Source organism: Oncorhynchus masou, chromosome 13 (genome assembly GCF_036934945.1).
Source record: "Oncorhynchus masou masou isolate Uvic2021 chromosome 13, UVic_Omas_1.1, whole genome shotgun sequence".
NCBI classification, from domain to species: Eukaryota; Metazoa; Chordata; class Actinopteri; order Salmoniformes; family Salmonidae; genus Oncorhynchus; species Oncorhynchus masou.
Window position 1 is genome coordinate 55,102,371 of NC_088224.1, and position 72,089 is coordinate 55,174,459.

At 42.3% G+C, this 72,089-nt stretch overlaps 4 protein-coding genes across 6 annotated transcripts; 1 reads left to right on the forward strand and 3 right to left on the reverse strand.

The window, feature by feature from the left end:
• Positions 1-25,783: 25,783 nt before the first annotated feature.
• On the reverse strand, positions 25,784-30,872 carry LOC135552604 (mRNA decay activator protein ZFP36-like). Of its 2 annotated transcripts, none has more exons than XM_064984320.1 (2): positions 30,797-30,872; positions 25,784-29,569 (listed from the first exon to the last, which is right to left on the reverse strand). In XM_064984320.1, exon 2 carries the CDS (start codon positions 29,423-29,425, stop codon positions 28,442-28,444), a length of 984 nt encoding a protein of 327 aa, XP_064840392.1. In that variant the 5' UTR covers positions 29,426-29,569; positions 30,797-30,872; the 3' UTR covers positions 25,784-28,441. The 2 variants fall into 2 exon arrangements, with proteins under 2 accessions (XP_064840392.1, XP_064840391.1); XM_064984319.1 differs by having other exon boundaries at positions 30,650-30,826.
• A 16,703-nt stretch (positions 30,873-47,575) lies between these two features.
• Positions 47,576-50,199, reverse strand: trappc6bl (trafficking protein particle complex subunit 6B, like). The gene is made up of 7 exons (XM_064984321.1): positions 50,095-50,199; positions 49,762-49,853; positions 49,558-49,625; positions 49,299-49,416; positions 49,105-49,188; positions 48,697-48,790; positions 47,576-47,777 (listed from the first exon to the last, which is right to left on the reverse strand). The coding sequence occupies exons 2-7, from the start codon at positions 49,849-49,851 to the stop codon at positions 47,746-47,748; spliced, it is 486 nt and encodes a 161-aa protein (XP_064840393.1). The 5' UTR covers positions 49,852-49,853; positions 50,095-50,199; the 3' UTR covers positions 47,576-47,745.
• Positions 50,200-50,867: 668 nt separating this feature from the next.
• LOC135552607 (uncharacterized) lies at positions 50,868-55,165 on the reverse strand. Of its 2 annotated transcripts, none has more exons than XM_064984322.1 (4): positions 54,982-55,165; positions 53,590-54,058; positions 53,215-53,481; positions 50,868-53,020 (listed from the first exon to the last, which is right to left on the reverse strand). In XM_064984322.1, the coding sequence occupies exons 2-4, from the start codon at positions 53,999-54,001 to the stop codon at positions 52,500-52,502; spliced, it is 1,200 nt and encodes a 399-aa protein (XP_064840394.1). In that variant the 5' UTR covers positions 54,002-54,058; positions 54,982-55,165; the 3' UTR covers positions 50,868-52,499. The 2 variants fall into 2 exon arrangements, with proteins under 2 accessions (XP_064840394.1, XP_064840395.1); XM_064984323.1 differs by having other exon boundaries at positions 54,954-55,165.
• Positions 55,166-55,458: 293 nt separating this feature from the next.
• Positions 55,459-56,588, forward strand: LOC135551491 (biogenesis of lysosome-related organelles complex 1 subunit 3-like). Its single transcript, XM_064982704.1, has 2 exons — positions 55,459-55,499; positions 55,864-56,588. The coding sequence occupies exon 2, from the start codon at positions 55,872-55,874 to the stop codon at positions 56,469-56,471; it is 600 nt and encodes a 199-aa protein (XP_064838776.1). The 5' UTR covers positions 55,459-55,499; positions 55,864-55,871; the 3' UTR covers positions 56,472-56,588.
• The last annotated feature ends 15,501 nt before the right edge of the window (positions 56,589-72,089 follow it).

The following is a 72,089-nucleotide window of genomic DNA, read 5'->3' on the forward strand; positions in this document are numbered from 1 at the left end:
GTGGTGTAGGTGTCCTGGAGGGCAGGTAGTTTGCACCCGGTGATGCGTTGAGCAAACATCACTACCCTCTGGATAGCCTTATGGTTGTGGTCGGAGCAGTTGCCGTACCAGGCGGTTATACAGCCCGACAGAATGTATAACTTTCCACCTTCTCCACTACTGTCCCGCCAATATGGATAGGGGGGTGCTCCTTGACGTTGACGTTGAGTGTGAGGTTATTTTCCTGACACCACACTCTGAGGGCCCTCACCTCCTCCCTGTAGGCCATCTCATCGTTGTTGTTAATCAAGCCTACCACTGTAGTGTCGCCTGCAAACTTGATGATTGAGTTGGAGGCGTGCATTGCCATGCAGTCATGGCTGAACAGGGAGTACAGGAGAGGGCTGACAATGCACCCTTGTGGGGCCCCAGTGTTGAGGATCAGTGGAGTGGGATGGAGATGTTGTTTCCTACCCTCACCACCTAGGGGCGGCCCGTCAGAAAGTCCAGGACCCAGCTGCACAGGGAGGGGTTGAGACACGGTGTCTCAAGCTTAATGACGAGATTGGAGGGTACTACGGTGTTAAATGCTGAGCTGTAATCGATGAACAGCATTCTTAAATAGGTATTCCTCTTTTCCAGATGGGTTAGGACAGTGTGACTGTGATTGCATCGTCTGTGGACCTATTTGGACGGTAAGCAAATTGGAGTGGGTCTAGGGTGTCAGGTAGGGTGGAGGTAATATGATCCTTTATTAGTCTCTAAAAGCACTTGATGAAGATGGAAGTGAGTGCTAAGGGGTGGTAGTTGTTTAGCTCAGTTACCTTAGCTTTCTTGGGAACATGAACAATGGTGACCCTCTTGAAGCATGTGGGAACAGCAGACTGGGATAGGGATTGCTCTGAGGAGGCGGCTAGGGATGCCGTCTGGGCCTGCAGCCTTGCGAGGGTTAACACGTATAAATGTTTTACTCACGTTGGCTGCGGAGAAGGAGAGCCTGCAGGTTTTGGTAGCAGAACGTGTCAGAGGGACTGTATTGTCCTCAAAGCGAGCAAAGAAGTTGTTTAATTTGTCTGGGGGCAAGTTGTCAGTGTCCGCGACAAGGCTGGTTTTCTTTTTGTAATCCATGATTGAATGTATACCCTGTCACATACGTCTCATGTTTGAGCCGTTGAATTGCGACTCTACTTTGTCTCTATACTGACGCTTAGCGTGTTTGATTGCCTTGCAGAGGGATTAGCTACACTGGGCCTGTTCCAGTGAAAGCAGGATGTCCATCTCGTCGGACTCGTTAATGAAAAACTTTTCTTCCAGTCCATGGTGATTAATCGCCGTTCTCATTTCCAGAAGTTATTTTCGGTCAGAATAGACAGTAGCAGCAACATTATGTAAACAATAAGTAAAAAATAATAATTGGTTGGGAGAATGTAAAACGTCAGCCATGTTCTTCGGCATCATCAGAGCTGTTCTTGCCATAATATAGACTTGATCTTTTACCAAATATGGCTATCTTCTGTATACCCCCCATACCTTGTCACAACACAACTTACCTTTTAACAAGGCACTCCTGGTAATTGAAATGCATTCCAGGTGACTACCTCACGAAGCTGGTTGAGAGAATGCCAAGAGCAGTCAAAGCTGTCATTAAGGCAAAGGGTGGCTACTTTGAATCTCAAACATAAAATATATTTTGTTTTGTTCGACACTTTTTTGGTTACTACATGATTCCACATGTGTTATTTCATAGTTTTGATGTCTTCACTATTAATCAACAATGTAGAAAACAGTACAAATAAATAAAAACCCTTGAATGAGTAGGTGTCCAAACTAATTTTGCCTTTAAACAGCTTGGAAAATTCCAGAAAATGATGTCACGGCTTTAGAAGCTTCTGATAGGCTAATTGACATAATTTGAGTCAATTGGAGGTGTACCTGTAGATGTATTTCAAGGCCAACCTTCAAACTCATTGCCTCTTTGCTTGACATCATGGGAAAATCTAAAGAAAATCAGTCAAGACTACAGAAAAACAATTGTCGACCTCCTCAAGTCTGTTTCGTCCCTGGGAGCAATTTATGAACGCCTGAAGTTACCACATTCATATGTACAAACAATAGTACGCAAGTATAAACACCACGGGACCATGTAGCCGTCAAACCGCTCAGGAAGGAGACGCGTTCTGTCTCCTAGAGATGAACGTACTTTGGTGCGAAAAGTGCTAATCAATCCCAGAACAACAGCAAAGGACCTTGTGAAGATGCTGGAGGAAACAGGTACAAAAGTATCTATATCTACAAAAAAACGAGTCCTATATTGACATAACCTGAAAGGTCGCTCTGCAAGGAAGAAGCCACTGCTCCAAAACCGCCATAAAAAAGCTAGACTACCATTTGCAACTGCACATGAGGACAAAGATCGTACTTTTTGGAGAAATGTCCTCTGGTCTGATGAAACAAAAATAGAACTGTTTGGCCATAATGACCATGTATGTTTGGAGGAAAAGGGGGAGGCTTGCAAGCTGAGGATCACCATCCCAACCGTGAAGCACGTGGGTGGCAGCATCATGTTGTGGGGGTGCTTTGCTGCAGGAGGGACTGGTGCACTTCACAAAATAGATGGCGTCATGAGGAGGAAAATTATGTGGATAAATTGAAGCAACATCTCGAGACATCAGTCAGGAAGTTAAAGCTTGGTCGCAAATGGGTCTTCCAAATCGACAATGACCCCAAGCGTACTTCCAAAGTTGTGGCAAAATGGCTGAAGGACAACAAAATCAAGGTATTTGAGTGGCCATCACGAAGCCCTGACCTGAATCCTATAGAAAATTTGTGGGCAGAACTGAAAAAGCGTGTGTGAGCAAGGAGGCCTACAAAGCTGACTCAGTTACACCAGCTCTGTCAGAATGAATGGGCCAAAATTCACCCAACTTATTGTGGGAAGCTTGTGGAAGGCTACCCAAATTGTTTGACCCAAGTTAAACAATTTTAAAGGTAATGCTACCAAATACTAATTGAGTGTATGTAAACTTCTGACCCACTATTATTCTGACATTTCACATTCTTAAAATAAAGTGGTGATCCTAACTGACCTAAGACAGGGAATTTTTACTAGGATTATTTGATTATTTGTCAGGAATTGTGAAAAACTGAGTTTAAATGTATTTGGCCAATGTGTATGTAAACTTCTGACATCAACTGTAGTTGTAGTCATTGCCTAGGGATCAAAGTGGTGGCAGTTGTGAAGAGTTGCAGAGTTAATTGAAAATAAAGCCATTGTTAATCAGATGCTTTTTTCATTAATTTGTTTATTTTCTCTAGAACCATACGGTCTATCTACTAGAAACTCATGGACAATATGATGACACAGATATAAGAAATAAATAATACATATGGATAACCAAAGTTACGATAGATTGCCTTACTTACAAAAATGACTAAATATTCCGGTAACTTTATGTAAATTACCAGTATCTTTGTAACTGTCACATATACTCCCTCTCCAACCAAGGTAATCAGGCTGCTGATTATCCCGCACAACTGTCACCATCGTCTCGTGCACCTGCGCCTCATGACACTCACCTGCACTCAATCACCTCCTTGATTATCTTCCCTATATCTTTCACTCACCTTGGTTTTTTCCTCAGGTGTTATTGACTCTGTATTCATGTCGGTGTGTTGTTTGTGTTTTGTGTTCATTTTTACTTTTTAAAATTAAAACACTCACTCCCTGAACTTGCCTCCCGACTCTTAGCGCACTTGTTACAGTAACCCTATATGCTGCTACTGCTCATATTCTTTTCAGTTTACCATTTACTCTAAATGAGAGGTTTCTGGGAATAGCCTACTAGTACATTTCAGGCTAAGCCAATGGATTGGATATGCAATCTTCTCACTGTCAATGCAATCAGACAGTGCTAAATGCTAATGCCTCCAGATAAACCTGTCCTGAGATCAGTTATCTGTGCATGTAGGTACGTAGTCCTAATCCATATGTAGGGAAAACACAACCTTGGAACAGGTCACCGAAAGTGATCAATAGTTGCAAAACAAATTGCCTATGTAGACTTACATTGCCCATATACTATAAAGTGGGAGCACAAGCTATTATTTGTTTAGATAATGTACTCTTGCATGGTGCTGCTAGTGTGTTTTTCACTTTTAGATGAAGGAAAGAGACCACCAACTCAGTGGTTGACACATGAGATCGACGGCATTGTTCAAACCACAGTAAGCCCAATTGTGACAGCTACAAGTGAGGTCAAGGATATGACAAATTCACGCCATCAATGTATTTGTTGCCTTGCCCTCTTTCGGACCAAGATAGGGTAGTAGAGGTGTCAGTCCACAAGGAGGAAGTTAAAGTTTGATCTGAAGAGCAGAATGTTTTTTTGTCAATCAGATGATTTTGCCTTAATATTTTCTCTGTATTTCACCCAAGAACTTAGAATGTAGGACCAGAGGACCCCTCACAGCACCCCTAGGAAGACCATGCCATTACACAAAAACACCTACTATAGGGAAACTACGATTGCAGGTCATCAGTCACATCAATAAAGAGTTAAATTCACAGTCCATTTAGTTTCTCTTGTCCTTTTACGTCAGTACAGACACAGGATGTGTTGCCATAACAACAGAGGCGTTCAGTAAAAGCAAATAACCAACACAGAGCACAAATGGGAAGTGTGTTTTCTCTTGGTTTGGCCTAGCCTCACACTGCAAACATAGACAGCTGGTGGACCATCCATTGCAGTTTGGACCGCAACAGTGTAATGCCACATATAGTGTGTTTCTTTATTCTATTTTTGCATTTTATCTATTGTAATGGTTGGTGAAATCCTTATCTTTAGTTGACATTTTGAAATGTCGTTACTCTGAGTATTATGCTAGTTTAAATACTAGTGTAGATTCCTGCCAAGGAGGATATATTTACATTCTATGACAAACTCAATTTACAATTGTGCACCTTGTGTAATGGACCCAGTTTCTATAAATTGTCACATGGTGAGTCACAAATCAATCCCAAGTATTACGCTCTACTCTGATCTGATTCCAAGACTCAACAGTGATACCCTACAACTGATTTAAATCCAGTATCACTGGTAAATAAATATTATAGCGAGCAATAGTAATGGTGTATTTTTGTCGGGAACTTTCTCCTATGGGGAAATTAATGGGTTTTCTAGAGTTTTTGGATAAATGCCAAAAACAAGGTATTTTACCCCATATGAATGGTTGAACGACCCAGAGGTAACTCATTTCTGTTTTTTAGCACTTATTATGAGATCTATGTTTTGCTCTATGAGAATCTTTATCAGCGAACATCACAATTTTGTGAATTTTGAAGCATTTATGTAACTAAAAACAAGCACATGAAGGCTTCATAATTTACAACGGTCATGTTAACTGACTGATATTATCTCACAGAACAAAACGTATAAGATCTCCTAAGCCTGTGTTAACCTTAGACCTTATTTTTTGTTAATCCCAAAACCCAAATAAAATAAAATTTTATTGGTCACATACACATGGTTAGCAGATGTTAATTCGAGTGTAGCAAATGTTCTGACAATGCAGTAATATCTAACAAATAATGTAACAAGAACTACCTTATACACACATGTAAGGGATGAATAAGAATATTTACATATAAATATATGGATGAGCTATGGCCGTGCGGCATAAGCAAGATGCAGTCGATGGTATAGAACAGTATATAGATATGAGATGAGTAATGTAGCATATGTAAACATTATTAAAGTGGCATTATTTAAAGTGACTAGTGATACCTTTATTAAGTCAATTTATTACAATTTAATACAGTGGCCAGAGATTTGAGTCTGTAAGTTGGCAGCCGCCTCTCTATGTTAGTGATGGCTGTTTAACAGTCTGATGGCCTTGAGATAGAAACTGTTTTTCAGTCTCTCGGTTCCAGCATTGATGCACCTGTACTGACCTCGCCTTCTGGATGATAGCGGGGTGAACTGGCAGTGGCTCGGGGTCTGGAGAACCTTGCGGTTGAGAGCCACCACCCTCTGGAGAGCCTTGCGGTTAAGGGTGGTGCAGTTGCCGTACCAGGCCGTGATACAGCCCAACAGGATGCTCTCGATTGTGGATCTTGAAATTTTTGTGAGTGTTTTAGGTGACCAGCCAAATTTCTTCAGCCTCCTGAGGTTGAAGAGGCGCAGTTGCGCCTTCTTCACCACGCTGTCTGTGTGGGGGGACCATTTCAGTTTGTCCGTGACGTGTAAGCCGAGGAACTTAAAACTTTATACCTTCCCCACTACTGTCCCGACGATGTGGATGGGGGGGTGCTCCCGCTGCTGTTTCCTGAAGTCCACGATCATCTCCTTTGTTTTGATGACATTGAGTGAGAGGTTTTTTTCCTGACACCACATGCCGAAGGCATCCTCCCTGTAGGCCGTCTCGTCGTTGTAGTGTAGTAGTGTCATCTGCAAACTTGATGATTGAGTTGGAAGCGTGCATGGCCATGCAGTCATGGGTGAACAGGGAGTACAGGAGAGGGCTGAGAACGCACCCTTGTGGTGCCCCAGTGTTGAGGTTCAGCGGGGTGGAGATGTTGTTTCCTACCTTCACCACCGGGGGTCTCGAGCTTGATGACGAGTTTGGAGGGTACTATGGTGTTAAATGTTGAGCTGTATTCAATGAACAACATTCTTACAAAGGTATTCCTCTTGTCCAGATGGGATACGGCAGTGTGCAGTGTGATGGCAAATGCATCGTCAGTGGACCTATTAAGCAAATTGGGGTGGGTCTAGGGTATCAGGTAGGGTGGAAGTGATATGATCCTTGACCAGTCTCTCAAAACACTTCATGATGACAGAAGTGAGTACTAAGGGGTGGTAATCATTTAGTTCAGTTACCATAGCTTTCTTTGGAACAGGAACAATGGTGGCCATCTTGAAGCATGTGGGGACAACAGACTGGGATAGGGATTGATTGAACATGTCCGATAACCCACCAGCCTGCTGGTCTGCGCATGCTCTGAGGAAGCGGCTACTGATGGCGGCTGGGCCGGCAGCCTTGAGAGGGTTAACACGTTTAAATGTTTTAGTTTTACTCACCTCGGCTGCAGTGAAGGGGAGTCTGCATGTTTTCGTTGCAGGCCGTGTCAGTGGCACTGTATTGTCCTCAAAGCGGGCAAAAAAGTTATTTAGTCTGCCTGGAGCAAGACATCCTGGTCCGTGACTGGGCTGGTTTTCTTTTACATCTGTATGTGACAAATAAAATTTGATTTGATTTGATTTATATATGTCAATGATGTTCTCTGAGGCTATCAGGAACATATCCACGTGATCGAAGCAAACTAGAAGCGTGGAATCCGATTGGTCAGACCAGCGTTGGACAGACCTGAACACGTGCGTTTCACATTTTAGTTTCTGTCTATAGGCTGGGAGCAACAAAATGGAGTCATGGTCAGATTTGCCGAATGCAGGGCGGGGTAGGGCCTTGTATGCATCAGGGAAGTTAGACTAGCAATGATCCAGAATGCTACCAGCCCATGTCACGCATTCAATATGCTGATAGAATTTAGGAAGTCTTGTTCTCAGGTTTGTTTTGTTAAAATCCCCAGCTGCACTAAATGCAGAGCTACACTAAATGCAGCCTCAGGATGTATGGTTTCCAGTTTACATAGAGTCCAGTGAAGTTCTTTCAGGGCCGATGAGGTATCTGCTTGGGGGGGATATACACGGTTGTGACTATAATCGAACAGAATTCTCTTGGAAGATAATGTGGTCGGCATTTGATCGTAAGGAATTCTATGTCAGGTGAACAAAAGGACTTGAGTTCCTGTATGTTGTTGTTATTACACCATGAGTCGTTAATCATAAGGCATACACCCCCACCCTTCTTCTTACCAGAGAGATGTTTGTTTGTTTCCTTATTAATTTACCCCATATGAATGGCCGAACGAACCAGAGGTAACTAATTTCCATTCTTAAAGGACTACAAGCTGGCGAGCTCTAATGCTATCTATTGTGGACTGACAGTACAATCATTTATTAGGATGGCAAACTGATCCTAATCCCCATTCCTTCTTGCAATGCCTTTAAAAACCTCTAGGGGTCTGCAATAACTCACTTGGGGGCACTGGCCTTGTGGCCTAAACCCAAAAGAATAACTGTTCTTAAAGGACCTCATAATGGGGACAGAGGAAGAACGTGATGCGATCCGAAAAGTAATATTTTATACTCAAGGTTCACTAAGCCTCTTGACAGAGTGAGGTTGTGGCACAGTGGTCTAAGGCATTGTAACTCAGTGCTAGTTTCGTCACTCCAGGCACTGAATCGATTCCAGACTGTATCAACATCTGGCCATGATTGAGCGTCCCATAGGGTGGCGCACAATTGGCCCAGCGTCGTCCGAGTTAGGTTTTGACCGGGGTAGGCCGTCATTGTAAATAAGAATTTGTTCTTAACTGACTTACCCTGGCAAGGTTGTCTTAGTGCAAACAAGCAGATCCATAATCAGAGACCAAACCTCTCCCAACATCAATGTTTAACCACTAGTAAGAGATAAAATATAAACAAAATCCATTACTCCATGAGCGACATTGTGGACCGTCAAGACCCACCCTCCCAAGCAAAGAGGAGATAGTAGACCTAGTAGGCAGTCTACTATGAAACACTGAAGCCTTACAAAAGTATAATTTGAATAATAAATATTCTAGGAGGACATTGTTTTGTTGGGCAGACAGGCTGTCGAAAAACATGTATGACTAAAAGCAGTGTTTTGACCAAGGTAGTTATTTCCATTCAAAAGTACATGTCTCCAAAACACATCCTTCTGCCTACGGTAACAAACACGAACAGGCAATTTTTTGGGGACAAACATGAGTCACAGTAGGAAAGCTCATTTAGCAGCACCATAATATGAACAGTTAGAAAGCAGTCGATTTGAACCACTCTCTATCAACATTTGCCGAGAGGTGATTGTTAGAGCAGCAGTTCAAAGGTAGAAATGGTCTATTTGCACAAGTTACTGAGGCGACACAAGATGAATTGCAAAAGCCTCTTGAAACAGGCATGTTCAGCGTCATGGAAACAAGTCTGGTTTCTATTCTGTCAGTGCAAGTCAGTGTCAAATCCTATCAAGACCCAAGAACAACACAGAGGGAGAATTCCTACCTATCTAATGTGGAGCATGTGTGCACAGCAATATGAGCGATGGAAAAGTTATCGCAACAGTCACATTTAAGCACTGCTACAGTTTTGTGTTTTGAGTCAGGCACATTCAAGGTTGAACGGTGCACTCCCTGTGCTATTATAATCATTCAGGGCTAGCTATAAAACTTCACTCAAGTCAAATCAAAATGTACTGTATATGAACGTGTATTTTAGCAGGTGTGTGTGTAGGCAGTTGGCATATCTTTGAGCTGAGCGTCTAAGCTAAACAAATAACTAAACAATGTGGCAAATTGGCTATAGAATCAGAGAGTTAGGAAATAGGCTTTAAATGTTAAATGTGTTTGGCTTTATTAATCAAGTTGATCTGAGAGAGGTTGCATTGAAGACTTTGTGGTGTGTTAACTATTAATTTGGTGTTGTGGGAAGTCAGGCCATGGGATATAGGCTATAGTACGGGACAGATCAACATGTTTCTTTTTTGGGGGGGCTGGTCCAACTCAATGTGTCATATTTTTTTTTTAAATGCACCCCACTCCCCATTATTACACATATTTTCACATGGCCCTCCCCTTGTACTGTAAAATAAATGTAACCACCTTATAAATAACTCAACAAATTGTTTACGACCACAAATAACAATGTGTGAATAAATGTGGATAGTGACATTGCAATTTCAGCATGCTTTTATGCACAGTTGATGCCATGCAGGGCTATGAGCCAGAAAGTTTGCCGACCACCACAGATGAGCTCACTCTCCCTGCCTGTTTCATTACACTACGATCAGATCTGGCTGCAGACAATGATCAGCTAGGGGGAAATCAGATTTTCAAGATTTTGATGCCATGTAATTTGGTGCCATTCTGTTCCAAGGGGGGAAGGGAAGAAAATGTTTAATCAGAAGTAAAAGTACATGTATCATTCTGTGCTTTCTACTAAATAATAGCAATCTTCTTCACAGTGTAATTGTAGTCCATCATGTTTTTACAATGCAGAGCAGATTCAGTAGTAGTCCAAAGGTGTCTGTAAAGGCACATTTCTCCATCTCATCAAACTTCATTGCCAAGTCTCAGTGTGACCTCGGTCCATTCTAAAGTAAAATTGTTCTTACATTTCCTCAAACATACGGAGCTTTGAGATCACTGAGCCTGTCGATTGAAAGTCAAAGCTTTGGGAGGGGGCATTCTTCTTCCCTTTCCTCATTGCCGGCATGTGCAAACTTCTCTATTTCTCCCTGTGTGTGCGTCACGGCCCTCTCCAGGGTGCTGGGACGCAGTGCTCTTCTATGGAATGCACCAGAGAAAGAGAATGTGGCTATAAAAGGAGAGCACTTCCACTCATGGGCGTTGACGTCAGTGTACAGCTATTTCCCTCCTCTCTACTCATTTTTGTACAAGCAAAACTAAAGCAGCTCCATTCTCTGCCTTCCAGCTGCATTCAATGAGATGACTCTAAACCAGTTTAGAAGTTTGCCATTTTTGTCCTCACAGTCTCCAGCATGCCTTTCAATAAAAACTACTTTAGCTTTCTAGGGTGGGAATAAATGGTGCTCTTTGGAGGATGCCCTGAGTCAACTGGAATCAAGTGATGGGCAACCCATCTTGTACATAAAAATAGATATCTTACAGGAGTACAAATATATTTTAATAATTCACCACTGCGACATACCATTGAGCATGTACAACGAAGTGATGAAAGGTGTATAAATGGACTCAAAAAAGGGAAACAGACACCCACACCAAAGCAATACTCTCACATAGTGAGGCCATCTCCTTTTGAACCCTGCTATTGGCTGATGATCTGTCCACGGCATACTTTGCGTCACTCTCTTCTGCAAAAGAAATACCCTGTCAGCCTGTTTCACATCTCCTTGTTTTCTAAAAAAAAATACATCTTTCACAACCCATGTGTTGATGGGCTGCAGAAGTTCAGACCGAAGATCCTGTTTGATGTTTCTTTGTGAAATCCTAGCCCTGGGTGGGCATTACAAGGTGCATATAAAAAGCAAACACAATAAAATCACATTTCTGGCTCCATTTTCAACTTGACCTCAGAAATCTTGCACCAGGAACTCTTCAAGTATTGTCCCAGAGTTCTTTCCACTCACACAATAAGCAACCACTTAAATAACATGTACACAATGGTGTCCTGGTGGAATTTGATTACACACAGTTGAGAAATGCCTTGGCAAAGCCATGCATATTTGCAGGTGTCGGTTGCACAATGATATTCATTCGTAACAACAACAAATAGGTTTAGCCTATAACGGAGCATGGGAATCCTGTCGGTGGGGATGGACCTCTGATGGAAGCACGACAATCAGATGGGATAGACTCATTAGTAATGTGCTTCTGAAGTTTTCATTACAGCTTTAGGAAGTTGCTATTGTCATGTGAATGTGACTACAATGAATTGCAATACATTTAGGTATATCTGCATTTGAACGAAACTGGCAACCACTCCTTCTTGTTCATGTCAATTCCCCCCCAAAATACATATAGCCCAGAAAAAGAAGGAAAATATATCATTATATTGAGATCCCAAAACAGCGGTGATAGTCATGCATTTTCTTTGAGTCTAGCTGACAATGCAGTAATTTTGCACACAAGAGGTAAAGTGTCTTAACATAGCACAGATGGTCATACTTCAATTAGGGAATTACAATTCTGTGTTTTTTTAGGTCTAAAATAAGCACTGGCGAGAGTTTGGAAATGCAGCACATGACATTGCAAATACGTGGTAGCGGACAATTCCCCTTTGTGGACAGGCTGTCCACGCAGGGTATTTGAACAGGTGTGTGAATTCTGTAAGGACGTATGTATAGCGTGGTTTGAATGGAATATTACTCCCCAGGCATACTGTGGTAACTCGACTGCCGAGGACAGCAAAATGATTCCCTCTCTCAGTGAAAACACTCCATAATGGAAAAGGGAAGCTAGCAAGAAATGGTGGAAGAACAATGGAAACAAACCCGGGAACGCCACAACGATTCAAAACTTAACGTAAGACATCTGTTTCTAGTAAACATTCTCTCCATCCACCATTTCTTATCATCTCTCTGGACTTGAAGAATGTATCAAATGACATTTCTCTGGTTGATCAAACAGCTTGTCAAGGACCCGGTGAAACATTATTACTGTTCTGTGGAAGAATAACTGCCCTTGTGTGTTTTTGAAAGTGGCTGAGACGAAATTGCTATCTTCGAGGCCTCATTATTTGGCTAGCCTAGTCTCAGAAAAGCAGAGGACACTTCAAAAGGTGAGTCCAAACCCCCACCAACTCTTATCCGCCGGGGGAATGGGACACCTGTGCACTCACAATGCAACCCCCCACTTTTCTGTCTCAATTGGGCTTCATGATAGAGTCCACTGAAAGGCCTATTAGGACTGTTCACAGTCTCTGAAATACTTTCTACTCTTAAGGTCTACCGATTACCCCATTGGTAGAACTGCTAATCAGACTGGTCTAGGGTCCAAGAAATGCAGCACTCAGAGCTAGTGAGTGTTTGTTGACCACCTCAGACATGATTAACCTACTCTGGTGAATTATCAACAAACATTGATGATGACAGAGGCAGACGGCTGGGAATTAGTGACGACCATAAAAGGGGAACTGATACTTGTGCTGACGTCCTGTTTCTGAAGTAGCAGTGTCTTTTGTCGTAAATGTTGAACTAGGATATCTGTGGGGGTATAGCTTATTCTCATCATAGTGTAGTAATCAGACATGGGCTCTTTACTTACCACATACAAGTGGTGCTGGCCTATGTGAAAAGATGGCTAATCCTTATAGAGGATCATAAGAAGTTACTTGAATGTTGATTTGAAGGGAAAACATGTGAAGAGAGTCTCAGATTATAGGTGAATGATACTGATAATTTTTGGGGATGATAGTTTTACAGTTTTACTCAAGGGCAGTGTAAGGAGAAAAATGTTAATTCCTTACCAAATACTTCACATGAAGCCGACAGCAGGAACTGAGCTGTCTTTTTAACTTGTAATATAATATAATTGCTTCAGCTACGCCATAAAGCTTTATTTGTCTGCAATTATGATAGCTATGATATGTTCTAGAAAATATTTATTTTTATAACGTTATTAAACCTTTTTTTTTTGAATAAGCTCTTTTTGGTCCTGAGCTTCTCGGCGGTTCAAGGCATTAAATCTTGGGTTTCATGCAATAATTGTTTTTATTGCCTGTCATCCAGACAAAAGCTGTGTGTGCAAACAAATAATTTAAATGATTCAACCTGGTGCATAAAAATAACAGAAAGACAACTGTAACACATTTTGGAATGCTCATTGCCCTGCAGCCATTCACGCAGACAGATCAAATCTTCCACATTCACCGTAGGTAAGTGAAACAAGTTTAAATGGAGATAGTGTGGGTTGCCAAATGTTTTATTTCCCCTTACAGTCGTGATACATTCAAGATACACTTTTAGGGTCAACATTGGTTCTGGCAGTAAGCCAACCTCTCCCAGACATGGCAAGTTGAAATGCCACTACCCGATGTGTGCTCCACGGTAATGATCTACTCGTCTACTCATTTCTTTATTTAGACATTTGGTTACTCTGCTAATGCAGGCTGAACTGTTCTAGCTACAACCAAACTGAGCACCTGAGAAAACCATTGAGCTGTTTTTGTGAAGTAGTTTCATTTTCTATGGTAATACTGGAGGCCATGACAGGGCAACACATAAGACAACAGATATTAGAAACATCTGATATTACAAGGGAGAAGACTGACATGGCCAATAATGCTAGTTTGTGAAGAGAATTAATGAAAATATTTTTGCCATCTTGTATTTGTATATATTATGGATTCCCATTAGCTGCTGCCAAGGCAGCAGCTACTCTTCTTGGGGTCCAGCAAAATTAAGGCAGTGATAACATTTTAAAAACACTGCAATACATTCACAACAGATTTCACAAGACATTAAGTGTGTGTTCTCAGGCATTACTCTACTACCACATACAGTATCCTCAACAAACAAATCCATGTATAAGTGTTTGTATAGTGGTATGGCATTGTTTGTGTGTATGCATGTGTCTGTGCCTGTGTTTTCTGTTCCATAAGGTGTATTTTTCTTTATTTTTAACTCTAATTTTACTTCTTGCATGAGTTGCTTGATTTGGAATAGAGTTCCATGTAGTCATCATGGCTCTATGTAGTACTGTGCACCTCCCATAGTCTGTTCTGGACTTCGAGACTGTGAAGAGACCTCTGGTGGCATGTCTTGTGGGGTATGCATGGGTCTGAGCAGTGTGCCAGTAGTTCAAACAGACAACATGTCACACATAGAAGTAGTGATGAAGTCAATCTTTCTTCCACTTTGAGCCAGGAGAGATTGACATGCATATAATTAATATTAGCTCTATGTGTACATCCAAGAACCAGCTATGCTGCCCTGTTGTGAGCCAATTGCATTATTCCTAAGTCCCTCTTTGTGGCACCTGACCACATGACTGAACAGTAGTCCAGATGTAACAAAACTATGGCCTGTAGGACCTGCCTTGTTGATAGTGTCGTTAAGAAGGCAGAGCAACAATTTATTATGGACAGACTTCTCCCAATCTTTGCTACTGTTGTATCAATATATTTGGAGCATGACTATTTACAATCCAGGGTTACTCCAAGCAGTTTAGTCACCTCAACTTGCTCAATTTCCACATTATTCATTACGAGATGTAGTTTAGGTTTAAAGTTTAGTGAATGATTTTAGTTTTTGAAATATTTTGGACTAACTTATTTCTTTCCACCCATTCTGAAACTAACTGCAACTCTTTGTTAAGTGTTGGAGTCATTTCAGTAGCTGTAGTAGCTAACGTGTATAGTGTTGAGTCATTCACATACATAGACATACTGGCTTTACTCAAAACCATGTCTTTAGTAAAGATTGAAAAATGTATGGGGCCTAGATATCTGCCCGGGGGAATTCTTGATTCCTCCTGTTACTATAGAGAAAGAAACTACTTACAGTGGGGAGAACAAGTATTTGATACACTGCCGATTTGCAGGTTTTCCTACTTACAAAGCATGTAGAGGTCTGTAATTTTTATCATAGGTACACTTCAACTGTGAGAGACGGAATCTAAAACAAAAATCCAGAAAATCACATTGTATGATTTTTAAGTAATTAATTTGCATTGCAGTACACAAACCGGTGCACCTGGCACCTGCTACCATACCCTATTCAAAGGCACTTCTGTCTGTTGTCTTGCCCATTAACCCTCTGAATGGCACACAAACACAATCCATGTCTCAATTGTCTCAAGGCTTGAACATCCTTATTTAACCTGTCTCCTCCGCTTCATATTCACTGATTTGAGGTGGATTTAACAAGTAACATGAATAAGGGATCATTGTTTTCACTCGATTCACCTGGTCAGTCTATAATATGGAAAGAGCATGTGTTCCTAATGTTTTGTACACTCAGTGATAACACTGTGACAAGGCAATACATGTTTTTTTTTTGTATTTCCTATACTCAGTCTCAGACCTATTCTGGGAATCGAGTGCAGTCTAGCAGAGCTGGCAGAGGGACAGGATGGTAGTTTTGTTGGGTGTGAAGCTGAATGACGTGTTCCACACCCCGTGGGTGACAGAAGGATAGTTGTAAGGTGGAGCAGGGGAACGGACATGCTTTGGTCTGCTGTGGAGACAAGGTTCCTGTGAACCAGCAGGAATAAGGAAAATAATCAGAGGAAGGAGTGGAAGAGAGGGTGGAGGATGGGCTTGCCTCAATGGATGGTTTACCTATCTCGTAATATGGTTTGTAACTCTGTAGAACTGAAAGAAAAATCTGTGCCACGCACTTTTCACAAATGAGGGGAACCGTTTCAAGGAAGTGATTACAGGAAACAGTGTAGCCCAAAAACATAATGTTCCCGACACACACACACACACACACACACACACACACACACACACACACACGGGTTGGGGAGTTAGGGGGATTTAATAGACATTTGTTTTGAATTGGGTATCTCGGTTCTCAATAGAGAAATAACCAGGACAAAACCAATGTTAGCGTAGACTGTACACATTGTAAACTATTAAAGATAATCATTGGTTGTTTTGTGTATTGTAGGTTATGGTTCAAAATGTGTAACAATCAAGTGAAGCTTCCAGTTCGTTATTCAAGCCTCCTGTTTTGTACCTCTTACACTGTGATTATGTGATATTTATAAAAATGTATCTATCTTTAGTGAACACATAATTACTCACAGTCTTGGCCTACTTTGGGTCACACGGCAAATTTGCAATAACACAAAGATATCACTCAGCAATAATTGAATGAACTAATGGTTCCCTTTCTCAAGAGTCGCTACAGATCTTGTTAAGATGTTTGTCCCAAGGGGCAGACAGTCCTTTATAAGGAATGGGGAGCCAATGAACACATGTCTGAAGGCTGTTTTCTCTATGGGGCGGCAGGGTAGCCTAGTGGTTAGAGCGTTGGACTAGTAACCGGAAGGTTGCAAGTTCAAACCCCCGAGCTGACAATGTACAAATCTGTTGTTCTGCCCCTGAACAGGCAGTTAACCCACTGTTCCTAGGCCTTCATTGAAAATAAGAATTTGTTATTAACATGATGAATGGTAATACTTAGTAAGGGGCTCAAGACAAAGGTAATTTCTTTCCAAAGAGAATAAACCAAGAGAAAGATGTCAACTAAAATGAAAGAATATGATCATGCTCAATATTTTATAAAGTTGTCTGGATACCGAGCATTGCGTACAACCATTAAAAATACAGAAAATGCATTTTAAGATTACAACACATTGCAACGCAAATACCAGACCAGTTGCGCCCGCACAAGTCCTGTCACAACCTGTGATGTATGTCTATGATTGTGAAGGTGAATTAGCTAAAATCATGATTTGCTGTCAGGTTTGCCCCGGCAGCAGCAAACACTGGGCTTGACTCATAGTGCCCCTGCAATTCCCACAAAACATAATGACCTAGTTCACTACTAAGGAGTTGGATCAGCAGTAGCTCTCAGTTCTAAACGACTAGTTGACATGTTTCAGTTTACACAGTGACACACTCTTGTCCAAACAACACATCTGCCCAGCCAAGCATTATTGCCTTTGCTAGGCAGTGCTAGACTTACATCACTAGCTTACACAACCCAGGCCAGCTTCGCAATGAACTAGGTGGTTTCCCTGTACTGGAGACGTCTCTAAGATACCATTGTTTTGACACAATACATTATCACGTACTGTCATGACTATGAAGAGTTGCTGCCAAACGGAGATACATTTGGTATCTATTAGTTCATAAATGTCTGATCGTCCAAGTCATTCAAATTGCCATGTAAGGACTGTAAGTCCAGGAGCCCAAGAAAGTTAAAGGCCTGGGAGAGTCTGACATCTCTAAATAAGGGCTTCATTCGGAAATATTAAAGCCACGTAGGGTCTTTTAGTGTGTTTGTCAACACATACACATCTGAAAACACACTCCCCATTCCACACATCCAACCCCTGACACTTTATTTCTCCAAGGTAACAAACATTACCCCATAAAGGAGTTTGGTCGATTCATAAAAAGATTTGCTACAGTGCGTAAACTAGGCTGAAAAAATACAAAAAGAGTTGAAGCACACGTCTAATAGCAGGGCAATGTCTTCAAGGTTTCACGAACGTTCTCAGGCTTGACACACCCTACCTTTTGTTATCAATGGAGTGGGCCTTGTTTTGTTTTTTAAACATCCACATTTTAACCAAACAACCAACTGGGCAAAACCTGGTTGAATCAATGTTGTTTCATTTCATTTTAACCAAAAAAATAATAATTGTGATGACGCTGAATCAACGTGGAAAACTGATTAGATTTGCAACAAGTCATCAACATAAGGGAATGAAAAAAATGTTTTACCTAACCTTTAACCTAAATCCAATGACAGTGTGAAATGGTTGGTTGATTTTGCATTAGTTGACAACTCAACCAAATGTAAATCAGAACTAGATGTTGAACTGACGTCTGTGCCCAAACTTCATTGTTTGTGCTATCAGCCACTTGCTTTACAAAATACATTAGACACCTCTATAGTAAACTCTAACAAATTACACTAGAGGGTAAGGTTCAGAAAACTGTTTATCCTCTGTTAATTTTTACAGTGTGGCATAAAATGTACCATCCTCCCAAATCTGAAATTCACCCCTTAAAAGAAGGGCATGTTGACAAAAAGCTTGCATTTACCCAGGTTATCGTGTACAGACATATCTTGCACAACTGGGAAAAGGCAGTGTGGGAGCGTTCTAACTGACTCGGGGTAAATCTAACTGACAACAAGGTGCGTTGCAAAACCCACAAATGTTATTCTAAGCATTTAGGGAACAAAATTGTGCAATTTATTCTCTTGTCAGAGTGCCTGCAGCAATGGGACAAATCCGCACATGCAGTAAGAGGAGTCAGAGCCACAAAAACAGAAAGAAAAGCTGAGCTTTCCCCACTCCTCCCGCTCCAACCCCACTGTCACCAGAGAGATGTAAACTCTAAGAGGCCTGTGGGAAATGGAGCTGGCGTGAAAGAACCACAAAGGTGGCCATTCAGAACAGAGCTGCCCTGTGAGCCCCCGCTCTCGTAATCTCCTCACACACACACACACACACACACGCACGCACGCACACACACCTTAACCTAGGCCGAGCTGCATCTCTTTGTGCAAACTATGTGGGCAAGGTCAAAGTCAACTCCTGTAAATTCAGGAAATGTTTTCAAGTACGGTACAGGTCATGGATGGAAAGTTACCCATAATATGAGGATATTTCAAATCATGAATTTGCTAGCCAAGATGAATGGTTCACACACCATTTCCAGTTCTGTTGGTTGGATCTGAGGGTTCTGGTTCACCTAATCTGCATCTTACAGTAAATACCCTCCTCTACCCCCTTAGGCTAAACACATAATTCAAAAATAGAACACTACACTGAGTGCACAAAACATTAGGAACACCTACTCTTTCCTTGACATAGACTGACCAGGTGAATCGAGGTGAAAGCTATAATCCGTTATTGATGTCGCTTGTTAAATCCACTTCAATCAGTGTAGATGAAGTGGAGGGGACAAGTTATAGAAGGATTTTTAAACCTTGACACAATTGAGACATGTGCCATTCAGAGGGTGAATGTACAAGACCAAAGATGTAAGCACCTTTGAACGGGGTATGGTAGCAGGTGCCATTGCGCACCGGTTTGTGTTTTCATGTTCAACAGTTTCCCGTGTGTATCAAGAACGGTCCACCACCCAAAGGACATCCAGCCAACTTGACACAACTGTGGGAAGCACGAATCCCCATGGAACACTTGACACCTTGTACAGTCCATGCCCCGCCGAAATGAATCTGTTATGAGGGCAAAAGTGGATGCAACTCAATATTAGGAAGGTTTTTCTAATGTTTTGTACACAGTGTATATCCTGTATGTAGGCTACTGTACGTGTACCTCTGATGTGAGGAAACCATGAATAGCTAAATATTTGTGGTTTCCAAAGTATAAAGTGGGTACACTGTACTATGAATGTGTGAATGAACTTCAGTTGGGTTGCAAAATAAGTCAATATTATTCACTCGCTGTGAGTTTGCTGCCATGTTTACCATGCGCTTGCAAACACTGTCTAAAGTTGCTGTACAGAATAATTGGGGAGTGACATGAGTGACTAACACCACATGGACAAGTTAACTCAAACAAACATTCTATGGTTCATGTCAATTCACTATGACTTCATTTATCCCTGAATTTACAACAGCGTGCACCCCCCCCTCCCTACCTTCTCTTCCCATGAAGTTCTCAAACTGCAAATGTTTGCAAAAAAAAAAAGAGTTTGCGTCATCCAGGAAACGTCACTCACTTATCTATTCAGTTCTGTGGAAAAGAAGCTTTCCATTTTCCCTCAACAGGCTCGTATCCCTAGCAATTACCCACCAAATCATTTAGCTGATATTTATAAGTGAACAGGTCAACCGGGTAACTGTGAATACTGACAAGATTTTTCTTGGAAATGATATTCCATGGAAATGAAGTAGTTGTTTTCTTTCTACTTGGTTAAAGTGAAAGCACTCATTGTAGTAATATGACTCTTGGCAATCATTTAGCTGTATGGATTTGCTATGAAAGATTCAACATCACATTTTGTCAGGCCTCTGGACACTGCAAAACTTTTATGCACACCTTCGTTGAGAAAATATTCACATTATTGTACTTTCACTGCGTAGAACTGACACCTAAAGTGGTAGAGGGCTTTCACACGACTAGAAATGGTTGATGAACGAGTTACAAAACAATTGACCGAAAGCGTACTTACTTAATCCTCTTTGTTCCTACATAGAACATAAGGCTTTCACGAGAAAGCGCCACTGCGGCCCATCTTTTGACTTTTTTTTTGATGGTTAGGGTTAGTTTTTTTTATGGTTAGGGTTCCATAACAGGCCACTGTCCTTCATCTCCTTGTCCACGGTTCTTCACCAGGTTTCCTTTGGGTTGCCAAAAACAGTGAGAAACAAAAGTTCTGATGAAAGAAGAGAGTTAGTCACTCTATTTTAAGCATAAACCGTAAATAATATAGTAATAACAATATAAATACACAACATGATGAGGTAGCCGTTGACACTTTGCTTCTTGAAAGTCCAATATCGTGAAAACTTGACAGTGAAACATTTTAGCACTGCATCAAGAGTGGGACTAATGAAATATATATATATATATATATATAGAGTGAAGTGTGTCTTTCACTTCTTATGGCTGGGGGCAGTATTGAGTAGCTTGGATGAATAAGGTTCCCTGAGTAAACTGCCTACTACTCAGACCCAGTTGCTAATATATGCATATAATTTGTAGATTTGGATAGAAAACACTCTGAGGTTTCTAAAACTGTTTGAATGATGTCTGTGAGTATAACAGAACTCATATGGCAGGAAAAAACCTGAGAAAGAATCCAACCAGGAAGTGGGAAATCTGAGGTCTGTAGTTTTTCAACTCATCGCCAATCAAATATACAGTGGGATATTGGTCATATTGCACTTCCTAAGGCTTCCACTAGACGTCAACAGTCTTTAGAACCTTGTTTGATGTTTCTACTGTGAAGGTGGGGGGAATGGGAGCTAAATGAGTAAGGGGTCTGGGAGAGTGGTGCAAGCTGGTCACGCGCGCTCACGTGAGAGTGAGACAAAGATTTATGTTAAAAACATCCTAAAGATTGATTCTATACTTCGTTTGACATGTTTCTACGAAGTTTTTTAGAAATTTGACAGAGCGGTTGCATTAAGGCGAGGTTTATCTAAAGTTCCATGTATAATAGTTGTATCTTTTATCAATGTTTATTATGAGTATTTCTGTAAATTGATGTGGCTCTCTGCAATCTCACCGGATGTTTTGGAGGTAAAACATATCAACGCACCAATGTAAACTGAGATTTTTGGATATAAATATGAACTTTATCAAACAAAACATACATGTCTTGTGTAACATGATGTCCTATGAGTGTCATCTGATGAAGATCATCAAAGGTTAGTGATTAAGTTGATCTCTATTTCTGCTTTTTGTGACTCCTCTCTTTGGCTGGAAAAATGGTTTTCTGTGACTGGGTGCAGACCTAACATAATCGTTTGGTGTGCTTTCGTCAAAAAGCCTTTTTGAAGTCAGACACTGTGGTGGGATTAACAACACGTTTATCTTTAAAATGGTGTAAAACACTTCCATGTTTGAGGAATTTTAATTATGAGGTTTCTGTTGTTTGAATTTGGCGCCCTGCACTTTCACTGGCTTGTTGTCAAATCGATCCCATTAAAGGGATCTTAGCCCGTCTCAGCCAAATTAGGTTTTTAGAGGCCCAGCATAGTCAAATCAAGGGATGGAGTTTTTGCATGCATGGGGAAATCACCAGAGTAAATTAGTTAAATTAGTTATGTTTCACTATTTTGGATCACTCCAACATTGGTATAACTCCGCGGCGAGGTATAGATTTACAGATTCACCCCCGTGTACACCTGTGTCATGGCTGGGGTTCGCCCCTATATACAGACCCCATGGCCGCGACACACATTCTCTTTAATTTTCTCGCCGGACGTCCGTATGGTTTGAGGTACAAACTTCTAAAGTGCACTTGGTAAGTCACATGTAAGTGTAATATCTTGCGTGGAAAGATACTCATTAGCTGTTTGCAGCCAGGAGCAGCTGGCCACATGGCCACTCAATGCATGGTTGATCTGTATCTTCTGCCCGTGGTTTGTAGTACTTGTGTTTTGTTAACATTACGCTACGACTCTGTGTGCGTCCATTAGTATGGTGGCTCTTGCTGCCACAAACTGTAATTTACCTGACACAACTTGCCGTCTGGCTTGTTCTATGTGTGTGTTGTGAATTGTTTTAACATGCTGTTCCCCGTGCTATAGGTGTCGGTTGATATGTGTCTTCTGCCCGTGGTTTGTAGTACTTGTGTTTTGTTAGCATTACACTACGACTCTGTGGGCATCCATTAGTATGGTGGCTCTTGCTGCCACAAACTGTAATTTACACAAACCGTAAACTACCTTACACAACTTGCAAACTGGCTTGTTTTATAAGTGTGTTTTGAATTGCTGGTTCTCTGCAGGTTTTTCCTTACACTTTCCCCTGCAGAGTGGAAGAGTATTGTGGGGGTCTTCCACTACATTGAGACATTAAATTGGAGTTACTCCATCATATGGTGCTGTTCTTACTGCTAGGTAATATTGCAGTTGGTGAAAAAAAGAAATGCCTGTTGTTCCCACACGGTGCTTCCCTGTTTTTTTGCAGAGGTACTGGGTAATTTATCCCTTACCAGGTTACTATTCTTCCAAGCAGGTCACGACATAAGCTCTCCCAGGGCATTGTCCAGGTCTTCGCAGAGGTACTGGGTAATTTATCCCTCACCGGGTTCCCACTCAAATCAAATCTTATTTGTCACATACACATGGTTAGCAGATGTTAATGCAAGCGTAGCGAAATGCTTCTAGTTCCGACAATGCAGTAATAACCAACGAGTAATCTAGCCTAACAATTTCACAACAGCTACAAGTGTAAAGGGATGAAGAATATGCAGATGCAGTAATGGTATCGAGTACAGTATATACAGTGGGGAGAACAAGTATTTGATACACTGCCGATTTTGCAGGTTTTCCTACTTACAAAGCATGTAGAGGTCTGTAATTTTTATCATAGGTACACTTCAACTGTGAGAGATGGAATCTGAAACAAAAATCCAGAAAATCACATTGTATTATTTTTAAGTAATTAATTTGCACTTTATTGCATGACATAAGTATTTGATCACCTACCAACCAGTAAGAAGTCCGGCTCTCACAGACCTGTTAGTTTAAATAAATAAATACTTATTTTCCACCATAATTTGCAAATAAATTCATTAAAATCCTACAATGTGATTTTATGGATTTTTTTTTCTTCCATTTTGTCTGTCATAGTTGAAGTGTACCCTATGATGAAAATTACAGGCCTCATCTTTTTAAGTGGGAGAACTTGCACAATTGGTGGCTGACTAAATACTTTTTTGCCCCACTGTATATAGGGGCGGACCCCAGCTGGGAGTAGATCTTTAAATCCTCACCTCGGATGTCGAAGAGTGATACCAATATATCAGAGTGATCCATATAGCTCACATAACCGTGGTTACATACGTAACCTTAATTATTAGACCAATAACGAAGAGAGTTCCAAACCGCTCTGTCAATAACAGCTAGTTTTCAGTTTTCCCTCCCCACGCAGACCTCTCCCAGACATTCCTATCAAAATTTTTGCTTGAGAAACTGCTCTTTGCTAAGAAGCTATTGTCTAACACTTTCATTGAAAACAATCACAGTAAGGTAGTTAATTGATAACCAGAAATGATTTGATATTGAGTCTGAATTCAAAACCCTGCTGGGACCCCCCATCTGACTCTCTCCAGAGATGTGTAATAAATTGCATTACTGCACTGGCATAGGTTTTTAAATGAACATCTGTGAATTTGTCAAACTTAAATAAACAAACATTGATTACCAAATTCAGCGCATACCTTCTCAGTACAATTGACCAAAACCCAAACATTTCCTCTCTTAAATGGTCGCTCTCACACAAATAGTGGACTTCAACAACACAACATAATCGACACTGGTCATTCAGATCAAAGCTCTCACCTTCAGTGGTCTAAGGTGTATCTTGTTTACCGGTTCAGCACTAATTGGGGTGGCAGGGTAGCCTAGTGGTTAGAGGGTTGGACTAGTAACCAAAAGGTTGCAAGTTCGAATCCCCGAGCTGACAAGGTACAAATCTGCCATTCTGCTCCTGAACAGGCAGTTAACGCACTGTTCCTTGGCCATCATTGAAAATAAGAATTTGTTCTTAACTGACTTGCCTCATAAAATAAAATTAGAGTCCCAGGAGAAACACTGACCAAACTTTGGTACCCATGTTATATTATTTTAAAGGTGCAGAAAAAGGGCCAAACTTATTGACATTCAGCACACAGATGAACCTGGAAGCTGCCTCTCGTATTTTGTTGGGCAGCACCATCCTCTGTCAAGGCATTAAGGAAATGAAGAAATAACACAAAAGTCAACTCGGAAAAAGATGACTCTAACCTCCAGCCATGACTGCAGTGTTGACTGATGGTCAAAACAGCATTTCGCTGCGAAGCCTGTTTATCTTAATGGTCTATAAAACCAGGCCATTGCGATTGGCTGAGCCAGAGACAGAAGCGAGACATCCCTCTCCCACATTTTTTCTGTTTCATTGGAAGTCAATGAACTAAGTAGACCAGACCCAGCTGCTATCATATCTATGGGAAAGCCAACCCCTTTGGTATACAGTAATGGACCATTTTTTGCAATGGTAAACAGCCTGAGTAAACAATCTTCATTTATCCACCATCTTTGGCTGAGCTATGGCGATGACCTAGGCCACTTCCTGTTTTGTGAGCCTGCAGTGGGAGCAGGAAGAGGAAGTGAAACCAAGGCGATGGGGTCCTGTGAGCGCCAACTGGACAGGGCTCAGAGGACCGTCGACCCCCGCCATACTGACCAATCATGTGATGGGAAGTGACAGGACAGGAAGTAGCAAAAAGACATATGGCTAAAGGTCAGAGGCCGGGTGTTGGTTTAGTACCAGTCATGACAAAGCTGTTTTACCCTTGCGTGAATTCCATTGGTGGAGCGTATGTAGTTATAAAGAGGAAGTGTGAGACTCGAGAGCACCTACAAGTGTTCTAAAAAAGATTGTTGGGTTGTGAGTAATTTCAAAATTATATATTCTTTAAACATGCTTTACTAAAATAGTTCCCTTTTAGATATTTAAATAATTTTGTAATGTGCCATAAACAGATCAAGAGCAAGCAGGAATACTATCCATTATGCAAAATATCCCCCAGAAATCAGAAACATACTATTGTGGACATGCAAAGTTCACTGAACCATGACCGGCAGTATGCAAATTATCATATCTCAATTATATACACAACAGTAAGTGTATGCTTTGCATTGGTGACAGGTAAATGCTGACCCTTAGATGCAGTTGAATTTCTCCTGAAGGCCTAAGGCACAGCAGAATCTGTAGCAGTGCAGATTAGATTAAACATGCATTTACTGACCTCTGGTGGCGAACAACATTACTGCTATTATGTGCAAAAAAATTATTGAATTGAAAAGAATTGGATCAGTTTCAAGTTTTAATGTCACTTGCACAAGTACAGTGAAATGCCTTTCTTTCAAGCTCCAGACCCAACAATGCAGTATTTCAATGTAGCTCAAAAAATATCAGTTGGAACAGAAACACGAGTTGGGTTACAACTGAGGGAACAGCCTTAGATAAAACTTTGTGGAAATCGTTGTTCTGATCAAACATAAACATCAGTAAATAACAGCGTTTGTTTTTAGCGCCTCTGCGGCTTGTAAATATGCAGACATTTCAGCGCACTTTCGGGGGAGCATGTCAACATGCGCCGAGGACACTTTTTCCTCGATGAAAACACAAAAAAGGTACAAAGTAGGCATAAACTGAAAATAACTTTTCCCATCAAAAACACCAGCAGCATCCACAAGGAGTTCATGTTACACTAGGCCATTCAGGGTAAACCACTGGGAAACGTTCTATAGTCGTTCATGTGTTTAGACCTCTTCCCCTCACCTCTATGGGATATAGTGCTGAGGCATGGACACACTCCCCTCCCTCCAAAATATATTCCTTTCTATCCAGGAGCATATGTTTGACCCGTGGTCCCCATGAATGCAGCCATCTGCTCCGTCCTCCAGATGATCCGTGGCTGTGTGAGAATGGGCCTGCCATTGTACAAACTCACTGGGCGCGATGTGGGAGAATCCCCCTCATCCCCACAACGGAGAACAGTCAGACATTTTTTTAAACCCATTCCCGGCCACCCCTTCCCCAATGGCAGTCATCCCATTGTCGCACTGACAAGGAAATGAACTAGAAGTTTCTCATTACTGAACTGCTAACTGATGTGGGTTCAGGGTTCCTTTTATTATGCTCCGATTATTTTTGTTGCGTTGACTCTTTGGAAATGGAGGGCAACACAAAAGGGGGAGAAAACATATTGGAAATTCATTTGACATAATTGAAGAGTCTCTTCGTGAAAATGGGAGCAGAAGCGTAACTGTTCCTACACCAACTCCACTATAGAGATGGTGTCACTATTGGCTACTATAAGCTTTTTGTCATCTTTAAAATAGCAGCCACGCAAACGATACAGCAGTTGTTTGAGCCAGGCGTCAGCTGTCATCTGAAGGAATTCAGCTTCATTGCTTTTCAGGGAGTAAGCAGAGGGGTGTAAAGATCAGGGACGAAACAAAAGCCATCTTATCTCCATATGAAATCTGAGCCGCTTGACTATCCCCCACCCTATGCGCACACAAACACTTCTGAATAACAGAACGTATTCAACCTAAAAGAGTAGTCCCCTGTTACAGTAGCCTACAGATTAAGCAGTGGGTAGTGTTTTGCGGAGAAGCTTTATATTGAAACAACCGTTCCAAAGAAAGTTTTTGGACTATAACCAGGTTAATGCGACAGGACCAAACCAAGAGTTACTCAAATATGCCACTTCACAATTTGAAGAGGCATGTTCATTTTGTGAATACAGTCGCTAATATTCTCAAACCCCCGATGGCATGACAAATTCAGCACTGCATTTCAGATAAACATTAGGTACAGAGTTCCCCCAAACACCTTGAAAACACAATGATTGTAAGGGACTAAACATGTTTAATTTAAAAAAGGTTTAAAAAAATAAAAAAAAGTTCTATAAATACATAAAAATAAATTAAAACTTAATTTACTAAAAGACCCATTAACACTAAAACAAGCTTGAAACATTTGTCAAAAAGGCATTTAAATACAACGGAATGCAAAAAGCATCCACTCAGAACCAACTACCAAAACAGCTACCATTTGATCGCCAAAGCACTTTTAGAAAGACACTACAATTGAATCTACTGAACCAGGTGCAGTTTTGGTCCAACTCAATAGAATCAGATTTCAACAGCAACCCAGTTTAATCATAGCATGTTTCCATTTATTTTTCTGCTAAAAGTCAGGGATTACATGCAGAGTCCACCACACAGGGGATACACACTGTACCCTTGGGTGAGTCTTCAGAACATCCACATACAACTTCAAAACATATTTACAGAGATCGCAGAAGCAAGTGAGAAAACAATTATTAATTCTCACAAGCCACCTTGCCAAGTAAAGTTAGGAAACCGATATAAGCTTTCATCTAAAAAGAGAAAGATGTCCCCCTGCAACAATGAAAATTGCAGTTTCCAAAAAAAAGAAAAAGTTTATAGGCACTGAAGTCATTTAAAAAACTCAACTGGGTTTTTGTAAAAGGTACATTTAAGCCCAGTCAGAACAGTGTATAATAAAGACCATTGCCAGTATACAAAATATCACAACATTAGTCACCCAACATTAATAGGGGGACATTTTCTAGCCTGGCAGCAATTGATTTCTATCCTTGTCTTTGGCTTTAACATTATAAGATTAATTCATTGCTCCTCAAACTGGCATTTAAATGACTAGTAAGGTGGCAGGAAATTAGGACTTCCAACACCAATCACCCAATTTGATAAAATGGTCAGTGCAACGCAACTCCGGCACCTTGCCTTGTTGACTTCAAACTCAAATTGTACAGCTTAATTTCGCTTAAGCTTAACTGAAGCACATTCGTTTGTCAAGCATCTGCCGTACAGTAACAGCATACTGCTGTAAGGTTCTTTAAAAAAATACACAAGTCTTTCAATGGACAAGACAACAGTCACGCTGGTTGGGGAAGGTTTGAGGATACCATCATACCTAGAGGAAGAAGCTAGTGCCGCTGAAGCCCTCGTCAGGCACTGACAGCTGACTGAAGATAGGCAGCCGCCGACCAGACCCATCTGGACCAGAGGAGTCAGACCCACTGAGGCTGCTGGCTGAGCTGCCACACCCACCCTCATGGTCTGACAGTGAGGTGTAGGAGAGGCTTCTGGCACCGAGAGCAGGGCCACAGGGGGGACTCTGGCTCTGCTGCAGGCCGCAGCCATCTGATAAGGTACAGGGGGTCTGGGAGGGGGAAGGCACAGGGGACAGTCCACAGAGGGAACAGCCCGAGTCAGGAGAGGGGAGAAACTGAGACTGGAGATCACAGGCCGGCTCAAAGACACAGTCCACCTCGGAGAAGGCGTGGGAGAGTAGGTCGGTGATGTCAGCTGAGGTATGAGGGGAAACTGGAGGCACGAGGAGGAAGGGGTGGGAGTGTTTCAGGGGCTGTGGAGGGGCAGAGGGGAAGCCGGAGAAGCTGAAGCTCTGCCTAAGTAGAGGGGGTCGTCTGGAGCGGGGGGCTTGGGGACCAGGGCCAGGTCTGGCAGGGCCCAGGTCGTCCTCGTTGTTATGAACAAAGTGGCAGCGGATGCCGTATGGACAGAAGCCGATGGTGTGGAAGGTGCGACAAGGCTCTGTCTTGTACTTGGGGTGTCTGTTGAGGTCACGCATCTCATCAAAGCCATGGGCAAACTGGCACTTCCCCCCATACTTACAGATGCCACTCTCAGCAAAGGTGCGGCACAGTTCAGTCTTATAGCGTGAAGAGGTGGGAGACCCAGAGACAGGGCCACCAGTAGGGGAGGCTGGGGGCTGTTTAGGTTCTGTAGAGGCCCAGCCTAGGGTGCACGTGCTGGGATCCAGGGTGCACGTGCTGGGATCCACCATGCTGACCGAGCGCTCAGCCCAGAATGACATCTTGTTCAATCTGGATGGAAGTGAGGCATCTGTGTTCTGCCCCCAGTGGCAGGAGGTCATGGTTGCACTTTCTGTGGAGTCTGTAGAGAGGGCAGAGCTAGATGCAGAGAGGGAACAGGGGGCCTGGGGCTTATTGTAACCAACAGGTCTCACTGGGAAAGTGGACTGCTTGGATGCATCCCGGAGGTCCAGGCTCAGAAGATGCTGGATAGAGACAGTAAAAATAAAGTTATACAGACATTTTCACAACATGTTCTGTTGCCTGAAGACTACAGTCATGTCAAGAACGCCATCTTATGTTATCTGGAGGACCTGCATATACATAAAAAAAGCTCAACTTAACACAATAAACAGACGTTCTATAGGCCCATGTGCAAAGGCCTAACATGAGTAAGCTAAAGTTAGCAAGAGCGATACTTGGTCTTTTGAAAGCAACGTTAACGGCATAGTTCAAATCAGTCGACCATCTACAATTAGATGCTCTAAGATTTACTTTGTAAATGAACAATCGTTAAAGTGCAAGAAAGGCTAGACTGTCCAAGCAGTTCGGATTTGTTGTGGGTGATTTTAGCTAATGCAATTTTCGTTTTCATATTACCTCTAGTTAGTTGCTTGGATTCAGTTACTTTAGCAGAACAATGTTAATGTACTGTAAGCTAGCTAATACCTGTCGTTGACTTTTGAAGCGCGCACTAAAACTCATTTAAAATGCACATGGATAACCCGCACTCCAGTTGGTTTGTGCATTGAAAGCACCAATCTTATTTTGGAAACGATTGTGTAGTTGAAAAGAGTAATCGACGTAACTCACGTTAACCACCAATGTGGAGTCATTTCCAGTGATACTCGAGCAGTGCAGCGAGTTAAAAACGCACGTCAATGAATGAATGACAAGTTGCTCCGCGTCACTGGCAGTTGCACGAATACCTACATTTGTAAGTTAGTCGGGCGCACATTGTCAAATAAAAACATAGCTAGCTAACAAAACATGACACCACTAACAAAGATGCTCTCATCGATCTGTGCCACTAACCTATCTGGGGACTGAACCTGCATTGCAAATTCACTCACTGCCGGTATTCATTCGAAATAAACTTGTTGGCAAGTTTAAATAATTAGGTAACTAGCAAAACTACACATTTGCATATACGGTAGCCTGCTATATTGTGCTAATCATCCGTTGATTGGTGCAACGCTAGCAACATCAAGACTTGCTGCCAGACACGAGTCATCGTTAGCTGGCTAGTTAGTTCGTTTTTAATGGTTAAAAAATAACCAAATTACCTTGCACATAACCTCTTCAAAATCAAGAAATTGATTAAGCGCGTATGATGGCATTTTCATGAGATGGGATTCCCTCTTGCACAAACGGGAAAGCCTGCTAACTCCAGTTAAGCAAACTTTTCAAAGTTTTCTGTGCGAACTACAAACCTTCGCGCTGGTCCACGTGTGGTTTTAAGGCTTCACTGTATACCACAGCCACACCCCTGCACCAACTCTCATTCCCCTCTGTATGGCCCGCCTACCGCTCAGCCTAGTAGTTCCGTGCATGTCAGTCAAGCAAAGCACGGACGAGCGCTGATTTACCCGTCGCGGAGAGAAGCACGTCACATCACAACAACACATCTTTTGACGCACACCGATTGATGGACAATGTTGGACTGCATACCATTTCTCTCTTACAACCCAAAGCACAACTTGTTTTCATACATTTTAATTTTGAGTGATTGTAATTTAGAAAGATGCCAAATATATGTTGTAGTTTAATGAAGACGGAAGCCACCAAGCACATATTGTTGGTCAGATTGGACAAGATGATGAAGGTACTGCGCGTTTCCATTCACACAAATATGAATGTGCAGATGATAGGATGCAATAACAATGTAGCAATTCAAACTAATGTCAGTGCACTGTAATGAGTAACAGTACCTCATGTAAAATATCAGCATTCTGCATACCATCCAAACACACATGCAATGAATACAACAAGAAGTTGTGTCCATAACATGCACATTCAATGCATGGCCACATTGGCCAGTAAGCTAATGCTATGGTCACAAACCTTCTCACTTGTGGCGTCTAGCCCACATGATTAACTTATGGAAATCTCATAACACACATGAAGATATAGATTCCTCCTCAAGGCTCACCAAATTGAAACATCAAACCCCTTCTGAGGGTGTGTCCATAAGGAGGAGGATCTTGATGTACCTTGATGTCACGATCGCGGGGGAGTTATGTCCTGGTCAGATAAAAGAGACCAGGGACCAGGGGATCTAGACCAGGCCGAGCCCACCAGCAGCAGCAGCCACTGGGTTGTGGCCCAACTCACAGTCACCCAGGAGCTCAAAAAGACAGAGACGACAGACCTCCTGGAGAAAGGCCTTTGATTTCAGAGGTGGAAGGTGTTGAATGTTTTCACCCCTAGGCTAGAGATCCAGACATTAAAGCCAATGCTGCCTGGAGGTGACAGAGGGCAGGCAGGGGTGACGTGATCACACGTTGGTTGCAGCCACCATTGGGAACTTTGGTTTAGAGACAGTCAGGGATGGCAGACTAAAATCCTACCAGACTTAGCGTGAGTGGAGATGGTGAAGGGGAAGTTTGTTAGACAGATCGTATGTGATCCTGTTCTCAGTAGGTCAAACATCATTTTAGAGAAACTGTTGCTATCAATTGCAGTTTTATCCCATTCTCCCTATCTCACTTATTATTATCATTATTATATATTTTTTAACCTTTATTTAACTAGGCAAGTCAGTTAAGAACAAATTCTTATTTACAATGACGGCCTACCCCTGCCAAACCCGGACAGTGCTGGGCCAATTGTGCACTGCCCTATGGGACTCCCAATCACGGCCGGATGGGATACAGCCTGGATTCGAACCAGGGACTGTAATGACACCTCTTGCACTGAGATGCAGTGCCTTAGTCTGCTGCATCAGTGACAACTTGTTGTTTCTCATTATAGTCCCCTTTTGCTATATTGAGCATTGCACTAACAAGGCTCTCTCCCTTGTTGGGGGAACGGAGTTAATACCGATAAGGAGGAAGGGGGGTGGACAGAGGGTTAAGTAAGGCCAAGGGGGCTTTTGGAGACATAAGGGCAATTGTGAACAAGCTGACTTAGGTCTTATGTCCATGCACTTAAGGTCTTTCAGTAACATAACTTGAACTCATGACAATGCAGAAAGAAAGGTTTTGTTTTGGTTCTGGCCAAAGCTCAATGGTTTGTGCCCTCTAGAAACAGCAGCATATTTTAATCAATGATCCTCTATATGAGATGAGGGAAACTATAGCAGGTCCAAACGGGCTCTATCCATCCTCCATTATCAATTCTAAAAGTAACTTGAAAGACACAACAAAAATAACATTTTCGCAACAATTAAGAAATTACAGGCCATTACTATAATTGAATGTAACGCATTCAAGTATAATGTCTTATTTCGTCCATTATCCATTATCAATATCTACTGTGATGTGCCATGGCAAGACGAAGAAGAACGCCTGTTTCCAAATTCAAATTCTGGAGCCACATGCAAAGAATAGGAAATTGAATACAATTGTGATTCTGCAATATTTTAACGGTTCAAGTATCAAGTTGTTTGGTTTCCATTGAAAGAGGACAGAAAAAGCAGTGTGCTAGCTGACCAGTGTGCTAGCTGACCAGTGTGCTCGCTGACCAGTGTGCTAGCTGACCAGTGTGCTAGCTGTAGAATAGATTATGTGGACCAGGACAAATGCAAACACCTCACAGCCCAGAACTCCAAACCTGTTGGTCTAAAGACCATTAGAGTATGTGTGTAGAGCATTAGGGGCTTCTATGTTTTACGCAATGTTGTCCAAAAGCAGGGGGAGTGGCTGAGTTTTGTGTGGCTAGGAAGAGAAGGGATGGAGAAGAGGTGGAGGTGCATTCTTGTCCCCTTTAGCTCAGCTTGGTTAATAGGGCTTTAGTGCATTTTGTGTTTCTGGGCTAACAATGCCTTCCTCCCCTGTTGACGAGGTGAAGGGGAGTGGTTTGAATGGAAGGAACTGGGGGAGGGATATTGGGGGTGAGGGGTGATTGTTTAGGGAGGAGAGGGCTAAACAACAGTGTCAGGAGGCACTGAGGAGCCCTACCGCAAACGTATTCCTCACCACCTTCATCACTCATGCCAACATTGCACCACAGATCAACACGTGTGTGTGTGTGCTTGCTTGCGTGCGTGCGTGTGGGATGTGAGATGCTAAAACTTTAGCTGTGGTTACTATTACACAACGTGCAGTCAGACAGAAACCGAAGAACCATGGGAAGGTAAAACCTCAACTGAAAGGCATTGAAAAAAACGACTTGGGTAGCAAGGGAAATTACTTAAAGGGGCTAAATGCCACAGGTGGTTTGAATAAGTTGCCTCACTGAGTATGGGCATTTTGGCATAATGCTATTCACACTGTTGAGGGAGGTCCAATAATGGGACACCATTAGGGACTATGACAGAAAATCCCTGCCCCCAGCATCAGGACTAAAAACAAAGACTGACTTGACAGGATCACAATGCTTCGGTGTTACATGAAAAGGCTGCTTCACACACTTCTCAGTTAGACAGTGTCATGCTAATGTAATTTGTGCAATAGCAAAGCGTGGGGAATGTAACGCCAAACCCAATGTTTTTATCCGATTAAAGTAGTAGACTCATATTTCAAGTGTAATACCCACCAATATACAGTACATTATTAATCTACTGTAAAAACACTTTCCACAGTTGCGATGCAAAATGGCCAGGTTTATTTGTCTTTATAAACCAGGTAGTTTGGGTCTGTCATGCCCTGACCTTAGAGATCCTGTTTATGTCTCTATTTGGTTTGGTCAGGGTGTGATTTGGGGTGGGTATTCTATGTTCTATTATTTGTATTTCTATGTTTTGGCCGGGTAGGGTTCTCAAACAGGGACAGCTGTCTATCGTTGTCTCTGATTGAGAACCGTACTTAGGTAGCCCTTTTTCCCCACCTGTCTTTGTGGGAAGTTGACTTTGTTTATGGCACATAGCCTTAGTCGTCACGGTTTGTTTTGGCGTGTTTATTGGTTTCGTCTGCCTCTTCTTTTCCAATAAAGAGAACATGTACACTCACCAGGCTGCACCTTGGTCCTCTTCATTCAACGCCAATATACCATGGCTATGGGATGTATCCAGGCAGTCCGCGATGTGTCGTGCCTTAGAACAGTCCTTAGCCGTAGTATATTGGCTATATACCACACCCCTTCAGGCCTTATTGCTTAAGTATATTTCTGGAAATATTGAGTATTCTGTTCCAATTAGGTTGAACATGACAGTCCTTCAGTCAGTTCTATACTCTGGCAGCTCTATCTAGTGCGTCCCTAGGCCCTTCAGTGTGTTTCCTTCATATTGGTCTGTGAGGCCTATTTCAAGTCGTTGTCCTACTTCATTGCTAATGAGACAAACAACAACAGTCAGGGCCTGGAATCAGAGGCGTACCACCTATAGCCTACTCTTTCAGGCTAGCTCCCATGATCTTCCGCTCTGGGCTATTTGTATACAGCCTGTCCTGCCCTGTGACAGCGGGTTGTCCCGTTTGTTTGTCCTCTCCACAGTAAATCTGTTTTGATTTAATTTGCAGGTGATGAAGTGCACACCCCACTGCGTGACATTACGTGTCGCTCACTGAGGTCCACTGTTCTACATCATGCATCTGTACTCGGATAGCGAAAGCAGTAGTTGAAATACTGTATCACAATGCTGTGAGTGAACAGTGGTATGTGTTCCTACGTCGGATTAGGTGAAAATGCTGTAAGTGGCTATGCCAGAGGTTTTAATGATAACCAACAGTAGTGTACTATTTTATGGATTCTAATGTTAGCGCTGTGTCTAAAGACCTCTATTTTTCTGCAAGAGAGCAGGGTTAGATCTGTGGATAGAGTTAACTGCCAGAGAGATCCTGAGTGGATGCCAGGACCAGGTGATACACCTCCCACTTAAGACAAGCCAAAACAATTTCTCTTCCTGAGGGGAGAGGTATTCACTCTGTCAGGGCAGAATGACAGGTAAGCCCTCCCCACCACAACCTCTCTTGCCAAGGTGTCGGTGTGTGCGTGTTTATGTAAGTGTCTGTGTTTGTGAGCATGAGAGTGTGTGACACAGAACAGGCTGAGGGGATATGGGGTGGGGGGGGGTAGTTTACTCAGCCACAGTCCTGGAGCAGAGAGGAGTCTGGTTACCCCTACACAAACAAATGGCTTGACCAACAGATCAGGTCTCCAGAGAACCACAACCATATACAAGCTAATGAACAATTGGCAATACTCCAAGGTTTGTCCAGGGGTTATGGATGAGTTATCTAGAATCACTCAGGTTTGTTGTTAGAGGATGTGCCATCTAGTGCATGCAGTGAGATAAAGCACATGGGAGGATGGAGAAAGATGGATTTCTGGTGGTCCTTCTCACTGGAATTCTGTGGCCAGATGTAATTGCAAAACCACATGAGGAGTTTGGACCTTAAACTACTCAGCATGCTCTCTTCACAAAAGTGGAGTTTTTGAAAGAGCATTAGGGTATGGCAGGTCATGAGTTTGAGGGCTCCATATGGCTTCCATTTGACAACCCAATCCAAGTGGTCAGCTTGGTTGTTAAAGGCCTAGTAGAGCGACAGGACCAGAAAGGGCATGAAACACTTTCCCACAATGCATTGGAACAAACACACAATCTGCAGTATTGGCAGAAAATGAATACATGTCTAATAGAGTATAATTTTAGAGCATTTAGAGCAACATTTTAGTCAAGTGACGCTTTTTAGGGCACTGAAAATCATTTCGCCACAATACTGACCTCTTCAGTTCTGTGGACATTTTCGGTTACTCGTGTGAGGAGGCAGTATATCATTTTAGCCTTGGCTTTATGTTGATATACACCATCTGTAACAACCTGTCTCCAAACCCCTTACTCATGGGAGAATGGAGTTAGAGAGGGGGAAAACCTTTTCTTTTTATCTTTGGATATGAGAGGGGAGAGGGTGCTTTTTATTCATTTCTCAGAGGGCCTGTTTTCTATTTTTCGGAGCTGGCCCCACAGGAAGGCCCTTGTGTTCCACACGCGGTCCACTCTGTCCCGCTCCCCGCCGAGGGCCCTATCTTACATCACATCAGGCAGATACGCTTTCAAAGCCTGCCCCTGCTGGCCCCCTTTATGGCCATTCTTTAATGGCTATTCAAAAGCATGGAAATGTGGGTGCATAAAGGGAGATGGGAGGAAGGGGTGTAGGGAGGGAAAACAGGAAAAAACATGGCATGCTGTACAAAACCCCATAGAATGGAATGCAGCTCGAGAGTTCTGCACAGCTATGCCGGTGAGGGGTTTTCTGAAGGCCCGGGAGATATTTGGACGCTGCTGAACATCTGCTCGCAGTGAACAAGCCCCCTCACCCTACCCCTACCCCTCTCTTTCAGTCTCCTGTTCCTTTCACTACGGCCATCCAATCATAATAAACTTTAGGGCTTGCTCTAATTAGGGCTGGCCTGCCGCCTGAGGAGCGACTGACTGTGCATGCCTGAGCACAGTGATTGTGATTATCCTTCATGTGAACAAAGAACCCACCACCACTGCTCTGTAGAGGGGGCTCTTCTTTTAAAGGAAAGAATCCAACTACAGCAGCATGCTGAGGGCCATGCTCAATGAGGGAAATAAATTATATAGAATTGTAAAGAAATGGTATTGACCAAAAGTTGTTAATGACTCAATGTACAGGTAACTGTCAAAATAAAGGAAACACTTAAGTAAACGAGGTCTACAAAGTACATTGAAAGCAGGTACTTCCACACAGGTGTGGTTCCTGAGTTAATTAGGGAAAGGGGGTACCTAGTACCTAGTCAGTTGCACAACTGAAATGCATTCAACTGAAATGTGTCTTCCACATTTAACCCAACCCCTCTGAATTAGAGAGGTTCAATTAACATCCCATCATGCTTAGAGTCATGCATACAAATGCCACCAGGGCTAGAAGAAGAAATCTCAGTGACTTTGAAAGAGGTCTCAAAGTAGCATAGTGGAATTAAAGGGTGCGGGTGTGTGTCTCAGTCACCAGATCTCAACCCAATTGAACAGCATTTTCCACCATCATCAACAAAACCTCAAATTATGTAATTTCTCCAATAGAGTTCCAGACACTTGTAGAATGTACAGTGCATTGCAAAAGTGGATATATTTGGATTGCATATAATGGACATAAACAAAAAAGTTCAAATTGGTGAAGTGAAATTAAAAAAATAACTTGTTTAATAAATAAATACAAATGGAAAAGTGGTGCGTGCATACTGTATGTATTCACCCCCATTGCTATGAAGCCCTTAAATAAGATCTGGTGCAACCAATTACCTTCATAAGTCACATAATTAGTTAAATAATGTCCACCTGTGTGCAATCTAAGTATCACATGATGTCAGTATATATAAACCTGTTCTGAAAGGCCCCAGAGACTGCAAAACCACTAAGCAAGGGGCACCATGATGTTTGAAGGAGCTCTTCAAACAGGTCAGAGACGAAGTTGTGGAGAAGTACAGATCAGGGTTGGGTTATAAAAAATATCAGAAACTTTGTACGTCCCACAGAGCACCATTAAATCCATTATTCAAAAATGTGAAGAATATGGCACCACAACAACCCTGCCAAGAGAGGGCCGCCCACCAAAACTCATGGACCAGCCAAGGAGGGCATTAATCAGAGACGCAACAAAGAGCCCAAAGATACCCCAATCTCTGCTGTGGAGCTTTGCAGCTTTTCTGGGTTATTTGTCCATTGGACCACTTTAAGACGTACACTCCACAGAGCTGGCCTTTTAAGGAAGAGAAATAAGAAGCAAACATGTTTGGTGCTTGCCAAAAGGCATGTGGGAGACTCCTCAAACATTTGGAAGAAGGTACACTGGTCAGATGAGCCTAAAATTGAGCTTTTGGACCATCAAGGAAAATGCTATGTCTGGGGCAAACCCAACACCTCTCATCACCCTGAGAACATTATCCCTACAGTGAGGCATGGTGGTGGCAGCATCATGCTGTGGGGATGTTTTTCATTGGCAGGGACTGGGAAACTGGTCAGATTTGGAGGAATGATGGATGGTGCTAAATACAGGGAAATTCTTGAGGGGAAACCTGTTTCAGTCTTCCAGAGATTTGAGACTGGGACTAAGGTTTACCTTCCAGCAGGACAATGACCCTAAGCATACTGCTAAAGCAAGTGATGTAAAGGGAAACATTTAAATGTCTTGGAATGGCCAAGTCAAAGCCCAGACCTCAATCCAATTGATAATCTGTGGTATGACTCTTAAAGATTGCTGTACACCAAGGGAATCCATCCAACTTGATGGAGCTGGAACAGTTTTGCCCTGAAGAATGGGCAAAAATCCCAGTGGCTAGATGTGCCAAGCTTATAGAGACATACCCCAAGAGACTTGCAGCTGTAATAACTGCAAAAAAGTGGCTCAACAATGTATTGACTTTGGGGGGGGGTGAATAGTTATGCACACTTAAGTTTTCTGTTTTTTTTGTCTTATTTCTTGTTTGTCTCACACCAAAAAAAAAACATTTTGCATCCTAAAAGCGGTAGGCATGTTGTGTAAATCAAATTATACAACCCCCCCCCCCCCCAAAAAAAAAAATCTATTTGAATTCCAAGTTGTAAGGCACTAAAATAGGAAAAATGCCAAGGGAGGTGAGTGATTTTGCAAGCCACTGTATGCTTGTAAAACCTGTTCTGGAGGCCTATTAAGCTGCCAAAGCCCTATTAATACACTTTATGTTGGTGTTTCCTTTATTTTGGCAGTTACCTGTATTCACTGCTGAAGGAAATGGGGTCGTATTGAATGAAATGCCTTTTTGCTTCCTGTATATTTCTCCCACTGTGAAGGTAAAAGTAGCTTGTCAGGCGTCTTGGATTTTACCTCTCTTTTTTTAGGGTAACCAAATTAATACTGATAAGACGGGATACTCTGATTTCTTACTATGATTTTTTTTACACTTTCCATTGTGATGATAAGGTATTAGTTGAGGCTTGAAATAGAGTACGATTACCGTCAGTCACCCAGAAAGAATGCATGAGGTTATACCGATGCAATGTTTTTTATTTAACCTTTATTTAACTAGGCATGTATGAGGTATAGATATGCAAAGTATCATAAATGGCTGTGACACAACTTTTGTGCGTTTCCTATCCCCCATTGCTCCCAATTGTAAAGCTTTTCAAAACTTCCTCTCGGTGCTTGGTATTTTTTGCAATACAATGTCTGTCCACAGGGGAGCAAAATGGCTGGTTCGGAGTGGAAATGGATGGCAGAGAATATATGACATATGAGATGATCTTATCAGAGTTCCCTGTTATCAGTACAATCGCATGGGGGCTGGGGGAGGAATCAGATGTCATACTGCCATGAGAGAACACAGACTGTTCTTTCATGAAGACGTTTGACCATTTATTAGAGTAATTAGTGAGAGAGGAAGAGAGAGACAGACAGAGAGCGAGAGAGTTATATTTCTTTATCTGCATCTAAGACAGATGTAATTTCCTTGTAGTATTTCAGCACTTTTCCCCAAAGCACCACAGTTTGGTATTACGTCTGCATGACTTTCACGCAATAGCAATAAAAAAATAAAAAAAGATAAACAAAATGTATAGCTGAGGGTATGCTTAGAAAAGGAGACAAACCCCATCCCCCACAATCCTGTGTTTTTCTGCCCCCAGCACTACACAGGTCACCATTTGAACAACTCCAAAATCTTAAACAGGCCCACACCTCACCCTCTCTTTAGGCTCTGTTGTTTATTCCTCCTTAAGGCCACTTGACAAATCATCTGGTTACTGGGCTGATTTGTGGATCCTGAGGGTATAGAAAGAGAGGCGGATAGGGAGGGGGTGGTGGTAGAGGGGGGAGGTGTGCGCTCCACCCAAACCTCCAGCCGCCCCCCTGGCAGAGGTAAGGCAGATGGGCTCTGGGTCAGAAAATGTGGAGATGATTAGGCCTCAACAGGCCGCTAGCTGACTAACCATTCCCCATCTTCCAGGTTTCTGCCAAGCCTTCATGTAAATCATGTGGTTTTATGGTCTCTCAGCCATATGTCGGTTTGGTTGCTTTGTTGGCCTTCTGTTGTTCAGAGTGTTGTTTGGTTCTGTATTTCGTCACTGTTAAGGCCAAGCAAGGCCGACCCTATGGGAAAATCATTTTTCCATCAACCGCATGTTGGTGAGCATGGTGATATGTTAAATTTCCCAATGTGAAGTGTTGCTACTTAAGGGTCGGAATATTATTTTTGCAAAGGAAACTCAATAGTTATTCAAGCTTTTCAAACTTTCTATTAACACTAAAACAGATGATGTTATACCTCAATTACTCCTAATGACAAATACGGATCGTAATAGGGTCACATATTTTCTATGGAAAGCCACTGCCATTGTTTAATCAGTGTGGCCAGAAGACAAAAAGCCCACTCGGGTCATGTTAATAATCTTTCTCCTTGCTCACCCTACACTCGAAAAACAGCTAGCCTCTATCCATCTGTGTCCCATTAGAGCTATCAAAATACACACAGGCTTAATTTAGCCCAGTGCAGAGGCCTTGACACCCATCGGGCATGCCCAGCAGGTACCGCACAAGGGCCAGAGGTGACGACCTCACCTTTGCCCCCTGACATGGCCTCTCCCCCCCCCCCTGCCATTCCGTTCCTCATAACAGCAATCCTGTTGATTCAATTAAACACGAAGAACGCTGTGGCGCTCCCGCACAAAGAGGGCAAAGGTACAAGGCCAGTCAGAGAGAGGGATGGAAGGCAAAAGGCATCCATTAGAGCCAAAGACAGGCAAACAAATGCCTTGTAACCAGGGAGAGGCCACATGGGTAGAGGTGGGAGGGGTGGAGGAGGTACAGGGGATGGACAAAGAGGTAATTATTTTTGCGGTAGCCCATTGGATCTCAGCAGCGATGACATAGGGTCAGCTGTGAAGGACTCGGTGGGGTCGACTGGCCACGAATGCACGGATTACCACTGACACGACATTTCATTAGGTAAACATTGAAGGATAAGCTAGAGTAACTCTTCCATTGGGTTTAGTGGATGTGGCTTTCTATTGAGGACTGTGTCAGTTCTGAGAAGAGACAGGGACAGGGTGTCTGTTGTGCTGCTCTGCGAATAAAACACAAACTACAATATTGAAGCAAATGCATACAGTACACATATGTGTGATCACTTTTTATTAGGCTGAGATATTAAAACAGGACATCTTTTGGTGGTTATACACAAATAGGTATTCTTTTGATTTAAATCAAACCGTTCCTTTTAAGGTAGAGCAAGCCCACACACCTGCATTTCTGTCATGATGACCTGGTTTGAAGGTGAGAAGGCAGAACCACCCAATCTCTCCTTTTTAATCTGTCTGTCTAAAGGTTTGATCCTGAGAGCAGCCTGTAACCTCATAGCCTTTCCTGACTATGGGGGGAGGACCTGTCGCAGTGAACCATGGTGCCTATGGCCTGTGGAAAATCTATATAGTGTAGGTCAAAGTTGGCATGTTAGGCAACAAATAGTATGAGAACTTACCAAGACAGCATAGCATGTTTACAAACTGCACACATACCGAGGCCCGATAGTATATTGTACATGCTGTACATTCCGTTACACTAACAGTACTTCAAATAAAACATGTTTAAAAAAAAAATCACATGCGCAGAATAAAACAAGGTTAGACTTGACCATGAAATGCTTACTTACGAGCCCTTTCCCAGCAATGCAGTTAAAAGGTAACAAAAATGAACAAATCGATTCAAAGAAAATAGTACCACAGCAAAATAACACGGTGAAATAACAATAACGAGCCTATCTACAAGCTATATACAAGGAGTACCGGTACCGAGTCAGTGTGCAGCGGTGCGAGGTAGTTGGGGTGATTTGATTGAGGTAATAAGCACATTGTAGGTTTGGTTTGGTGATTGACTGAAGTACTATGACCATACAGGTTGGGGATGAGAAGCAGAAAGTCCGGTTAGACGTTTAATTACTTTCAACCACTAAGAGCTTGAACAAATGTTACATCAAGTAATGTAGGTATAGTAAATGGATTTGGTTCCAGGATTTAGAACATTGGATGGGTGATGTAGACAGTTCGTTCTGTCATCAGGCCTTGTGTTTAATGAATAGTTAAGGACATAGCCTCCCAGAGCCAGTAATGTCAAACTGCAAGTCACCCTTGTAATGCTTTGAGACATTCCTCTCCAACAGCACAGCATACATGGGCATTTTAATGAAATACCAGTTGGACACAGCTTTCTTAGCCAGTGGCATTCGGGGCATTGTTTTCTTGATGGACGGAAATCATGGCGATAATGTCAGATTTGCCCAAACAATCCATCGAGTTAGCCCTGAGAAACCCAAAACCCGCAAGGTCTGCCTGCATTACCTTGGCACCGGAGTCATGTCAGGGAGGGTGTGTGTGTGACTGGGAGTTGAGAGAGTAGCACTTAAGGTTATTTGAAAGAAAGGTGCTCTTTAATCCTGGGGGGGGGATTCTAACACGACCCCACCCCAGTTCAGCCTAAACAAACCGTCTCATGTCTTTTGTCATGGAACATTCAAAGTGTGGCTCGTGACGACGATAACTTTATTTCTAGTGCGAGAGCTAAGATTCAGGAAAACAATGTGATTCTAAACAACTCTGTCTGACAATTCTTAGCAGTAGCACTGTTAGCGTTTCAGCTTGTGGTAAACCAAAACAATCCCGTCAGTTCGAATAGGCTCAGTAGGCTACATGTGACTGGTTGGCCCAAAATGCATCAGATGATCAAGATTTGTTGTGTGTGGGGGGTGGGGGGAATCAGTGATGGAATTGGTTAACAATATCTTAACTGAAATTAGCAATGGAAATCCCAAATAATCCAGAGACCAATCTACCCATTTGAATAGCCTGAAGTGATGTCTGACAACACAGGCGTTTGGCCGGACAGATTTTTGTAACGGCAACAGAACCATTTGATTAGTGTACTGCCACACTAACCCCAGTTCACACAATCTTTTCCAAAGCTCAGTGGTCAGGTAGCAACCCCCCCCCCCCCTTCAAAGACCTGCCTTCATATCCCCTTGATAACCTCCTATGGTCTCTGCCTGTCTTTTAATCAAGAGGGGGGCTTTATCTGGGGGAAGTGATTAGCCACAAGCTCTTACAAAAAACTAATCCTTTCACTAACGGCAAAAGAGAAAAAGTCTCCCGACGTCCTGGTATTGTAACCAGATTTCCTCTCTCTCACCCACAAAGAAACGATCATATCTTCCCTTCTGAGGAAAGAGTGGTAAATTAAAAGTTATTGTTACTTTCTTGGAGATAAAGGCTCCATACTCACCCACCACCCATTCCATCATTCCAACCTTCTGGGAGATTTATAGGAGAAACAATAGGGGGGAAGTTATCTGGAGAGCGCAAATGTCAAACAGTTTGAGGTAAACCTCGAGTAATGACGGAGGTTATAGCCCTTTACGTGGCAAACAGGATAACACTGTTAAGCTGTTTGAAGAACATAAATCTTTCTGCATACCATAAACTACTCTGCAAAATGAGTCTCTCTGAAGTAGCGTTCAACATTTTGAATTTACAAATAATATTAACTCATATAGATGAGTATTTGTTAAATATTTAGTTGATTCATTGAATAAACCTGAAACTATTTTTTTAAATTGTCAGTACTGTGTGACTGGGAGAGAAGTACAAACAAAAACAATTAGATACAGACACAATGAATACGATGAGATGTGTGAAAACATAGGTATGAGCAAGAAAATAATCCTCTCTGCAGCTCTCTTTTGCCATGAGCAAAGAGTGGATTCATGAGAACTTGTGACAGCAACACAAATCAGTCAAGCCAGCAGCTATGGGGCAGTGGGTATAGGAAGGGGGGCTGCTTTTGTGTCAGAAGCACTGTGTTCACTCATTCACTCCCCAGCTGCAGACGGTTTTCAGGGATCTGGTTCCCATACTTAGATTAAATCTTCCCAATTCAAGAGATAAATGAGTGTGTGAAGAGGTTACTGATGAAGGAGAGGGAGGAGAAGGGAAGGGGGCGGGGACAGATGCAGGAGGGGTGGTGGGACAAGGGGTTTTTCGTAATCAGTCCAAACAAAAATAGTCAATTTTTCCCCTCCTGTAACTTTATTGATCACATTGTGATGCAAGGAAGGCCTGGGAACGCCATGTAGCGCTATGCAGGGTAGCAGCTGGCTCCCTGCCCAATCTAATCCACACTCTTACTGCTCCAGCACAATCAAGCTCTGGAGACAGAGACCATTTTACTGGGGTTTGGGGAGGAGGATCCTGAGGCTGTCAGCCAGATAGTCTCTGTCCCTTTGACTTTGTTGTGTAAATGTTATGACATGAACAATGTTTATGGGCAATTCATACACTCTTCCCTTCTTCATTTCAATTCTCACAGGACTCCCTTTCGTGGTCAGAAAAGAAGAGCTTGGTGCTGCTGAACATGTCAGTGCTGCAAACATGACAAAAGTTAATTCTGCAAACATTACCACGCAATGTGGACAACAAGAGGGTCACTGTGTGTTACATCTGACCCACTGCCAGCCTCCCAGTGGTTAAAAATCAGCTTTCTGTATGTTGAATCAGTCTAACTTCTATATCACAAGACACTGTGCCACTTCTTTCACAGTGGACACAATGAATATATTGAAGAGTTCAAACAATTATCTTTATTTGGAGAAAAAAAAAACATTTAAAGACCATACAGCTATTAAAGCACAGGTACTTTTATAGCACAACAACCATGGTAGTAAAAATTGCATAGGTCTTTGAACCGGTTTCCTGGAATTACAGAAATACATTCACTACAACCAACTCTATATGGTAGAAATTTAACAGAAATGGTACACGACACAGGGGAAAAAAATAACATTTGAGGGAAGAAATCTCTCCAGCACAGATGGTTATGTTTGCGAAAACCCCCCAAATAAAACAGAGAACTGCATCAGACCTAAAAAGAAAGGAATGGGGGGGAGGGGAGGAGAATTAAGAGGTGGAACTGTGGAGGATGTTTACGTGAACATACATTCAGACCAGACGGGGCGTTTGAAGTTGGCCATAGTTAATTCTCTGTTTTAGAGTGACGGAGCAGACACCAACTCACTCCAGACTCTTTTTTTTATGGCTTTAGAAAGGAGAAGTGAGACAGCTGGAGTTCTGGCTCAGAGCATTTATTTACTTCTCCCTGTGGCAAAGTAAAAGTTCTCCACAAAGAGAGCCTGTGAATGGCTCACCCCAGGTAGTCATGCCCTACGTTCTCCTTTGTGTACCTTAGTTTAAAGCTAAAGCATTCTGTATTTGTTTCTTTTCAAGGGAAAAAAGGCCTTTAACCAAAGGGATGGCGCCGTTGTGGTGGCGGTGACTTTGTGCTTGGATATTGCGATTTAAGACGTGTAAATGTGAAGGAATGATCGACCTTTTGGCTATGTTGAGGGGGGCAATACAAGGCTTGGTTTTGGAGGTACTGACATAAATCCTTTTATCCTAAGAATGCCTTTCCTTAAAAGGGCAAGGCAGGACTTTTCTAGGTAACCTGAACCAGAGCCAAACTCAAAATATTACAGTTAATTAAATAACAGGACGTGGCAGTCTAATAAAAGCTTGTTTTAGGGGAGCACTAATAAACCTGACTTGACTGATATGTCAAAATCAGGAAGAGGACACGGTCTTTGAAAAGGGTATAAAACCTATCATCAGAGGTAGGGAGAGGTTTCCATGTTGAATACAAATAGATTTGTAACGTAAAAAAAAAAGTCTGCTTGATGTCGAAATGAATGAAGCAAATATCACAAGGGAATGAATATCTGGGACACAATCCAGTCACATAGCCTACATACATCCTCCTTCCTCTTAAAAGTCCCGGGACAAGTAAAAACTAGGAAGAACATTTATCTAACCTAGCCTAATTCTGCTGCTCTGTATTTATACTCATGATCTTCAAAACAATATGCAGTTGACCATTACAAAACGTTGTGCCAAATAGATCAATCCTATCCAGTTGGTATTGAAGCACAATTTCATACAAAACACAGAAGTTTTGGCTTTCCCTTTGAAATGCTGAAAGCTGAACACATAGCCTTTCTAGAGCCTGAGGCACTGATGATCGTAAACAGAACAGAATGATGCATTTCAATCCATAAAACAGTAAGAGATGAGGTAACTTCCTGTTTCAGTAAGTATTACCAAACTTGATCAAATATGTTTCAAATAGTGTTTTAAAGCGGCAATCTGCAGTTGTAATAATAAACAGCGTCCTTCCAGCCCCGTTTCTGGGAAAAGGCTGAGGGATGGGTTGGAGAAATGTAACCACTCTGAAAGTCCTAGACAGAGCAGTGACCATCCCAACTTATAGTGTAAACCATGTTGAGGCTATATAGTGTTTCTTTAAATGTACTTTATTTACAAACATTGGAGTAAAACAAACTTATATTTTGGGTTCTGAAGGGGTAAGACAGGTGAACTAAGCTCATGACGCATTTAAGTTATTTTCTAAAAATAATCAAAAAAAGGTGCATATCATGAATTTATAAGTCCAAAAATGTATGTAGTAACTGCAGATCGCCCCTTTAAAGTATTATTTTGTACAAACAACATTTTCAATCCCGGTCTTAAATTAATTTCTTTTGATGCAGGGTAAAGCAGAAAGATCATATCTCAAGATAATAACATGATTCGCAAAGTTTGAAAGAGACAACTGGAGAGCTGGATATCACTGCTATAATGTTCAACTGGGCTCTCTTTTCAAATGATAATGCACTCCAATTCCATTCACAGGCATGCTGTCGAGAAGAGTATATTGCAGAGACTACCCTCTAGTGGCATAAAAAAGTTATTTTGTCAACAACTATTTGTTGTTTCTTTAGCAAATGCAGTCAACAAAGAGCCAAGGAAATGACATGGGATAAGTATGAAAATCATTTGAGAATAAAAATGCAATTCATATTTGATTTCCCTCAACAACAGAGATGATACCTACAACAGACTAACTGCAATACCTTCACAAGTGTCACACTGAAAACGAATTCTAGTTAATATATAAAGACATGAAACTGATGTTAGGATACAAAATAAATCTGTTAAAGACAATTAAATAGAGGAATCGATATCTGGTGACTACATTAAGCTTTTTTTTTAAAGTATGTTTAGAAAACTCAAATAAGTGTGTAATTCTTTACAATTTATTATTGCTTTCTAAAGAAAAAAATAATGTAATACAAAAATAATATGTAGTAAACCACCTTCAATGTAATGACATTTAAGGACCTTAGGGTTGACATTCACATTATTTTATTGTCACAGATGAACATAACATTTTAAAGAGGTGGGTCCTATTCAAATCTTCTGAATCACGACCTGGAATTTACCTGTGTGGGAACACAAAATTGGTAATATTACTTAAAAAGACAAACGTCTGACAAAGTATGGACATATTATGTACCTTGTCATTAAAGAAGCTACATGTAAAATTTTGGCATTGTAATTTCAGAAAATGTCTTTAAGATACAGTATCTACAGTAATAGTGGAATTATTGGGCCCACACAAAATTGCATTTGAATCGTGTAGCCTTCTTATTGGTCAACGAAAGACTGACCAGCTCTTGTTGTTAAATTAACTGGGCCTGAGCGGCACGCTAACCGACAACAATCCGTTAGCGCGTGGTACTTACACAAATCACTCAGCCTCAGTCAATTTGACAAGAGATTTGATGGCCACAAAAATATTACATGTAGCTCCTTTAATAATGGAAAAGGAATCACGGAAGTGCTTCAGGTTCTGCACCAAGCTGATAAATAGTCTGCTCAGAACTCACTAGTGTCGGTATCCAAAGAGGGCCCATATAGAAAGAGGTGCCTCTAACGGCGCTTTCTAAACGCTAGCTTAGCATGTCATGTCCGCCAAGCTAACTACGTAGAAACACCTGATTGTCTGAAGTTGCCGAGCTGTGCATGCTCAGTACAGCACTCCTTTGAAATAAAGTTGTTTTTGACATATGGAATTGTGTAATTTTATTACTTTCACGGCTACGTAATAAAGACACATTGAGCTCTTTAAGAAGTCGTCTCGAAGCTAGATAATGTTTTTGAAGTGAGATAAAACCTACTAACAAGGGATGAGCTTGTCACTCAGCTAGCCAAAGTCCTGCCCTGGACTGCTTAACAACCTTTACAGGAAGTACCTGTCACTGAACACTCTCTGACTTGAAACATCTCTGTAGTATCGGTAATGTTTGGTGTAGTATGATGGTATATGACAAATGATGATGATGAAAAAAAGAGACTCACATGAGGGCATTAGGGAGACCTCAGCTGTCACCACGCAATCCATCCCCAAGTTAGACAAAGCTCCTCTCACCAATCCACAGGAGTATGCCAGATACTGTTGCAAAACATACCAGACAGTTACGGCTGAACATTTACTTTCGAGATAAATCACCCAAGGTCTATATTTCAATCTATTTGGCTGGATATTCTAGAATAATGTTAAACCTTGGGCCAAATAGGGTGTGGCAAGCATTTTTTTCCATCCAAGTACAAACATGCATACTTTAACTTATCAAGTTTAACCTGGTGTTAGTGCCGGGCTGGAACAAGTGTGTTCCCAGCCTGGGTCCCCAGAACCAAGATTTAATGCCACTGTTGTAAAATGAGAAACGACTGGGTCTACTTTTTAAAAACGATTGGATGTCTTACTTTTGGAGCTTCCTCGAGGTACTGCTTCCCGTTAGAAAACTGTGTCAAGAGCGCAAACTTGTTGTCTTGCAAAACATAAGTACCCTGTGTAGAAACAAGACACACCATGAATATTTGGGAGGAAGGCCATAGGTCGTGTAGTATATCAGCAGCTGAATTCCTAATCTAAAGCACTTTTATTTTTATGGGCACACCTGGTGGTTTGTCCTAAGGTTGTCAATTTGCTTTCTGAAGACATTTATCCAGAAGTCTTTACAGATGAATTTCATGACATCCAAGTCATCTTTGAAGCTGGGCGAATCTTTTGTGAACCTGGAGGGTCAGTAAACACACAAGGTTAGCCTACATATATTGCCATTTCAATCAGGTAAAGTGATACTAAAGTACTTAAAGGTGGAACTTAGGTCAAACTGAAATACAGGGCATATGCAATAGTGAAAACTGTTGTCTTACCTTTCTATAAGCCCCTGTCCTACTCTGAAGCCCATGCCTTCCAGAGTGGACACACAAGTTGCCCTATCCTGTGTAGAAAAAAAAAACAAATAGCTAGATGTGACAACAATAAACAAACACACCTTTTGATGATGACTAAGCTTTCAAACAATGTGAAGTGGGTATGTCAGGTGGCTGTCTAATGACGTTACGAGCTTAACCTACCTTGTCCATCTCCCCTCTCGAGGCTTGGTCTTTGTAAATATGGGACACCATCTCCATGTGGAGGAACTCAAAGAGTACGTCGTCGGCCATGTCTGAAATAGAATACAAATCTTAATACGAAAAGCTAGGCAACGTTCTCTACCTGACTGACAAACGTTTAAAACATGCAAGCTAAATGATCCTGGTACACTGGTGGAGAACATCTAGCTAGCTAACGTTAGCTAGTGCTTGAAACTGCGGGCAATGCTTTCTTCTAAATTAAAATATAATTTGCTATCTACGTTCAACAAATATCATCACATATTACTAACGCATGTAAATCCAACAGATTACCTATTTTATAGCTCTGGTTTGAGTTACTTTCCGCTAAATTGCTCACGATGTAAACAAAGCGTTACTTCCTGACTACGGAACCTGCGAAGGAGGCACAACTTTGCTTCGTCGTGCCGAAGGACAAATAGCTGGATAACTGATTACAGGAGAAAATGCTAAACATTTTTCGTTAATGTTTTGTTTAGAAGAAAAAACAACCAGACACTATGAATTGGTTAATAGGGTCACCAGCTAGGACAACAATGCAAATAGTTTGTTTCTTCATGCAGCTCACACCCTTCCCAGTTTATGTGAAATTCCCTTATTCATATTTTAAGACCATCACATCATTTCAATACATGTCCTTTTAATTTGACAGGTTATATGAGGACAGAGACATGTTCGCAATAGGTGAGGTGATGCACATTCTCAGTTTGGGAACACATAAAACGTAAAAAGAAACACAATTCATGTTTTATTGAATATTTTCTCATTTTAGGCTACTTTTTGTTACAGCTTCAATGTTATGATAAAGGTATATTGGTATACCGGGATCTGGTATTGCTTTGAGTTATTAGAGTATACTATAAAACAGTTTGGAGATCTTGGAGTGTCTGATGCTGAAAAAGAGAGCTCAAATAATTGATCCGCAAAAAAAGCTTGCATTTGAAATCAATGCGCATCATATTTTCCGTTTGAAGTAGGCCTACAATGTACATTGCAACATTCATTTCTAATTCCACAATGGCTAAAGCTACTGATGAGATTTGCAATTCATAAATAAAACCAGTCCGTCCATTACAGTGAATATTTAATTCTTCACTTTTAAAAATACAAAAGTATCAATGACATTTCCAGGCACGTTTCAGTCCATAAATAAGACTATCATCACAAGTATGCCTCTTTTTATTGTACTTATTTGGATTAGGTTTAATTTCAAGGTGCAGCAAATACATTACACTAAATAACTCAATATCAATGGACTTGATACAAGTTCTGATTGAAGCTGGAAGTCATGTATTAAAATAACTTTAAGAGAGAAGTCGCAGTGAGGTCAAAAATGTGATTTTCCGGTGTCTTATATATATTTTCACACTATGTGTTTGGAATAATACTGTGAAATTGTGAAAATCATGATAATGCTTTTACTGTAAGAGCTGTTTGAAAAGACATTGAAATTGGCCATGTTGACAGGGTTTCCCAACCCCTCCCCGTTTTTGATTAGTCGTTCAGTACAGCATCATTTTCATTCAATTGAATGTTCCAGAACGTAAACATGTACTGAACGCAACACAAATTCCAAACCTCTCTGCCAATAACAGCTTTCCGTTTTCCCCTCCCCACTCCCAAACGGTCCTAGCAAAATTCTTGCTTAAGACAGGTAACAAATTACAAGCAAAACATGCCAAATTGCAGTACTGCCAAGATGTAGTAATACAATTCCAAGACACAAATTAAGTGATGGATGATGTGTGATGACTCTCTTGTGAGATTTCAAATGTAGACTTCATTACCATATTGCACTTACACACTACAGTACCTCTCATCTTCAGCAAAGCTAAAGCAAAGTAAAACACATTCACTGGCCTAAATTAAAGCAGCCATGTGTATCCACGACTACAAAGTCCCTGTTTAAAACAAGTCTTCAATATAGAAATGAAGTCACCAAAATATCCAATATGTTTAGGAAAAGGAACATTTAGAAAAGAGTAGATATTTGGATAAAGCCTTTGCTTGACCAGCTTCCACATAAATGTGTATGAGTTAAGAAAACATACATTTAAACATAATTTGGGGAAGCAAGTTTCAGTGGATGATTGCTGGCGAATTGGAATCTCTCTTCTTGACTAGAGTAAATAAACATCTGTGCTAAGGTTTGTCAAAATTCTCTAGATTGTAGACTTTAAAATATATCTGATTAAAACATCAGATTATTCACTTCTGTACATTAAAACATTTGGACAAAATTAAACTGAAGAGAGAAGTTGGAATAAAAAACAAACACCTTTTTTTTCCCACAATACATTCTCAATATGACAAGTCCCTCATAAATGTAAGCACCCATATATTTTAATTCAACACTCTTAGAAAAAAAAGGTTTATATCCAGAACCTGAAACAATTCTTCGGCTGACTCATAGGATAACCCTTTGAATAACCTTTTTTTTGGTTTCAGGTAGAACCATTTTTAGGTTCCCTTTTAGGATCCAGGTAGAATCGTTTTTGGTTTCAGGTAAAACACGTTTTTTTCCCCCCATGTAGAACCCTCTAAAAACGATTGGAAAAAACGTGTTTTACCTGAAACCAAAAACGATTCTACCTGGATCCTAAAAGGGTTCTCCTATGGGAACAACTGAAGAACCCTTTTGGAACCATTTTTCCTAAGACTGTATGCTCTCCTCTGTCAGAATGAAGCTTCAAGAGCACTCAGTTGTGCTGGAACTTGTTTGAGAGTCCGTTAAGCAAAACCCCCTTCTGTGGGGAAGTGGGAAACTGCTCTGAGGGGGATGGTCCTTGAGGTTCAGGACGCCCATGGTCTGAGGGCTGAGGGTTGGATGTGCCACTAGTTGAGTTTCCATCCCTGGAGGGTGATTCATTCTGGACCTCCAACAGAGAGACTGTCCAGGAGGGAGATGTAGGCTGTGAGGGGGAGGCCTTGCATGAGCATTGCTGGTGTCCTTGGGTTTGGACCTGTTCCACTCCTCTCAAGATGCGCACCAGGGAGTTGTGGACCTGCTGGCTGATAGGAGTGTTACTGTCAACGGGTTCGGTCTTGACCTGGCGGCCTGTGGAGAAGTTGGAGAGCTGCTCCAGGACCTCTATCTGTCGGTCCATCATACCCAGCATGCTGCAGTGGAAGGCCCTTTGCTCAGCGAGTTGTTCCCCTAGCTGATGGTTCAGGATGGTGAGCTGCTGGAGGATCAGGGTGCTGGTGTCCTCACAAGTGCCTGCGGAGAAATGAACAGCAGGACAACTTGTATTTGTTTTAGGTTATCGCTGTAATATTTATTATCCAAAGCTTTAAGCAATTGATAAGTACAGCGTAAAATTCCAACAGATGAATTACATTTAGTTAAAAATAACACATTAATTACATAGAATATAGATGGTCATGTAGCCACTCAGTTATAAAAGCACTCACCAGTTTGTTCTTGTGGACTGCAGCCAGTGGAGTCCCTAGCTCCCTCACCATCATGTAAAGAGGGTACTGAATGTGGCTCTCTCTTCACTGGGTAAAGATACTCTCCAGACAGACCCAAAGTGATTATCTCGTCTGACTTCAAGGCCCAGCCCGGAGTGCTGGCGTTGGCCTCTATTGGGATGGCATTGGTCTCGTCTGCTTGTCCCTCTAGAGCTGGTGCCAGGCTGTCCTGCCAAGGGGCCACAGATTCGGACTGAGCAACATCACCTGAGAAGAAGGGTGAGCAGAGCAGACCAACACAAAGCATACACTTCTTTACAATTATTTAATGTAAAATAATACATGTATAATAATCCTAAAGCCAGAAAGTAGTACCATCAGTATGATCCTCAAGGTCTGAAGGGGTCAACACCACCATATTGTGTCCATCTGCAATGCCTTGCACTGGGGCCCCCACCCGGGCCCTCCTGGCCAGCATGCGGTCCAGCATACGAAAGTAACGGAACGACTCGATGGTGGACAGGCGTGCAGCGGCGCTACGGTATCCTGCCATCTTGATCTTGCGGTACTTGTGCTTGAGGCTCTTCCAGCGGTTGCGTATCTGGTTGACAGTGAAGTGGATGTCCCGCTTGGCCAGGCTGTAGCGCAGGCGGCGGAAGTGCGAGTCGTTGCGCTGGCGCTTCTTATCCAGCTCATGCACCAGGTCCAGCTGCTCGATGAGGGCCAGCATGGCGAAGGTGTCCGACTCTGTCCACCACTTGTTGGGCCTCCTCTCACTCAGGTCCATGGTCTCTCCCGACCCTCACTGGGCGTACCTGCTCTGGTAGCAGCCCCTGGGCTCCCCCTGGATGGGAGTAAACAAGAACACATGGAAAAAGGTTGAAGTACCACACAATAATGTAGGCTAAGATAATTTCTCTACGATAGAGGTAGACTGAGGGATAGCCCGAATGATTATAATAAAATAGCCTGAAATAAATGTTACACTTTCTACTGAAATAAAATGCTGTAGCAATATGCATCAAAGAGCAGCATTCAAGTTGCATTATAATAAGCTAGTATTCAACATAGGAACAATGGTGGGTTAAAAAAAATCAATGGTATATGAAACCTCATTATGGGAGAATATGAGTCACAACAACATCCAAAATAGATCCTGGATATAAATGACAGGAATAGATTGTGAAATAAACCAATCCAGAGATGTTCATTACAACATTCACACAAGAGTACAGTGACAGTTTCTTCTTCAGTCCCTTTGAAGTTCACCCAACAGCAAATCACGACTTTCCCACGTAAATTCCACTCAGATGAGACATGATGAGCTGAGTAACGTTAGTTTGTGTGCGATGTGAATGTATGCACACATAGAAGAACAAAACGCTTTCTACAGCGACAAAAAAATACATATGCAATAGCCTTTCCCTTTTGGTACAGGAAAGTACTTAAAATAAAACTGATAATGGAAATGACAGACAACTAACGTTACATCACACACCATACAGTCAGACACTCATAACTAGTCATCAACAGTCTGACCGCTGACAACCTAACTTAACGAGCTTGTACTGGCTGCTGAAAGTGACCGTAGCTGTGTTGCAGTGGCCGTGACGGCGAATGCTGACGATGAAGAATGTAATTACTTACAGAACACTGCGGCGATGTCTTAGTGCATCGGTCAACATTTTTTTCATGCACAAACTATTATTATAATTTAATAACCATAAAATAGCGCTTACTGTAACTACTACAGATGGCACTTCATACCTTCATCACAAAATATTTTACGCTGCGTCTAGGAAGCTTGCTTGCGTCGCACGATCATATGGGGTTTGTTGACATTAATAGTCTTGTTCGACATTGCAGCCGACAGTGGAGGAGACTGATTGATCTACAAATCACCGTCCGTCATAAATAACGACTCATTGTTGTTTGTAGATCAATCAGTCATTCACCATTTACCCATGATACATTACGATTTTGATGTTCTCGAACACGGCCAATGACTGCACATGGTTGACGTTCCAAATGTCACATGTCGTTCGGTGTCTACTCTGATTGGTCAATAATCGTACTGCATACTCCCGAGGGTTAGACTTTGTGAGGATCTGCGCAGATACTCAGATCTACATATCATCTCAATGTTCAATTTAGTCGGATTTAACAGACATCTGGGTGTACTGATTAGCGAATATGTGCAGTACTTAGTTTGGGTCTACCCTAGTGAGGGAGTGTTTTGACCGACTTCCGGGTACTCATGTGATTCTTTTTTTGCAGGACCGGAGGTATGATAATTTATTTTACATACATTTGTCGAATAATAGCAGGCTAGCTATCTATACTGGCATTTGTGAATTGATTTAACGTAGATTGATTAACATAACAAGCCAAATACTTACATTTCATAACATGATTAAACCGCGCCTTTCGATGGTTATCATCTCGCACAAAAAAATTATATTTGGGCTCGTGACCAAATTTGGGAAGGAGGCACATTCCGATGGGCACCCAGGCATCATCTGATTCTGCAACAGTTCCATTAAACAATGCATACCACCAGAACATGCTTCACTGTTCCATTAAACTGTGCCTCTCCATAAATTATTATATTTTCTACTGTAGTCCTTCACAATTATCTTGTGTATTTAGGTGGTGTGATGGCATGTGACAAATACCAGATAGTGGTGCAAGGCGAGGCGTCAGAGACCGACTCAGATGATGAGGTATACATCACCTCCCTCTCTCCACATTCAGCAGCCGGAGGGCAAAAGGTACCAAGGGAAGCATCTGAGACTGACAGCGAGGGGGAGGTTGAGAGAGTACGTAAATGTGTCATTCCTGCAAGCTCTGAAAACACACAAATATTACGCAAGGACTTAACTCCCCTGCTTGTGATCAGAGATAACCCTGACATTCTGTCCGCGGTAGAGGAGTTGGTTGTGTCTAGGCCTGAACACAGACGGCTCTACTACAACACTTTACTCCAGCTGAAATTACAGGAGAGCAATGCACGTCTGTGCACGGATGTGCCCCAGACCATCAAACAGGTGTATGGTAATGCCACAAAGGAGATACGCATGGCCACAACCCACCTAAACAGCTCCCAGAACGGCATCATCAAAGCCTCCCACAGCATCCGACTCATTCTGGACGACCTCAAGTCCGTCTCAGAGGAAATAGACATTATCGCCAGCTGTTATCTACTCCCCGATATTACCATCCCCTCCTCTCCCACTACCCCTATTCTCGGACAGTGATGTGCCCCATTCATTGTTTCATATGTATTATGTAGGCTAAACAATGGACTTGGGAGTATCATTATTTTGTAAAAGGCACTTGCATTAGGTGAATAAATTATGCATGCCATAATACTATTACTACTCCATGTTATTCAGATTATTCATTGTAGTTGGTCATAAAGGATTGCTTATTGCTCTTGATCATGCGTTCAAGTATTTAGCTGTTCCCAAGCACATGAGATGTCTAGTCAATCTCTCTATTTTCCAATGCACCAAACCTTGTGTAGGCCTAGTGCACAGCCCACTCTTGTGGTGTCAGCAAGGCACTGCAAGGGATGCGACCGCTGTGGTCATTTTTTGCGTAGGACTAGAGTTGAAGAAACTACAGAATTTCCATTTGCTAACAAATCAATGACAACATTTAATTCTAGGTTGTTATCATTGTGCGTAGCTGTATTCACATTTCAGTCATTGAACCGCAATTAGGCCTCTACTTTAGAGAACATTTGAAGGAACAGTTAAAACAATTTAAGATACAGTGCAATCCTTCCAAAGATATAAAAAGTGTTACAAAATGTAAGATCATTTTTTTATCCAATGGGATTCCGGGGGGTTTGATTAGCCATTATTTTTGCAGTCACTGACATGTCGGGTGAGACTGAGCATTTGGCATGGCACCCAGGAAGTGCGAACTGAAAGTGATACATTCTCCCAAGGTCATCTGAAGGGCATGTCTGATCTCACTTTTATTTTACCTTTATTTAACTAGGCAAGTCAGTTAAGAACAAATTCGTATTTTCAATGACGGCCTAGGAACAGTGGGTTAACTGCCTGTTCAGGGGCAGAATGACAGATTTGTACCTTGTCAGCTCAGGGGTTTGGACTTGCAACCTTCCGGTTACTAGTCCAACGCTCTAGCCACTTTGGCTTTACTTTACCTTCTATAACGGTATTTTTAATGTTTGGTTTGTTAAATGTGATCTGCTGTGTGTAACGTCCATTTTTATAGTTTACTCCGCTACTTGAGTCATCCCTCCGCTCTCTCTCTTTCCACGCCGCTTTCCACACAGACCTAGTCCCACCTCCTGTCACTCAAGGAGCGCATTTGTTGTTGCTTGACCACGCGACACTTTCGTTCAGTCTGCATGGTCAATGCAGCACATGCAACAATGTTGATGACAAGGATGTTGTTTCCACTTTGATCTTAATATAAATCCACATGCGTTCTATAATTACAATATTAGTTTGTGTTTCTTACATCTGCAAACAGCTAGTTAGTGTTTTCTTAGCAAGTTAAGCTAAATTGTGTTTGCCACTAATGGTAATCGCTAGTTAGCTGGGTAGTCAGAGCAAACGTAGCTAGCTAGATCTCACTGCTGCTCCATCGAGTTGACCTCCTGTCAGCAGTTGTTGGTATTTCATTGGCAAGATCAACTTTTCCATCTAGAGAACAATGCAGACATGACATTGTGTGACATATACACAGTCTATTAGGTACACCAATCTAGTACCGGGTCGGACTCCGCTTTGCCTCAAGAACAGACAGACGTTTTCGGGCAATGGAAACGTTGCTCAGTTGGTATCAAGGGACCAAATTTGTGCCATAAAAACATTTCCCACACCATTACGCCACCAGCCTGTAGCATAGACATCAGGCAGGATGGGGTCATGGACTCATGCTGCTAATGCCAAATCCTGACTGCCATCAGCATGACGTAACAGGACCTGGGATTTGTTGGGCCAGGCAATGTTTTTCCACTCCTCAATTGTCCAGTGTTGGTGATCGCATCCCCACTGGAGTTACTTCTTGTTTTTAACTGAAATGTTCCACCGGGATGTTGGTCCATGCTGACGTGATGGCATCACGCAGTTTCTGCAGATTGGATGGCGGTACATTCATTCTGCAAATAGCCCATCCCACCTCATCCCAAAGATGCTCTATTGGGTTGAAGTCTTCCCACTGCGCAGGCCACTGAAGTATTCTGAACTCGCTGTCATGTTCCAGACAATGTTTTTCCACTCCTCCACTGCCCAGTGTTGGTGATCACGTTCCCACTGGAGCCGCTTCTTGTTTTCAGCTGATAGGAGTGGAAACCGGTGTGGCCATCTGCTGCAATAGCCCCTCCGTGACAAGGAACGGCGAGTTGTGCGTTCCGAGATTTCGTTCTGCAACCCACTGTTATACTTCGCCGTTATTTGTCTGTTTGTGGCCCGCCAGTTAGCTTGCACGATTCTTGCCATTCTCCTTCGACCTCTCTCTTCAACGAGCTGTTTCGCCCACAGGACTGTCACAGTTATATTTTTTTTGTCGCTCCATTATCTGTAACCCTAATCAAATCAAATTTTATTTGTCACATACACATGGTTAGCAGATGTTAATGCGAGTGTAGCGAAATGCTTGTGCTTCTAGTTCCGACAATGCAGTAATAACCAACAAGTAATCTAACTAACAATTCCTAAACTACTGTCTTATACACAGTGTAAGGGGATAAAGAATATGTACATAAGGATATATGAATGAGTGATGGTACAGAGCAGCATAGGCAAGATACAGTAGATGGTATCGAGTACAGTATATACATATGAGATGAGTATGTAAACAAAGTGGCATAGTTAAAGTGGCTAGTGATACATGTATTACATAAGGATGCAGTCGATGATATAGAGTACAGTATATACGTATGCATATGAGATGAATAATGTAGGGTAAGTAACATTATATAAGGTAGCATTGTTTAAAGTGGCTAGTGATATATTTACTTAATTTCCTATCAATTCCCATTATTGAAGTGGCTGGAGTTGAGTCAGTGTCAGTGTGTTGGCAGCAGCCACTCAATGTTAGTGGTGGCTGTTTAACAGTCTGATGGCCTTGAGATAGAAGCTGTTTTTCAGTCTCTCGGTCCCAGCTTTGATGCACCTGTACTGACCTCGCCTTCTGGATGATAGCGGGGTGAACAGGCAGTGGCTCGGGTGGTTGATGTCCTTGATGATCTTTATGGCCTTCCTGTAACATCGGGTGGTGTAGGTGTCCTGGAGGGCAGGTAGTTTGCCCCGGTGATGCGTTGTGCAGACCTCACTACCCTCTGGAGAGCCTTACGGTTGAGGGCGGAGCAGTTGCCGTACCAGGCGGTGATACAGCCCGCCAGGATGCTCTCGATTGTGCATCTGTAGAAGTTTGTGAGTGCTTTTGGTGACAAGACAAATTTCTTCAGCCTCCTGAGGTTGAAGAGGCGCTGCTGCGCCTTCTTCACGATGCTGTCTGTGTGAGTGGACCAATTCAGTTTGTCTGTGATGTGTATGCCGAGGAACTTAAAACTTGCTACTCTCTCCACTACTGTTCCATCAATGTGGATAGGGGGTGTTCCCTCTGCTGTTTCCTGAAGTCCACAATCATCTCCTTAGTTTTGTTGACGTTGAGTGTGAGGTTATTTTCCTGACACCACACTCCGAGGGCCCTCACCTCCTCCCTGTAGGCCGTCTCGTCGTTGTTGGTAATCAAGCCTACCACTGTTGTGTCGTCCGCAAACTTGATGATTGAGTTGGAGCGTGCGTGGCCACTCAGTCGTGGGTAAACAGGGAGTACAGGAGAGGGCTCAGAACGCACCCTTGTGGGGCCCCAGTGTTTGAGGATCAGTGGGGTGGAGATGTTGTTACCTACCCTCACCACCTGGGGGCGGCCCGTCAGGAAGTCCAGTACCCAGTTGCACACGGCGGGGTCGAGACCCAGGGTCTTGAGCTTGATGACGAGCTTGGAGGGTACTATGGTGTTGAATGCCGAGCTGTAGTCGATGAACAGCATTCTCACATAGGTATTCCTCTTGTCCAGATGGGTTAGGGCAGTGTACAGTGTGGTTGAGATTGCATCGTCTGTGGACCTATTTGAGCGGTAAGCAAATTGGAGTGGGTGTCTAGGAGGTGATATGGTCCTTGACTAGTCTCTCAAAGCACTTCATGATGACGGAAGTGAGTGCTACGGGGCGGTAGTCGTTTAGCTCAGTTACCTTAGCTTTCTTGCGAACAGGAACAATGGTGCCCTCTTGAAGCATGTGGGAACAGCAGACTGGTATAGGGATTGATTGAATATGTCCGTAAACACACCAGCCAGCTGGTCTGCGCATGCTCTGAAGGCGCGGCTGGGGATGCCGTCTGGGCCTGCAGCCTTGCGAGGGTTAACACGTTTAAATGTTTTACTCACCTCGGCTGCAGTGAAGGAGAGACCGCATGTTTCCATTGCAGGCAGTGTCAGTGGCACTGTATTGTCCTCAAAGCGGGCAAAAAAGTTATTTAGTCTGCCTGGGAGCAAGACATCCTGGTCCGTGACTGGGCTGGATTTCTTCCTGTAGTCCGTGATTGACTGTAGACCCTGCCACATGCCTCTTGTGTCTGAGCCGTTGAATTGGGATTCTACTTTGTCTCTATACTGACGCTTAGCTTGTTTGATAGCCTTACGGAGGGAATAGCTGCATTGTTTGTATTCAGTCATGTTACCAGACACCTTGCCCTGATTGAAAGCAGTGGTTCGCGCTTTCAGTTTCACGCGAATGCTGCCATCAATCCAAGGTTTCTGGTTAGGGAATGTTTTAATCGTTGCTATGGGAATGACATCTTCAACGCACGTTCTAATGAACTCGCACACCGAATCAACGTATTCGTCAATGTTGTTATTTGACGCAATACGAAACATGTCCCAGTCCACGTGATGGAAGCAGTCTTGGAGTGTGGACATTGTCGTGTGGTAAAAAGCCCAGTAGGGCGTCCGTTTCTGAGATACTGGGTCCGGCGCGCTTGGCATCGACGATCATACCACGCTTAAAGCTGTTTAGGCCTTTCTAACAGTATCTGAATGCCTGTCAGCCTACTTTAAATAGCAAGCCACGGCTGCATGACTCACTGTCTGTAGGAACGATGTACCTAATAAACTGGCAGGTGAGTGTATTTTGAATGGTGCCATTGGACATGGTTGGTCGTCATTCTAATGGGCACCGGGGGTTAATGGAAAAGGTTATGGTGTGTGGGAAGTTACACCATTTGTGATTGCTCGCAAGGGACTGTACCGTATGCAGTCTGCTGCTATGAATGCCACGCTTGTGAGCTGAGCGCTATTAGCACACATCGCTCCTGAAACAGAACATTTCAAGGTCACTGACTTGCCATTTTTGCATGTTAACAAGTACACAATAGCAGCAGACTGAGTGAAACTGTCAAACAATTATTTTACGGGTGCATTGGTTTCTGTTGTGAGTGATCTGTCTGATTCAAAATTCATTTGATACTCTGATGGACTTAGCTAAATGAGTTATGTAAATGCCATAATAATGATCTATGCATGAAACTGTATACTGACCTCCATGATATACTAGCTTAATAATTCTAACAGCATAAAGATTCTTATTTTTAACGTACCTATTTGCAGATGTCCTCTGTGCATACTGATTACTGTTCCAATCCGCAGATGGCTTTGACTTGGCCCTGTCTCTCAGGCTGGTTCCTGCTCCAACCCAAGCCAGTTTTACTTTAACGGATTGGTCCAGGTTGATTGTACACAGTCTGAACTGATCAACACTGGAAGTCTACCTTAAGGAACCTTTCAGTCTCCAGATGTTCTCTGAGTATGTGGGGCTCCAGACTGGTGTCACTGAACACCTCCCATAAGGTCTTGGCCTGGATGATATCACCATCAGCGCCATCAGTGTCAGCCCTCTGCTGGTGGTCCTCTGAGCATTGCAGGATCCAGCTCAGACGGCAGGGCCAAAGGTTGGCCATCACCACCCAGGCAGCGAGGTCTTTAGCATTGGAGAGGCCCCCGTAATTCATTGCATCCATGACGATGACTGTCACCCCTACAGAGTTTATTATCCTTTTCATATGCACATGGTTTGCCATAAGATAAACATGAAGAGGGTTGCATTTGGTATACATGGCGTGTCATGCCTCATTTGTTAGCGCCTTGACTTTCTTGGCACAGATCTCCCAACGGACGCCTTTTTCTAGTGTCTCTGTCTCGCTTTGACCCTTTCCAGTGAACGGCACAAGTTTGTCATCAGGCCTGACTTTTTCAAATGCAGAGAACTTCCCAGCCCTGTGTTTTCCTCTCTTAATAACTTTCCACCAGTCAGACTCTAGATGGCTGTCAGTGAAGGTTTTAAAAGCTCTGCATTTGGAGTCAGGGAACATCTCAGGCACTGAGAAAGGCAGGGTGACCATCCTGTTTAGAAAGTCGTATGCGGCCTCTCGAGTGGCACAGCGTTCTATGGCACTGCATCTCAGGACTACAGACCCGGGTTCGATCCCAGGCTGTGTCACAACCGGCCGTGACTGGGAGTCCCATAGGGTGACGCACAATTGGCCCAGCGTCGTCCGGGTTAGCGGAGGGTTTGGCCGGTGGGGCTTTACTTGGCTCATCGCGCTCTAGCAACTCCTGCAGGCTGACTTCGATCGTCAGTTGGACGGTGTTTCCTCCGACACATCGACGCAGCTGGCTTCTGGGTTAAGCTGGCAGGTGTTAAGGAGTGCGGTTTGGCGTGTCATGTTTTGGAGGATGCATGACTCGATCTTCGCCTCTCCCGAGCCCGTTGGGGAGTTGCAGCGATGAGACAAGATTGTAATTGAAAAAGGGAGTAAAATACAAAAACATTTTATAATAATTGTACCGACTGGATATCAGCCCACCACCAGTCTGGGGTCCACAGCTAGGATGGACACGAACAGGACATTCCCCCTTGCCAGCAGAACGTTCGTAGCCTCCAGGGTGCGGATCACCCCGTCTGGGCCGCAGCGGTCCAGGTGGGTGATCTCCAGCACTACACGGATCCTCCTCCCCTCGAACACCTCCATGAAGTGGGTGAAATCCACCATAACACCCACCTCCTTCCTCGCCTTGTTCATGAAGCCCATCTGGTCGCTGACGGCCGAGCTGTTCATCTGGTGCTGGATACTGCTGCCCATGGTGTAGAGCAGGTGCTTGGATGTCCGCAGAATAATCCTCAGGGCGAAGACTGCGGGAAGCCCCCAGTGTTGCTATGGCCATCGATTCCAGCATTCTGCAATGCAAAACAATACAGTGGCAAGGACTACAACCCAGACGGGGAGGCAGAGCAGCTTTATGGCTTTCCAATTGACCTTATCACCTTTGCTCGTACCTTTCTTTGGGTAAGGATGCTGGGTGGCTCTATAGAGGCCCAGGGGACGTTTCCAAAAGTCATCCTGGATGGCCTCGAAGAGGCAGATCACCAACCCAGTCCAGAGTTTATCACCGCCTGCAAATGCCAGGCCCTGAAGCGCACGAAAATCCGCCTCACCCTCCCTCCACACGGGACGGAATAAGATGATGGCGAGGAGGGCCAAGTAGCTAATCCACGCTGGAGGAGGGAGCTTCAACTCGTGCTTCTGTTCCCTCCACTCTGTCTCTGTGTTCATGTAAACTGCGAATGTAGAAAGAGTAGCGTAATTAGATTGTCAGAACAAAATACGCAAAAAAAACAAGGTCACGTGAAGTCAACCTAAGTGTTGAAACTTACTCTTGCTCTTCTTCAGTAGAGTTTCAGTGCGGCTGGGGCGCTGGGAGAACAGACTTACAGTGGCCGGAGGTGGCACCTTGATACATGCTCTGGACAGGCCATATGCCTAGACATCATCCAACAAGGTAACCTTCCTGTTTATTAACCAGTGTAGAGGTAGACATGGCAATCCAATAAAAGATGATATTATCTGTGTCACTAAACACATCAGATACTAACTTTCCACTTAGCTTCTCCGTCCATTTGTTCCAATACATTGTCCATACCGAGGGAATAAAACCGGTTATAACATCCATACGGTATAAGAATGAACACTTTCGATTCGCAATCACTGCAACCGATATAAACTCCAATTACCAGTGAGTATGGATTAGTTGTTATTCTACAATGTCAATCAAATGCTGGAAGAATTTTTTTTTCTCCAAGAATTGAGTCATTTCTATACAAATCTATTGTAGATGTGTATGTATCGATGATGCTTGAAAGATGTTTCAAATCAAATGTATTTTTCAAATCAAATGTATTTATATAGCCCTTCTTACATCAGCTGATATATCAAAGTGCTGTACAGAAGCCCAGCCTAAAACCCCAAACAGTAAGCAATGCAGGTGTAGAAGCACGGTGGCTAGGAAAAACTCCCTAGAAAGGCCAAAACCTAGGAAGAAACCTAGAGAGGAACCTGCTATAAGGGGTGGCCAGTCTTCTTCTGGCTGTGCCGGGTGGAGATTATACGAATTCATAGCCATCATTAGTTATTCAACGATAATATGTAAGGGCTAAAATGCAGCACTTTCAGACACTGGCCAAAGTCATACAGAGTAAATTACCAAAATAAAATGAGCGGAATTAACATAATCATAAACATTAAGACTGCTTTTCAATAAATGTTTTATGTTGTACTGCAGTTCAATGAAGGGTAAGCCCAAAGTTATATTCAATCATGTCAGGAAGCTGCAGAACTTGGCTACTCCATAAATTGTGACCTGGTTGTATCGATAACTTCGAGCATGTGTTTGCACAAAAGTAATTGCCTCAAATATGTGTTGACGGTTCACCATCGATTTCAGCTACCAGTTCTATCACGACAGATTTCTACTGCAAAGAAAATGAAAACACAACCTCACACACACATTCACCTGCTTGTTCTTTTTTTCCTTAGAGACCCGAACAAAAGCACAAATGGAGTATCAACATTTGGTTAATGAATAATACCAGACAGCCCTTTCCAATGACTTTTCTTTGGAGTGTAACCTATCAGCTAGTTTTAACAGAACATTAACTCCATATCTAATTATTAACATTGGATTAGACATTTCCCCCTCAAAAGAAAGTAAAACCCAGTCTTACCCGTGTCTGTGTGGGTCTCACCACATTGAAGTCAACATACAGACTGGCCCTCTGTAGAAACCAATAACACTAGTGTTGTTTACTCTACCTCACGTATATACCTGACACATTATCCGATCATATGTGAATTAAAGTCAGAATTGTGTGTATTTTGCCAGATGACTTTGAGTCCTACTCCATACCTAACGCCCATGGCCCAGAAAGCTATATTTGCTGTGTTTAATTCTAACAATGGAAATTGTAATATGTGTGAGTTTATAATAGATAAATGAATGACTCCATCCCCATTCATTAATATTCACAACATTAACCATACATCTATATGATTCTTGGCCTTGGGACATGGGACAGGAGTGCTTCATGAACGCTTGATTTTCGACTGGTCTTTGCTCGTCTCTCGCTGATTCTCATATCCTTCCTTATTATATCCGCTCTCTGGCAAAGCTTCAAATAGCTTTGACATTTGCACACTGTCCTTGTCAACCATGTATGGAATTGTTGTGATTGATAGCCCCGCCAGAGACCAGTTGTCACGCTCAGCCCACGGGGGTTCCCTCTTGGTCTAATGGACGTTGGCTTCCCGAGTGAGAGTTCACCCGTACCAATCCCAGCTATTACAGAAAATATGATCTCCTTCTGTGTGTTTTCCCAATGACAGCTAGAACACGATCCATGTAGCCCAATCCAGACTCGCAACTCCATCATGATACAGAATTCAGTAAGTCTGTCGTCTGTAGACCACTATGGAGGCCCACTGGACACTGTGAGTCAAATATAGAATGTGCAGTGTGATCCATGTAAAGCCGTCACATTCCATGTGAGGAGAGACACACACAGGTCTGTATGTCCTATGTAGTGTACACTCAGTGGCCAGTTTATTAGTTGCACCACCCCATTCACGAAAATGGTTAGCTCCAGACAGTGAGTCATGTGGTCATGGCGTGCTATATAAAGCAGGCGGACGGGCATCGAGGCATTCAGTGACAGTTTGACGGAACGTTAGAATGGGCAAAACGAGTGACCTAAAGCGGCTTTGAGCGTGGAATGATCGTCGGTGCCATGGCACTGGATCCAATATCTCGGACACGGTCGGCCTCTTAGGCTTTTCATGCATGACCGTGTCAAGGGTTTACCGGGAATGGCGTGACTAACAAAAAACATCCAGTCAGCGTCAGACCTATGGGAGCGAAAATAGCTTGTTGACGAGAGCTCGAACGAGAATGACAAGAATCGTGCAAGCTAACAGGTGGGCCACAAACAGGAATTGTGGTTTCTGTTGTGTCATGCTGATGGCAGAGTCAGGATTTGGCGTAAGCAGCATGAGTCCATGGCCCACTCCTACCGGGTACCAACGGTACAGGTTGCTGGCGGAATGTTTTCTTGGCACATGTTAGGTCCCTTGATACCAATTGAGCTACGTTTCCATGCCCTAAAGAAGTCGGGCTGTTCTGGAGGCAAAGAGGGGTCCGACCTTGTCCTGGATGGGTATACCTAATGAACTGGTCACTGAGTGTATATTTAGCATACACACATACATATGCTCACACTTCTCATGCATTGCATAAAACGTTATCTAAAACTTTAACATATGACAGTAGGCATAGGTAATTTATGCAGCATGCCACTGCCTGTGACAAATTTGATAAGCTGGTTTCTGGTGACATCTGTGAGATTAAAAACTTGACATCGCTCCTTGAGCTGCCTAATTTAATTGCCCTCCTCCGCATGCACTTGTTCACATGTTGTGTCATGTCTTCAGTCATTTTGATAATTAACAGAAAATCTATTACAATCTATTATAACTTTGGTAATTTATACTTGAAAAACTTTTAGAAAATGCATTCATATATATAGTATTAATGTTGTGTATCTGTGTCCCTATTGTCCATGAATTCCTAGTAGGTAGTTTCTAGTTACCTCTGCAACTCGTCCAACTATTTACTTTTTTCACAAGTGCAACCAGTATGATGGCAAACATGGACAACAAATACATATTGACATCAGTAAAATAAGTGTATAGATTCATAGCATTTTTCATACTGAAACCCTCATATTAAACACCAATGGTATTCAGTAGGTTGATGGTTTATATTTAGGATAATGTTTGTCATTCTATTTTATGTATATCATCTTATTTCATTATTTAATATATTTTGACATATGATAAGGTCAGTTAGAGGGCACGGACGCCTGTGATAATCTGAAGTACCTAAAAGGGCCACTAGATGTAGTTTGATAGATTACATAAAATCCTTGAAAGATACCAACATTCTGGAAGTTCTGGTAAACTTCTAAAGTAAAATACACTCCCTTGGCAACCCTAGTTCCCGACCTCCGGCTGCAAATGCTGCCTTCAGAAGTGTGCATTCATCGCTGGTAAATTAATTCAGCTGGGAAACTCATTTAAATTCCATTACTGGCACTTTGCAGGGCAAAGAAAAGTGCCTGGGAATCAGATAGGAGGATTGCTAATGAGCAGTGTGGCCCCTAGCACAATTCCTCAGAGATATGCCGTCTCACCAATGCCATCACACTGGTAAATAGATTTTTTTTAAACAATGAATGAGAAAATAAATATGCAAAGAAAATGAATTGGGTTTTTAATGCATGATATGTATAAATTCATCCATCTTTAAAGGTGTGTTAGTGGCTCTTTGACTTCTTGCCATGTTTAGCCTTTTTAGTTATTTATTGTGTGCGTTATGAGTTCCATTGCAAACGAGGCACCCATAGCTTACAGTATAGGTTGACATTTTTTCACATACCAACCAGATCTCAGACCCGATGTGATTCAGCAAATGGTTGTGGAGTTGTTGTGTATTGTGACAATGTCAATACTGTTTATAATGTGTGATTCTACATCTGCACGGGTCTATATAAACTTCAATTGGAAATGTCACTGGGGGACCATTGAAGCAACAAATACATTTATTCTAGCATATATTTGCCAATAGATTAATTTGCTCCATAAGCCCACACTATTTTCTCTAAATATTTGGAAGAAAGTATTTTCATGGATTATAAATGGAGTATACATGTTATTACTTATATCACCTCCTAAACACACTTTTTGTTCATTTGAATTAAATATACACGTTCTACATGTATTGAAGATTTAATCTTTATAATGTCCAAATAGCTCAATCAACTTATGTACAATCATACGATCAAATACATACCTAGCCTCTCATAAACAAAGGTATTGTCACACCCTGACCATAGTTTGCTTTGTATGTTTCTATGTTTTATTTGGTCAGGGTGTGATATGAGTGGGCATTCTATGTTTCATGTCTAGTTTGTCTAGTTCTATGTTTGGCCTGATATGGTTCTCCACCAGAGGCAGGTGTGAGTCATTGTCTCTGATTGGGAACCATATTTAGGTAGCCTGTTTGGTGTTGGGTTTTGTGGGTGATTGTTCCTATTCCTGTGTTAGTTTGCACCAGTTTGGTCTGTTTCGGTTTTCACGTTACGTTTTTGTATTGATTCGTGTTTCCTTTGTTTTATTAAACATGAATCTAAATAGCCACGCCGCATTTTGGTCCGACTCTCCTTCACATAAAGAAAGCCGTTACACGTATGGCTTTCCCATAGCAACCATTTCAGTTTGACAATGCATGTCTCTACAGTGTCAGCCTATCAGGAGTTAAGATTCCGGGTCTGTTCATAAAGGCTGGAGCTCTTTCAGATTCTGATTTTACTCAGAAACGTGTGCTTATTCTCCTTTTTGCCTGTAGAGGGCTCTCTTGACCTGTCACTGCCCTCTTTGGACTGTTGCTGTGGGTGCCCACATTGTAGAGGGGAGGGAACCATGACTAGGTGAAATGGTGGATTTTGTAACTCTCTCAACATGACAATTAGCATGCAGGAACCCCTGGGAAGCTAGAAACACAATCAATCCAAATGTGGAGGTTACGTAAACAGGCACTACTTTTTAATAGGAAAAGCGTGGTGATAGCTTCCACTGCTTTCACTCAGCCTTTGTGTCAGTGCATGAAAACAGTAACTGCTATTTTACAGTCTCTATTTTAACAGGATAAAATGGCAAACACAAATGCTAGTGGGTAATTTAGGACAAAGATATGGTGAAATAAGTCATGATTAAAGCAAGCAATCCACTTTTGAACATTAGTCGCTCCTCTTATCCACTGTATATCATTTTAAACGGCACGTAACACGTCATGCAGCAAAATGGTTGGCCCAAGGGTGGTATAGATTAGCTCGATTTTGAGATTAAAGGGCCGATCCGCATTTCAAACAATAACCAAGCTGTCACTGCTACTTATTTTGGTAAACCGATGCGGGAGGGGGCTTGAGAAATATAAGGACCGAACATCCATGAGATCAAATTGATAGCTTTAGCCATTTTTCGAAGATATACAGAGTTTGCATACATTTACTTTACGTTGGCCATGTTTAAAAAAACATCAGAGTATTCTGATGGGCTCTTCTTCGAGAATCAACAGCTATAAATGATTACTTTTAACAGTCCAGAAATGCATGCAGCAACTCCAGATTGGCCCTTTTTACGTGCGCTGCTGGAGAAAGTCGTCATATGATGCATATCTTCCATCGAAGTCAGTGTTATGTAATGCATTATCCAGAGAGACAACCACGGCCAGCACCGCCGTTGTCTTGGTTGGCCATTCCAACGGTGTGTTTGGTGAGGCATGATCTACAATGAAGTATTGATGTAAAAAGTGTATGATGCAATCCTTTGAAACCGAGTCCTGCCCACATGCATAGAGTCATCCAGCATACCCATCTGCTTGCTGCAGTGGCAAACATCTAATAAGATGACAATGTGCAGTATGTGGCATTGGTCGACAAGTCAAAATGGCTGCTTTTGAAATTCATCATGTTGTGAGAGCGTGGAATTGAATAAACATTCATCAGAATATCATGGAACTCCTGCCTTATTATGTAATGGCGCATGAATAGGGTTGCAATTTTGCAAAGGGAGGGTATGTTACTGGAAACATTCAAAGATTACCAGTAAACTACCAGAATGTTGGTATCTTTCAAGTATTGTATGTAATCCATCACAAGACATCTAGTGGCCCTTTTTGGGTACTTCAGATTATCACAGGTGTCTAATTATCTCTCAACTCTCTTTGGTCTTATCACATGTAAAATACACTGAACAAAAATATAAGTGCAACATGCAACAATTTCAAAGATTTTACTGATTTACAGTTCATATAAGGAAATCCTTAATCTCTGGATTTCACATGACTTGGTCACACATTTTCTTCATGCGGCGCGACACATCTACCACACAGAATTGATCAGGCTGTTGATTGTGGCCTTTGGAAAGTTGTCCCACTCCTCTTCAATTGTTATGTGAAGTTAATAGATATTGGCGTGAACTGGAACACGCTGACTTACATATTGATCAAGAGCATCCCAAACATATTCAATGGGTGACATGTCTGAGTATTCAGGCCATGGAAGAACCTGGGAAATTTAAAGCTTCCAGGAATTGTGTTCAGATCCTTGTGACATGGTGCCCGTGCATTATCATGCTGAAACATGAGATGATGGCGGTGGATGAATGGTATGACAATGGGCCTCAGCTTCTCATCACGGTATCTCTGTGCATACAAATTGCCATTGATACAATGCAATTATATGCGTTGTCTGTAGCTTATTCCTGCCCATGCCATAACCCCACCGCTACCATGGGGTACTCTGTTCACAATGTTGACATCAGCAAACTGCCCGCCCACACAACGCCATACACGCTGTCTGCCATTTGCCCTTGGACAGTTGAAACGGGGATTCATCTGTGAAGAGCACACTTCTCCAGCTTGTCAGTGGCCATCAAAGGTGAGCTTTTCCCGACTGAAGCTGGTTACGACGCCGACCTGCAGTCAGGTCAAGACCCTAGTGTGAATGACGAGCATGCAGATGAGCTTATTCGCAGAAATTCTTCAGTTGTGCAAACACGTAGTTTCATCAGCTGTCCGATTGGCTGGTCTCAGACGATCCTGCAGGTGAAGAAGCCGAATGTGGAGATCTTGGGCTGGTGTGGTTACACGTGGTCTGCGGTTGTGAGGCAGGTTGGACATACTGCCAAATTCTCTAAAATGACCTAGGAGGTGGCTTATGGAAGAGAAATGAGCATTAAATTTTCTGTCATCAGCTCTGGTGGACATTCCTGAATTCAGAATGCCAATTGCTCCCTCAACTTGAGACATCTGTGGCATTGTGTTATGTGCAGTTTTGTCACACTTTAGAGTGGCCTTTTATTGTCCCCAGCACAAGATGCACCTGTGTAATGATCTTGCTGTTTAAGCAGCTTGTTGATAAGCCACACCTGTCAGGTGGATGGATTATCTTGGCAATGGAGAAATGTTCACGAACAGGGATCTAAACACATTTGCACAAAGAAATAAGCTTTTTCTGCGCATGGAACATTTCTGGGATCTTTTATTTCAGCTCATGGAACTAACACTTTACATGTTGTGTTTATATTTTTGTTCAGTGTCTATGAAATTTAAACAAGATGATTTAAAAATTACAAATACAATGACTAAACTGTAAAACATTACACTAGATATCAACTTAGTGAATACCACAAGTTGTAGAGGTAATTGATAATAATGTCATTGTTGATTGGATGCATTTTTTTCTCATTAATTAGGTTATTTCGTCTTGAACCATATGGTCTATCTAGAAACTCATGGGAAAAAATGTATTATTACTACACTGCTCAAAAATATCAAGGGAACACTAAAATAACACATCCTAGATCTGAATGAATGAAATATTC

Coding starts and splice junctions, on each gene's coding strand:
- LOC135552604 (XM_064984319.1), bottom strand. CDS start 30,709: ATGAAAATGCCATCATACGCGCTTAATCAATTTCTTGATTTTGAAGAG. Junction 29,570..30,649: donor TTGAAGAGGTTATGTGCAAG/GTAATTTGGTTA, acceptor GTCTCTATCCAG/CATCTTCTGAGCCTGGACCT.
- trappc6bl (XM_064984321.1), bottom strand. CDS start 49,851: ATGGCCGACGACGTACTCTTTGAGTTCCTCCACATGGAGATGGTGTCC. Junction 49,417..49,557: donor GGACAGGGGCTTATAGAAAG/GTAAGACAACAG, acceptor CTGACCCTCCAG/GTTCACAAAAGATTCGCCCA. Junction 49,189..49,298: donor ACCTTAGGACAAACCACCAG/GTGTGCCCATAA, acceptor GTTTCTACACAG/GGTACTTATGTTTTGCAAGA.
- LOC135552607 (XM_064984322.1), bottom strand. CDS start 54,001: ATGGACCTGAGTGAGAGGAGGCCCAACAAGTGGTGGACAGAGTCGGAC. Junction 53,482..53,589: donor CCTTGAGGATCATACTGATG/GTACTACTTTCT, acceptor CCTTCTTCTCAG/GTGATGTTGCTCAGTCCGAA. Junction 53,021..53,214: donor CAGTCCACAAGAACAAACTG/GTGAGTGCTTTT, acceptor ATTTCTCCGCAG/GCACTTGTGAGGACACCAGC.
- LOC135551491 (XM_064982704.1), top strand. CDS start 55,872: ATGGCATGTGACAAATACCAGATAGTGGTGCAAGGCGAGGCGTCAGAG.